General features: G+C 40.9%; 4 protein-coding genes across 6 annotated transcripts; 2 read left to right on the top strand and 2 right to left on the bottom strand.

Annotated features, from left to right (window-relative positions):
- Nucleotides 1–21,212: 21,212 nt before the first annotated feature.
- On the top strand, nt 21,213–28,181 carry LOC141600244 (N-terminal acetyltransferase B complex catalytic subunit NAA20). Of its 3 annotated transcripts, none has more exons than XM_074420448.1 (7): nt 21,213–21,636; nt 22,653–22,792; nt 22,934–23,024; nt 24,529–24,661; nt 25,700–25,769; nt 27,755–27,815; nt 27,916–28,181. In XM_074420448.1, exons 2-7 carry the CDS (start codon nt 22,715–22,717, stop codon nt 28,005–28,007), a joined length of 525 nt encoding a protein of 174 aa, XP_074276549.1. In that variant the 5' UTR covers nt 21,213–21,636; nt 22,653–22,714; the 3' UTR covers nt 28,008–28,181. The 3 variants fall into 3 exon arrangements, with proteins under 3 accessions (XP_074276549.1, XP_074276536.1, XP_074276543.1); XM_074420435.1 differs by having other exon boundaries at nt 21,441–21,636; nt 22,644–22,792; XM_074420442.1 differs by having other exon boundaries at nt 21,512–21,636; nt 22,647–22,792.
- A 4,876-nt stretch (nt 28,182–33,057) lies between these two features.
- Nucleotides 33,058–34,011, top strand: LOC141600263 (uncharacterized). Its single transcript, XM_074420460.1, has one exon. It carries the CDS (start codon nt 33,185–33,187, stop codon nt 33,614–33,616), a length of 432 nt encoding a protein of 143 aa, XP_074276561.1. The 5' UTR covers nt 33,058–33,184; the 3' UTR covers nt 33,617–34,011.
- A 1,281-nt stretch (nt 34,012–35,292) lies between these two features.
- Nucleotides 35,293–36,498, bottom strand: LOC141600272 (proline-rich protein 1). Its single transcript, XM_074420471.1, has 2 exons — nt 36,212–36,498; nt 35,293–35,884 (listed from the first exon to the last, which is right to left on the bottom strand). Exons 1-2 carry the CDS (start codon nt 36,393–36,395, stop codon nt 35,559–35,561), a joined length of 510 nt encoding a protein of 169 aa, XP_074276572.1. The 5' UTR covers nt 36,396–36,498; the 3' UTR covers nt 35,293–35,558.
- Nucleotides 36,499–41,698: 5,200 nt separating this feature from the next.
- Nucleotides 41,699–47,973, bottom strand: LOC141600281 (peptidyl-prolyl cis-trans isomerase FKBP16-4, chloroplastic). The gene is made up of 10 exons (XM_074420480.1): nt 47,774–47,973; nt 47,446–47,565; nt 45,292–45,347; nt 45,157–45,212; nt 44,840–44,897; nt 44,454–44,528; nt 43,074–43,163; nt 42,861–42,938; nt 41,978–42,018; nt 41,699–41,894 (listed from the first exon to the last, which is right to left on the bottom strand). Exons 1-10 carry the CDS (start codon nt 47,844–47,846, stop codon nt 41,867–41,869), a joined length of 675 nt encoding a protein of 224 aa, XP_074276581.1. The 5' UTR covers nt 47,847–47,973; the 3' UTR covers nt 41,699–41,866.
- Between the last annotated feature and the right edge of the window lie 24,116 nt (nt 47,974–72,089).

Genomic DNA, 72,089 nt, shown 5'->3' on the forward strand with positions numbered 1-72,089 from the left:
CCGGCCCAATTAGGTTTGAATTTTCCCCTTGGGTCGACAGGTAAAAGAGCTCTAACCGATTTGAGTACTAAGTCTCCTTCTTTGATGTTTCTTGGCCTAACTCTTTTGTTGAAAGCTCGTTTGATACGTGCTTGATATGTTTCGACATTATGTAAGGCGCGTAGCCTACGTTCATCCAGGAGGATGAGTTCTTCGTATCTATCCTTCTTCCAATCGGCTTCAGGGATTTGGCTTTCGAGTAGAATACGCAAGGATGGTATTTCTAGCTCGACTGGTTGTACGGCCTCCATGCCGTAGGTCAAATAGAAAGGAGTAGCCCCAGTGGGCGTTCTAACAGATGTACGGTACCCCCACAAAGCAAAGGGTATCTTGCTTGGCCAATCTCTGTAGTTGTCAGTCATTTTCTTGAGAATTGTGACAACGTTCTTGTTTGCCGCCTCTACCGCGCCGTTAGTCTGTGGTCTGTAGGGCGAAGAGTGGTGATGCTTAATCTTATATTTGGCCAGCAATTGCTCGGTTTCGGCTTGGAAGTGTGACCCATTATCACTAATGATCTCATGTGGGCAACCATATCGACAGATGATGTTGTTTTGTATGAATTTTGCCACATTTTTAGCCGTAAGACCAGTGTAGGAAGCCGCTTCTACCCACTTGGTGAAATAGTCGATTGCTACTAGAATGAAACAAAGTGACCTCTGTTCCTACCGCGTTATTTTCCCGATTATGTCAATTCCCCATGCTGAGAATGGCGAAGGAGATGTCATCGTGTATAGCAACGAAGGAGGGACATGTTGTACATTCCCGAAGATTTGGCAATTGTGGCAATGTCTCACGTATTTGATGCAATCGGATTCCATTGTGGTCCAATAATACCCTAAGCGTGTGATTTTCTTTGCCATCATGGGTCCACTCATGTGAGGACCGCATTCTCCATCGTGGACTTCTTCCATCACCTTTCGTGCCTGTGAATGATCAAGGCAACGTAGGACTACACCAAGAGGTGTTCTTTTGTATAACTCTCCTTGCATCAGAATGTATTGGGAAGCTAATAGGCGTATAGCACGTTGTCCCCTTTTGTCCATATCTGGTGGATAGGTACCATTAAGCTTGAAATTCAGGATCGCTTGGAACCAGGGTTCCTGTGCGATTTCTTCTTCATCGGTGATTTGGTGGACATAAGCGCTCGACCGTCGTTCGATACACAAAGGCATTTCCACCATGTGATCTGGCATATTTATCAAAGATGCGAGTTTCGCAAGAGCGTCTGCAAATTGATTTTCCTCTCGAGGTAGGTGTAAGTAGGTTACGTGGTCAAAGAATTGAGCCACTTGGTCTATCCTAGCCTGATAGGGTGCGAGGCTTTCGCTTCGGATTTTCCAGGATCCTGTAACTTGGTTGATGATCAGTGATGAATCCCCATGTACTCGGAGGTTTTTGATACCTAAGCTTACTGCCGCTTGTAGTCCAATGAGACAGGCTTCATACTCTGCAGCGTTGTTTGTCACCTCGAAGTCGAGTTTGACAAAGAATTGGTGTATGCTCACCTTCGGGAGAAATGAGCAACAGATCTATTCGAATCCTCTTAAATTTGATGCTCCATCAAAGTATAGATCCCAAGAGTCTACGTCTGTTTGAAGTATATCCTCGTCGGGAAATGACCAAGTATCTATGGTTTGTGCGTCGTTGATAGGATTTTCTGCGAAGAATTCGGCGACGGCGCGACCTTTTATGACTTTTAGTGGCACATATTTGAGGTCGAATTCGAGAGCATCGAGTCCACCTTGCAAGACGTCCGTTGAGGACGGGTTTCTCGAAGAGGTATTTGACTGGATCCATTTTGGAATATATTTTGACGGAGTAGCTAAGCATGTAGTGACGTAGCTTCTTCGTTGCCCACACAAGAGCGAGGCATGTCTTTTCGAGTTGCGAGTATTTGCACTCATATTCCAAGAACTTCTTACTTAGATAGTAAATAGCTCTTTCTTCACTTCCTACGTTTGAGCCAAAGATAGCACCCATGGCGCTTTCGATTCACCGTGAGATATAAACCAAGAGGTTGATCTTGTTGTGGCGGCATGAGCACTGGTGGTTTAGCCAATATCTCCTTGATTCGGTCAAACGCCTTTTGACAATCATCATCCCACATGGTGTGGTCTGTTTTCTTGAGTTTCTTGAAGATAGGCTCGCAAATCATGGTAAGTTTCGATATGAATCGACTTATATATTGTACCTTTCCCAGAATCCTCGACTTCTTTTTTTCTGTTTGAGGTTGTGGCATTTCGATCAGAGCTTTGATTTTTGAGGGATCTATTTCTATACCGCGTTGGCTAACGACATATCCCAGGAGTTTGCCAGATGTTACCCCGAATGTGCATTTCTGAGGATTGAGTCTCATGTTGTACTTTCGTAGCCTCGCGAAGAACTTGCGAAGGTTTGCAATATGTCCCTCTCTTTCCTTGGATTTGACGATCATGTCATCTACATATACCTCAACTTCTTTGTGCATCATGTCATGTAGGAGTGTAGTTGCGGTGCGTTGGTATGTAGCTCCTGCGGCGTTAATCAATCCGAATGGCATTCTTTGTATAGCAATATGTTCCCCATTGGGTGACGAATGCGGTCTTGTGCATATCTTCCATGTCCATCTTGATTTGGTTATAACCCGCATATCCATCGATGAAGGATAGTAATGCGTGGTCTGCAGTATTGTCCACCAATATGTCAATGTGAGGTAGAGGGAAGTCATCTTTCGGACTTGCTTTGTTCAAGTCCCTGAAGTCAACACAAACACGGATTCTCCCATCCTTTTTGGGCACAGTACTATGTTGGCTACCCAAATCGAGTTCTCGGAAACTTTGATGAACCCGGCTTTGAATTGTTTATCCACTTCTTCCTTAATCTTTAGAGCCCATTCTGTTCTCATTCGTCGAAGCTTCTGTTTCACAGGTTTGAAACCCGGCTTAATCGGAATCCTATGTTCGGCGATATCCCTGTCGATCCCTGGCATGTCTTTGTAGGACCAAGCGAAAACGTCTTTGAATTCATTTAGGAGGTTTATGAAATCGGCCCTTTCGGTAGAGCTCAAGGTAGTCCCTATCCTAAGTTCTTTGGGTTCTAGTTCGGTTCCAACGTTGATGGGTTCGGTATCTTCTATTACTGGTCCCCCTTTCCCTTCTTGTAATATTTCTTTGGCTACGTAGGGAGGTATTTCGGTCAAGTCCGGGTCTTGGTCATCCTCGCATCATCGTAAATGAATTGCACTCGAAAGAACACAGAGAGTAAGCGAAACCCGATTTATTCATATTAAAATTTGAGTAAAGTTGAAACAAAGAAGCCAACGGATCCATGGTCGGTGGTGGCAAAGGAACAAAGAGGTTGGGGCATTCCCGAACTACCGTGACTACTCGAGGCTAAGCTAGGAGAAACGAAGGGAGTGGGGATGACAACAGAGTAGACTCTCTAATGACTCCTCTGACTCCGACTCGACTCCGACTCCGACTCCGACTCGAACGAACTCGTCGTCTTCTGGTTCTCCTTTGAACATCTCTCCTTCTCCAGTGGTGAGCTTGAAGAGCCTTCCTTGGTTGTTGGTCCATTTGATAGATTTTCTCCATCCTTTCTGCTGCTTTGTGTCGATTTTTGTGATCAACGCGGTGGGGTTGAAGCGATCGTCCTGAAGTATCATAGTAATGATCTCATCCTGCGCGGCCCTAATGAATCGATCCTCTCCAAACAATAGGCTAACAGCTTGTTCGTCGAAGCAAGGTGCTTGACGGGTTTTGACGGTAGGAACCGTTTCGGGAGGAATGAAGTAGCAATCGTGAAAGATCTCGATTCCGGCTAACTTCCTCTCAAGATAATGCCAAGGTTCGGGAAATCCATGAAAGGGTTCTGAACTTCCTTCTTGAACGAAGTATCCATTTAGAGTGGGGAGATATGGTCTCATTTGGACTCCCACGTGCTTGCGATTTTGGACTTGAGCGAGCATTTCGAGAACTTCTTCTGTTGTGGGTTTGTACCCTAGTCCAAGTGGTATCCTCGTCGAGTTGCCTTTCTTGTATGGTGGGAAGGTGTTCTTCCGAATTGGGTTCAAAGGCATTCCAGGGAAGTATCCCTGGGATTTGAGTATGTGGTTGACCACCAAGTTAGAGTAGGGATTATAGTATAAGGGTGCCAACTCACTTTCTATGACATTCACACTTTGGAAGCCCCCAAGTTCGTATATGGGATCCGCAAGGACTTGATTGTTTGATTGCTTCTCGATTATTGCCTTGATGGGTGACGAAGTGATCATCACAACTTTGCCATTTAGTGGGATCTTGATCTTTTGATGAAGGGTGGATGTTACCGCTTTGGAAACGTGTATCCAAGGCCTTCTCAGAAGTATGTTGAATGAAGCTTCGATGTCCACTATTTGGAAGTTAACTTTTCGTTCGATTGGTCCCGTGGCTATGGTTAGGCTAGCAAGTCCAACCACTTTTCGTCGTGTACCGTCATATGCACGTACACCTTGATTGGTGGGAGTCCAATCCGACTCTTTCATGCCTAGCTTGTACGCCGTTTTGAGGGGTATGACGTTGACCGCGGAGCCATCATCTACCAAAGTCATTGGCACATTCTTCTTTAGACAAATGACAGTGATGTATAGAGCAAGGTTATGACTAGCGCCAAAAGGTGGCAAGTCTTCATCTGAGAAAGTAATAGGATTACTTAGCTTCGGTGATTCTTGGAAGACCAAGTTGACTACGTCTTCGGGAGTGGAGTTATGCGCTACATTCAATTTGGCCAAAGCTTGCAGTAAAGCTTGGCGATGCGGAAATGAGCTTGCCACTAGTTGCCAGACTGAAAGATCAGCCTTGGTTTTCTGTAATTGCTTGAGCAAATGATCAGTGGGGTCATCTTCGTTGTCATTTGGTGTGATGACGTTGGTTGGACCGTTTTGAGTAGTGCTTTGATATGGACGACCCGAACGAGTTAGGTGATCCACATCTTGGTCTTCACCATTTTGGACTATTTCCTTGACTAAGGAGTTTTCAATGAGGTATTCGTCTTCATCATCATCGGCCCAAACCCCATTGATTGCAGCTAGTTCCTTCATTCTCATGATATCACTTTCTAGTTGTATGATTTGATCGACTAGTTTATCAACCACGGCGACTACTTCTTGCATAGTGGCATTTTGAGAGAAGATCAATGGTACGCGTTCTTTAGGCATTGCATTGGGATGGCTCAAGGCCGTTACCATGTTTTCTAGTTCCCACACTTGTCTATCTACACTCCTTGCCCATGCGATGAAGTCGGAAATGGTAGGGGAGATGGTAGAGTAGAGCCTTTCTTTCTCAATTGCATGAATTTCATTTTCGGTGGGAGAAATGAGGTGTGAGCAATCTAAGGTAGATTCGTCACTTGTAATCACTAGAACTCCAAGAGGATTCTGAGTGTTGTTGGGCTTACCTCCTGGTGGAATTGGAAGTCGACCATCTTCAATCATATCTTGAAGCACGTGTTTCAATTTGTAGCATTTTTCTGTGTCGTGCCCCTTGCCCCTATGGTATTCACAGTGGGAATTTTCATCCTAGAATTTGGACTTCTTTTCGGGTTCGGGAGTAGGTCCAATGGGTTGGAGTTTACCTTGTTTCATTAGCCTTTTTAGAGCGTTGGAGTACGTATCCCCAAGGCTTGTGAACTTCCTTGGTGGGCTAGTTTTTTTGGATGGCTCGAGAAGGTTAACTTCGTCGGTCTTGCTAGTAGAGCCGTATGAACGACTTGTGGACCCTTGATATCCTCGACCTACCGTTTTGGACAAGAGTCCTTTACGGATGTCATCTTCAATTCGTGTCCCTAGTACGGTTAAGTCCTTGAAAGTCTTGATGTTTTGATATCTCAAGTGACTGGCATATATGGGTTTGAGATTATCCACGAACTTTTCCACGAGAGTAGCCTCATCCGGGCGTTCAACTAGTTGAGTACTAGTCTTCCTCCACCTACTTAGGAAGTCGGTGAATCCTTCTTTGTCATTTTGGGTAAGAACCTCTAGAGTACGCATGTTGACTTGGATCTCGGCATTATCCGCGTATTGTTTCGAGAACTCGATTGCGGCGTCTTCCCAAGTAGCGACCTTTTTGTGATCTAAAGTGTAGAACCATTGCTTCGGAATGGTGTCAAGAGATGAAGGAAAGATCCTTAAGAACATCTTGGGTTTGATGCCTTTGATAGACATGTAGTCCTTGAAGGCACCGATGTGGTTCAAAGGGTTCTCATGTCCTTTGAACTTAGGGATATCCGTCATGCTAAAGTTAGTTGGTAATTTGGAATTGACGGCTTCATACTTGCGATTGTTTTCCCTATAGATGTCATCCCCCTTAAGGTACATCAATTGCTCCTCTAGGTATTGGAGTCTCTTCTCAGCTGCAGTTGTTCCTAGGACAGTATTCTCATCTTTAGACTCGTCATCGGAGAAACGTAGTATTTCACTTTTAGGGGGAGGCAACTTTCCCTCTACATCAAAGATGCGGCCTTCGATAAGTTCAAGGCGGTCATAGGTTTGTTCTTGAGTGATTTGCATTTGGGTTATCGCGGCTAGGATTCGATCATTACTTTCTTGAATTTGCTGGAGGTTTGTTTCATCACTTGATCCGGGCATCTTGGAAACTGGATAAGAGATCGGCCACGAATCAAAACACGATCGACCATTCTATCACACTTGCTAAAAGAGGAAAAGTTTTGACTTGTGAAGTGGGTGTGTGCCACTTGTGTTGAGTGAGTTTTGAAGAAAGACAAGGTCTTTGAAAATGTGTGTCCTAGTCAACTGTAGTGTAGTTGTAGGAGTGGACTCGAAGTGAGGTTTTGAAATGGGCTTGTGGCCCAAATTTTGACGCGACAAACGGACGGAGTTTTGACCGGATTTTGCGCTAATTAAAGGCTTATTTCGAAATTGTTGTTTGAAAATAAGGATTTTGATTTTTGAAAATTCGTCATGGTTTTGTTTAGAAACGGTGATCACGTAGGGTTTACACATTTATACAAGCATTATAACGGGATGCTGAGTGCATTTAGAAGGGTTTTGGTTTAAAGGGTAGGTTGCCATACCGAACCATCAAACCCGAAGTCTGTGGAGAGGCTGGTGCCAAACAAGAATAAGGCCGATTCCTAGTCCATTTCCTCAAGTAGTGAAGGCCCTTGATACAAACAAGAGTAAGCATCATGGTATGGATGACGTCAATCGCTATCCATCCTTAGGCCCAAATAAGAATTAGGACCGTTTAGACGGGAAGATTGGTCGAATGGGTTGGGTTGGGCCTAGGAAGGCCGAATAAACGATCTAGGAAGACCGAGTTATGAAAACCGACAATTGTCTTGTACAAACTTATTCCCTAACCTTGTTCAAGTTTCACCCTTGCTACACGTAAGTGTATTTTCCCCAGCGGAGTCGCCAAACTGTGGACAGCGGGCCGCCCACGGGGGCGCTTGGTGAGAAACGGGGACAAGCGTTTGCATTTTGTAAGGAGTCGCCACCAATTTTTATGGGAAATTGGAACCGTTCGAATACCTCGTGTCATGTAAAGACACAAAGTAGTGACATGAACACTAAGCAATCGTTACCCTTAGCATTCTATGTCTAGAATGACTCTCGTGGATGCCAATGAACACGGGTGCTCACGGAGATCTGGAGTAAGGGGTGAGGGTACGTATTAGGAAGCTCTTTTGATCGAACACCTAATCCCTCCCGCCTCGATAGCGGCCTCTACTAATGATTAGGGAAGTTATTCGTACTCGATATATCGTCGGTTATATGCATGCAATGCAACATCCAAGTTTTAATCCTAGCATGTGAGAATTAGACTAAGTCGGTTGACACGTAATTAGCATACAATTGGGTCGAAGTTGGATTTAATGCTCATTTACATGTGAGAACAAACAAATGATAAAAGAAATACAATAACTATAAATTACAATAATGAAAATTACATTAGGATAAGCGATTTATGTCGAAAATACCTTTAAAACGGATAATTTGAGAAAACGAATAAAAGAATAAAAGAAGGAAATACGAACAGGAATTAGCGTGATATTACGGACAATAGTTAATTAATATGTAAACTAAATAAACTAGGTCAAGGCAGAAACGGAGTTCAGGGACAGAACTCATCCTGGAACAGGCGCAGCAGAGATCGCGCCCTGAAGAAGAGGCGCAGCGATTCTTTGCGTCTGTTCCAAGGGTGAGTTCTGGCTGTGAAGCCGGAACTGCAAATCGTTAATGTTAATCGGTAATTTTAAGGATTGATTAGATAATAATTACTCGGATGAAAGTGATTTAATGTATTATTTACATATGAAGGGGTCATGAAAGCGATAAACACGGATGAGACGGAATTAAACGGATTAATTACATGAAATAATGATTAATTAGTGAATTTAAACAAACTAACTAAACAAATTAATTAGGGTGAACATGATGAGTTAATGACGAATATGTGAACAAACAGATGGAAATATATCAACGGTGAATTCCAGAAACTCAATATGAACAAATTGAATCTCCAAAACCCGGATTGAATATTAATGACGAAAACCCGCAAATATGAATTACTTGGGATTTAAGTCGAATTTATGACGATTGAAACATATTAATGCATGATGATTAAAATATACATGTGATTATTAATGATGAATAATTATACGAACGAATTAACAGACGAAGCAAGCAAAAGAAAGATTACGAATTACAGAGGACAAACGAAGAAGAAAGGAAGCAGGAACTGCGGCAGCCTCACGAAGAGGCGCAACAGTTGCTGCGTCCTTTCTCGACGGTTACTTACTGGAAATCCGCAAAAACAGGTTTTAAAGCACGGTTTTAGAAATCGGTTTTAATGGTGTATTCGACATAAATCTTACAATGGTGATACGATAAAATAAATACAATAAATAAAAGGAATTATACACCCTCAGACTTACATGTTGACGAAACGAGACGAACTAAGATATCGACTAGTGAATGCTCGACGCGAATGCAAAGAGAGTGCCCTCGTAAGAGGAAAACGATTGATTAATTAAGGTTGATTGAGTGTAGTTGGTCAAATTGGTCTGTCATGCAACGGAGAGGCTGGTACCCGGAAAGATCCGAGCTTACGTGGTCGGAAGTCCAAGCACGTAGGCGCCAATTAGTAAGAACGAAGTCTAGAATGCAAAGGGAGAAGAGAAGGGCGGACACTCGCGTGAGAAATATGAGGAACGAAGGCTCCTATTTATACTAATCACGTGATGGAATAGGGTTTCGGAGACTCTTTGGAAGTGAATCTCGGAAAGATATGAAAAAGATACGTAAATCATGCAAAGAAGGGCCTGGGAAGAGGCGCAGCAGTCACTGCGTCCCTTGGAAGAGGCGCAGCGCCTGCTGCGTCTATTCCCAGGAGGTTTCCTCCTGCTGAAGAAAGATTTCCGCGTTTGAGTTATGGTAGGACGGAAATAATTCGATTATCTTATGAATATTACGGGATATTATTTGCCAAAAGATAAAATTTATGAAATATGGAATAGAAATATCCGGAACATTCCAGAACATTCCGACTCGGGATTTAACAGTTATCAGAAAATGGAGACGGTTTTTGACCCGGACTCCGAATGTACTCTAATTACTGCCAAAACGACCGTATCAGGACGTAGATGACAACTAAGAGGTTGACATTAATATTTGAGCACACACTTGACGATAATCTTACGAACTGTCACAAATCGTTCCGCGAATCAAACATGCGGCCCAATCATCACCGGGTGGTTTGCGGGAGGTGCCGAAATGAGGTGTCTACAGAGCCCCCACTTTGATTGAGGCGTGGACAAGGTGAAAGTCAAAGTATAGCCATCAGGTCAATCGAAGATTACAACCTGACGACTATGGCGACGCGAGGCGGCTCAAGGGGTCTGAACCAAGGACCTGTCGTCGGGAACATTTTAGAGTCTGTCGACTATCGGGGAGGGTCGTTTAAAGTCCATTAGACTACGTAAGGAAGCTCGCCAGCCATAAGAAGAGATCATACCTGAGACTTAATCGAACTTCGCGGGGAAACAAGAAATAATGAAAGCAGCAGGACGTCGGTAGAAACTGCTGGGGAATCCGCTTGCGTTAGTCTCATGCGAACTCTGGCAAAACTTGAGGTTGAATCTGCTTGCGTCGGTCTCAAACAAACTCTTGTTGGTGAATATTGACGACTAGGAACATCTTGATCGTCATGGAAGGAGTCTTGGGTGAGCAGTACTGCAAAATACTACTGCGCTGGGGACAGACGACTAGGAACATCTTGATCGTCATGGAAGAAAACTCGAATGAGCAGTACTGCAAAATACTACTGCGCTGGATATAATAATTTGAGCAATACTGCAAAATACTGCTGCGTCGGATATAATAATTTGAGCAATACTGCAAAATACTGCTGCGCTGGATAAAACGCGGGCCGGAACGAAAGAAAATCATCGAAACGGACCAAAAGAATATAATAGCGTTGAAGAAGAGGCGCACCAAAGATGGGCCCACAAATAACGAACCCATCACGAATTTTTGAAAATTCGTATGGAGGGAACACAAGGAAGAGGCGCAGCAAGAGCTGCGTCTCTTGGAAGAGGCGCAGCGCCTGCTGCGTCCTTTCCCCAATTTGGCTATTTCCGCGTGAAAAAGCGAAATCAGAAGGATTATATTCATTATTTCGAAACATAATTCTTTCAATTTCTCTCTCGAACCTTCACCATTTCCGTCGAGGTTTGATCCAAAAGCTTGCATTAAACATGACTAATCGAGGTATGTGTCTTAATCTTGCATTAATCATCTACATTTGTTGAATTTTGAGCCGCGAAAACTAGGGTTTTCGACCCTTTTGATCGAAAATTTGGGGCTTTTCCCCCAAATGGATTTGCATTGCCAAATTTATGTTAGAAATGGATAGTAGGCAATGTTAGGAACATAACCATGTATTTGCTTTGAATTTTCATCGAGTTTTGAGCCCTTGAGCGAATTTTGAGACGGTTTTACAGCTGAACCGTAAATTGCTTCGAAAATAGCCTTAGGATTGTCCATTGGCGATGAAATTTGATATTTGGGATCCTTGGATGATGGGTAAACTTTCTGCCATCTCAAAATTTTGGTTTGTGACAACTTTTTCAGGACACCTTTCTAGGGCATAATCGCCGTTATAACGAAATGCTGCCGAATTTTCGATTTGAACCTGGAACTAGGCTTTGACTTGGACTTGACTTGACCCAATTTATCACATGAGTGATTGGGTTGGCGGGAATATGGCCAAAGATGGCATGGAAAGGACAGTTTTTGGGGCCCTGAGGGCTCGAAAGCTCCTTAACAAATGCTTGTCGTCATGTGACGCGGCCTAAATTTACTTTAATGTTGCAGGTGATGAGGCTTCTACTTCTGGGAGGACTCGCATGGAGATAGACGCCAGTACTGTTGAGGAGGCTTTAGAGCAGGCCTTCACCGTTGCGGTGATGGCCACTGGAGACGAGGCTCACGAGGAGGAGGCCGTCGAGGAGGAGGAGGAGGCCCCGAGGCGGGCCAACGTCAGGCGAGGAGGTCGTCAGCTGAGGGGAGCTCCTGCGTGGGCTGAGACCTGGGAGAGTAGGCACCTCGTGTGGGCTGCAGAGGGTCACCTGTCCTACAGGACGGTGAAGAGCTTGGTAAATAAGAATTCACTACTCATTACCTATTCTCTTTCATTCTTTTTGTCCAAACTTCTTGCAAATTTCATTCAAAACTAAAGATAGCTCTGTTTCAAATCATAATAGGAGGTCGGGAACATCAGGTCGTTCTCGGGTTACACGACAGCGATGGAGCACTATGAGCGGCTGTCGGCGGAGGAGAGGGCCATGATCGAGCGTGGAGCGTTTGGTCCTCTGGTTCAGGTCTGGAGGGATATCGTGAAGAGGAAGTTGCGGGCTAACCTTAGCCTGGTCCGCGCTTTCTTGGATCGATTCTGGGATACGACTTCCACGTTTCACCGCGCTTTCGGTGAGGTGGGAGTTACTCGGAGGATTACGGCATGATTTCTCGTCCGCCGTGCGAGACCGTGGAGATGGTGTGGCCGTGAGATCGCTATGAGAGCGGACTCGGCCGAGGCGAGGAGGTTGATCGGCCGGAACCCGTCGCCGAAGGTCTGTTGCGATCTTGGGTTTGGTACCCAGTACCTACGTTCGAGACTACTTTGCGGGGAAGACCCGGCGCCGGTGACGATCGATGGGAGGGAGACAGCTCCTCCTCCTCCTCGTATAGCCGAGCGAGAGGGCTCGTCTCGTGGCTTTGGTGGTTCCTGTCTTCGATTTACCTCGGAGACAAGGGCGAGAGGCTATCGACGAAGCTTCTTCCCTTTCTTTCGACTGAGTTCCCTAGGACGCCGGGACCGGGTCACTTCGGTTTGCGGTCCTCATCCGCTTCATGAGGGCCATGGTTCGTCCGGAGTTGATGGAGAAGGGGACTTCTCCTGGCGCCGTCGGACTGGACTACTTGTTGGAGGTATGAACCTTCCTTTAGACCAAAGTAAATTCCTTTCTTTATTGAATCACGAAAGATCGTCATTGATTATTCCGTTTTACGAGCATAGGTGTACTCTTACTTCCCGAGTCTCGCGCCCAAGAGGACAGAGTCAGCTGGAGAAGGCCTATCCCGTGGTGAGGGATTGGGTGATGTCTTGGACGAAGAGCAAGCGCTCTTCTCACAATGTCTACCGGCGGGATGTGAACGCCCTTCACCGAGCAAATGTGAGTATTCCACTCGTATTCATTTATATTTCTTATCCTTTGCTTCCACTTGATCATAGGAATGATCTTTGCCTTATCTTGTCGCAGTGGGTGCCCAGACCTTGGGCGGAGTACGCTGGAGCGCCTCCTTTTGTCGCTGAGGTCCTTCGACCTAGGAGCCCGAGTCGGCTGCTGTTGTGGACGTCGATGGGTCCTGTGTGGTATTTGGGCGAGCGTTTGGCTCGTCAGTGCTCTCGGGGCGCGTTGACGGTTCTCATTGACCCTCCGAGGACGATGTTCGGGAGCCTACCGAGGCCGAGAGGGAGGCGGACTGGCCGGGTGCCGATGGCGACGACCTTCTTCTCGCTGGCGAGGACTACTCAGCGTTCCTTTACGGGAGGTTGGCGTACTGGCCAGTAGTGGTGAGTATCCTTTACTTTTCTTTGATTTGATTTTGGGAACTACGACGAAAGATCATCGATTAATGTGAGCTATTTGTCTTTGCAGGAGGTTGAGGCGGCGGGCATCGAGCCCCCAGTGTACCCCGAGACCCTTGAGTACACTAACGCGACTGGGAGGACGACGATCTCCGAGTTGCGTGACTTTGACGTAGCGTGACGGATCTTTGGCCTAGACGAGTGGCGGATCGATTCGAGGGTGAGCCTCCGGCTTATATACCTTTCGTGTAAGAACACATTTGATTGAACTTGTTCACTTTATCGAGAATTTCTTTTGAAATGCGAGTCGCGCCATCTCGGTTCGTGGCACTATGGAGGGTGGCCAACCGGCTACGAGCTACCGCCATCGAGGCACTCGTCGGTGGTCGAGGTCGTCAGGTATGAACCTCATTTGATTTCTTTTGATTTTTGATTTTCAGTTTTGTTTGAACTGATTGACATAAGCCAATTTCTTGTTGTCTACAGGCTGGTCGTGAGCTGGAGCGAGAGTTGACCCAGTCTCGGGAGGAGACAGCTCGCTTGTCGAGGGAGCTCGAGTGTCGGGACGCCGAGATTGTTGCTCTTACGGCGAGGGTTGCTGAGTTGGAGGGTGCCCAGCAGTAGTTCTGCGTAGTTTTGTAGACTTGTACATTTTGGACATTTGACTTTGAATGTTTTTGGACTTGTTTGGGGCGCGAGCCCCCAGTTTGCTTGGACTTTGGACTTGGTTCGGGGCGCAAGCCCCCAGTTTGCTTGTACATTTGTGTATATGATGGCCTGAGTGCCTTTGCTGCTGGGTTGTGTTGCTTGTACCTGCACGTTAGTTTTTGAACAGGTTTGGTAGACAACGGTTTACGCCGTCATGCTGCCGAAATTTACATGGAAATCACACCAAAACATACATTTTATACACATATGGTCTTAATTAGCGCAAAAAAAATTAGACTCAAAAGGACACAAAAATGCAAAAAATTTGCCGGAAATGACCGGACGGTAGGGAGGGTTACCCCCTAAAAAAAAAGAAAAAAGAGAAATCTACAAGTGTAGAAATGAAAATGTTGAAATTTGTTAAAAAATGAAAACAAAAGAAAATTATTTCCTAAAAATGAAATTTACTTCCTAAAAAAAATGAAATTTATTTCCTAAGAATAAATAAATGAATTAAAATAATAATAAAAAGAAGAAATAAGTGCGATAAAAATGGCGAAGGTGTCGACGTCGCCTCGAAATGCGTGCCCGCGAATTTAGGAAACTTGAAACATGGTAAACTGCTCGTATTTACCAAAATAAAATCCCGTAGGAATAGGAAATTATTCGTTATAGAATTAGGAAAGATCCAAACGCGGAAATCGCAGAAAGTGAGCCTGGGGAGGAGGCGCAGCATGAGCTGCGTCCCTTTGAATAGGCGCAGCAGGCACTGCGCCTGTTCCTAAGCCGGTCTTTTCTGGCGGATTTTTGGAAACAGCAATTAGTATAAATAGAAGCGTCGACGAAGCCTTACATCATATAATTCTTCCGTCTCTTCTCCGTTAATCTACACAAAAACTCCCAAATTAAATTTTCAAGAGAAAATTGTCATCATGAATACTTTGGAGATCCGCTTGAAGGAATGGACTAATGAATTCTCGAATATTGAGAAGCACGACATGGGTGCTTATAACCTTGGGTCTCTATTGAGTTTGAAACTCATTAAGGTTGTAAAACCGTTCTTGGATGCTTGCCTTGACTATTGGGACCCGAATTATCATGTTTTCGCGTTCCCAGGTGGTGATATTTGTCCTTTTCCGGAAGAAATTGCTGCTATTGGTGGGTGGGACCTCGAGCATTTACCTGCCATTCCTTCCGCTTCACAAGGGTACAAGAGCAAATTCCGAGACCTGCTCGGATTGACTAGACTCGAGGTGGATCGCTTAGTTACCCCGAAAGGCGTGAGAATGCTGGACTTTGTAGACCGATTCATCAACAGGGCTGACCCCACTGTCTCTTATGTTGCTAGGAAGAGAGCATTTGGCTTTTGTTTGCTGCATGTGTATGTCTTCCATGGACACGTTGATGAAGGTTTGCGAGGTGATCCCCGTCTTTTGGGTCTTATTGAGCAAATGGAGCTGCGCAGGAGCCCAGCTTGCTTATGCTTAGGAGAGATTATCTTGGGTTTGGATAATAGGAAATCCAACCGCGATTTGCCACTTTTGGGGAGTCCCGTCATTTTGCAGGTAAAAGACACCTCTTTTCTTTTTTTTCTTTCCTTTTCCTTTTCGTTTTTTTTTTTTTTTTTTTTTTTTTTTTTTTTTTCGGTGTCTAATACTTGCTTTTGGTAGGTTTGGCTTATGGAACGGCTCCGACTGCTCGAGCCCCCAGTTCATGCACTTTCCTATCATTCCCGTATGATTGCGATGAGGACGCGGTTGTACATGGTGGACTTCACCCGGGTCTGCGACTATTGGAAGAACAAGCTGAAGAATGATGATGGCCCGTTGATTAGGTGGGTTGTACCGTGGTGGCACCTCAAGTCTGTCACTGAAGTGTCTTCTTTGGATCCCACTAGGTCCGTGCGCATTCCGGGATTGGAGTTCATGGTATGCATCTTTCCTAAAGATTGATGAGGCAAGTTGGGGTGGGCGACTATCCCGAGGCTTGATACCGTTCCGCAGACTGCTGTAGTGCTTACCACCGAGAGCCGAAGAGAGTGGGCCATCAAATGGGCCCAAAGGAACATGTGGTTTTTGAGTTTCTCCGCCAATGCTTTGTGGGTGTCGGATTCCTATCTGAGGTGGAGAAAGGCTGCAACTTCGGAAGAACGCGAAAGACTGAGGAAACGCGAGCCTGTTGACTACAAGGTGCGCGAGGGAGAGAAAGAGAAGGAGAAGCATCTGACAGAGGGAGAAGAAGAAGCCGGGCTTCAGGTCATTCGTCCTTCAAAGAAATCAAAGACTACTCTTGTCGCAGAGATGGTGGTTGGCAAGAATGGAAGAGTCAGGCCTCGAGAAAGACCGTTGGTGATTAGGTCTGAAGTGGTGCAAGAGCGTCCGGCTCGAGGTCGTGACAAGAAATATGACAAGAATGACAAGGGCAAGGGGAAGATGGAGGAATAGCCCGAGTCCTTATTTATTATTTGATTATTATTATTATTGTTGTAATAAAAAGGAGGGATTTTTAGAATCCTAGCCTATTCTATTTTTATTATGTAACGTACTATTATTATTAGAAAGCGAATGGAATATAAAAAAGGTTGAATGGTTAAGAAACCGCTGTGATTTTCTTTTATTATTCTTGTCGAATTTCAAATGTAATGCAAATGTCCTTCTATTTACATTTTAGGTATAACGGGTTGAATCCTGTGAAGGATTGCCTACGTATTCACTTAAAAAAGCGAAATCAAACCCTTGCGCGTAGTTCGAGTAAATGTAAAAGAATAATTGTTCGAAGCAAGAGCTTGTAATGAACATAGAAAATAAGCATGAGCTTTTGCTTGTTCTCAAGGTGCGAATTTAGTTTATTTGATGATACGAGGATGACAATCTTGTCAAAATGCAAGAGCATAGTGACACTTAGCTTATTTCAGCTTGGCCAGGGGCCGTTTATTTAGTGCCACAAGAGCGACACATGGGTTTATGCGAGGCGCGTTTTTGTCCTATTCTAGGCATAGTATCGTTTCAGTTGGTCAAGGTTTGTGGGGTTTGAAAACTCATTCCCATCTAGGTCTGTGATTCTAACCGCACCCCCTGGGAGTATGGATTTGACTAGATATGGTCCGGCCCAATTAGGTTTGAATTTTCCCCTTGGGTCGACAGGTAAAAGAGCTCTAACCGATTTGAGTACTAAGTCTCCTTCTTTGATGTTTCTTGGCCTAACTCGAGCTCCCTCGACAAGCGAGCTGTCTCCTCCCGAGACTGGGCCAACTCTCGCTCCAGCTCACGACCAGCCTGTAGACAACAAGAAATTGGCTCATGTCAATCAGTTCAAACAAAACTGAAAATCAAAAATCAAAAGAAATCAAATGAGGTTCATACCTGACGACCTCGACCACCGACGAGTGCCTCGATGGCGGTAGCTCGTAGCCGGTTGGCCACCCTCCATAGTGCCACGAACCGAGATGGCGCGACCTGCATTTCAAAAGAAAGTCTCAGTAAAGTGAACAAGTTCAATCAAATGTGTTCTTACACGAAAAGTAAATAAGCTGGAGGCTCACCCTCCGAATCAGATGCTGCCAGTCGTCTAGGCCAGCATCCGTCACAGCTACGTCAAAGTCACGCAACTCGGAGATCGTCGTCCTCCCAGTCGCGTCAGTGTACTCAAGGGTCTCGGGGTACACTGGGGGCTCGATGCCCGCCGCCTCAACCTCCTGAAAGGACAAATAGCTCTCATTAATCGATGATCTTTCATCGTAATTCCCGAAATCAAAACAAGAAAAATAAAGGATACTCACCACTACTGGCCAGTACGCCAACCTCCCGTAAAGGAATGCTGAGTAGTCCTCGCCAGGTAGAAGAAGGTCGTCGCCACTGGCACCAGCCAGGTCCGCCTCCCTCTCAGCCTCGGTAGGCTCCCTGAACATCGTCCTCGGAGGGTCAATGGGAACCGTCAACGCGCCCGAGAGCACCGACGAGCCAAACGCTCGCCCAAATACCACACAGACCCATCGACGTCCACAACAAAGAAATGACTCGGGCTCCTAGGTCGAAGGACCTCAGCGACAAAAGGAGGCGCTCCAGCGTACTCCGCCCAAGGTCTGGGCACCCACTGCGACAAGATAAGGCAAAGATCATTCCTATGATCAAGTGGAAGTAAAGGATAAGAAATATAAATGAATACGAGTGGGATACTCACGCTGCTCTGCTGAAGGGCGTTCACATCCCGCCGCTAGACATTGTGAGAAGAGCGCTTGCTCTTCGTCCGGCACATCACCCAATCCCTCACCACGGGATAGGCCTTCTCCAGCGGCTCTGTCCTCTTGGGCGCGAGACTCGGGAAATAAGAATACACCTATGCCTGTAAAACAGAATAATCAATGACGATCTTTCGTGATTCAATAAAGAAAGGAATTTACTTTGGTCTAAAGGAAGGTTCATACCTCCAACAGTAGTCCAGGTCCGACAGCGCCAGGAGAAGTCCCCTTCTCCATCAACTCCGGACGAACCATGGCCCTCATGAAGCGGATGAGGACCGCAAAACCAGCAGTGACCCAGTCCCAGCGCCCTAGAGAACTCAGGTCAGAAAGAAAGGGAAGAAACTTCGTCGATAGCCTCTCGCCCTTGTCTCCGAGGTAAATCGAAGACAGGAACCACCCGGATGAACTGAAATTAACAAGCAAAATACCAAATTCATTACCGAATTCTAACATATAGTACCAAAACTTAAAACCAAAGTATTCATGATAAACGCCCCCATCTAATGACAATAAACCATAAATCCATGATAAACACCCAAAAAACAAAAATGGAGAAAGTCAGTTAAACCATACATGTGAAAGAAGAAAGATAAATAAGGGTCAACAGCTCACTCACAAGTACAATATGTGGCAAATAGGACTTTGCTTTTCTCAAGATATCAGCAAGATCACTCATGGCCTCCAGAAAATCACGAATTAACAACTGTTAGCGATAAAGTGACAAATACCTACTCTAAATATATCAATCCCAAGTTAGAGCAATCATGTGAACCTCATTTTAGACAATGGAATGTTCATGTTGTTCAGCCCTGAATTCCTTCTCGAATTAACCGTCTGGAGTATAATATAGTGCACCAAACGGTCACTGAGCACACATTCAAATGGAATTTAGATCGAAACAAGAACTTTAAAAAAAAGAAGAGAAAATGGATTGGGGTTTAAGATAACATGGAGAAGTGAGAAGGAAGGAGACATACTGATTATATGATCAGCATTGTCTATTAGAGCTTAATAACAACAACAACAACAACAACAACAACAACAACAACAACAACAACAACAACAACAACAACAACAACAACAACAACAACAACAACAATAACAACAACAATCAGAAACAAAATAATAACTTGTAATTAAATAAGGCAACTCAGACAGTAAATATCATACGTTCTTTTTACACCTTTTAAAAAAAGCAAGAACACATAAAATCTCAATTAGGTTGAACTCATTTGTATTTTTCCAAAGTTGACCATCTCCTCCACCATTTTCTGCTGAAAGACATAGCAAATACTGTAGTTGAAAATATCCCATCAGAATTAAACAACTTTATTTACGATTTCCAACTGGAACCCGCCATAGACATTACCTCGTTTTTAATTTCCTTTTGAAGATTGAAGATTTCATACCCAAATTAATAAAATAAAAATCAAACAAGATAGAAGAAGATTTGAGGCATATTTGATGTAGTTACGCTTACGATCATCACTCAAAGCAAACATAAACAAAACAAAACTCCACAAAATGATCACCCCGTTTTTTGTCAATTTGTCGAAACCCATAAAAGTTAGGGTTACAAAATTTTTAAAAAATGAGAGAAATAAAGACGACTTACCTCCAAGTAAAACGAAAAGGTATGTTGTTGTTGGTCGTTTGAGAAACAAAGATGAAGAACGAAGGTGATGGTGAAAGAAAATGCAGATGATGGATGATGGGAGATGATGAATCAGTAGGAGGAAGGGTATAGAGAGTAAGGAAGAGATATGAGGGGTTGAGAATGGAAGAGTGGACAAAGGAAAAACCAAGCAAACATGATCAGTATGGTACTGATGAATGAAATGAAATGAAATGGTGGCTGTAAATAAGGCCCAAATGCAGTCGAAACCCCACAAGCCCAAATGCAATCCCCAAGCAATCACACCCCAATTTATACTGAAATATCCAAACCCGCATGACAACCAATTGCCCAACCCACTTAGTAGCTACTATTCATTCTCCAAGTTACTATTCATTAGTGAATAGTAACTACTCCCTCACACTTTTATAAAAGGGGTAAGATTTCTCTTTGTTTATTACAATTTAAACTTTGGAGCAAATTAAATAGCACTATTAAAACCAATTTTATAATATAGAAGTCTCATGAATTATTGGTCGTTATAAATTGGAATTCATAAATTTTGACATAATTGCATACAAAATTATTAATGTATTCAACTTTTAATTAATTATTCATGCATCTCAACAAATACCATGATCTAAACTGGGGATGGCGGGGAAGAGCATAAAACGGTTGACCAAAGGATCTGAATGACGACAATTTAACCTTGGCGAGATCTACAGCTCAGGCAAAAAACGGGACTAACAATAGAGAGAGCAAAAATGAAGAACGACCGTTATTTTGTGTTGGTTTCATCGATAAAGATACAAGCAAATTTTAAAATGAAAGCGGAAATTCAAAACCGGTTAGTTCTCATAAGTCATAACCAACCCAAAAGCAGAAAAGGAGAAAATAACGACAACAAAATAAAACCAATTGGGCCTCCAAAATGTACAAAAACGGGAAAAATGAAAAATCGAAACAAAGGCTTACGGAAGGAAACCCAACAAAGAAACTTTTTGCATTATTCAGGGTGTAATTTTTAAACTTTTTTTTAAAAGGGAGTAAATTTTAAAAAGTGTATTTTAAAAGGGAGTTATTGATAATTTACTCTTAATTAATTAATGTAAAACTTAATGTTAATTATTAACAATTCTTATAATAATAAAATCTAAACCAACATATTCGTGCAGTTTACACGGCTTTAACACTGCTAACTTGTAGAGTCGACAAAAAATGACACGACCCGATAAACACGACACGAACCTGACACGAAATTAACGGGTTTAGGTCGAGGCTTATTGACCCATTTATGTATGTGGGTCGACACGAACACGACACGATATTTAATTGGGTCGGGTTTGAGTTGAGCTCTCTAGACACGAACTCGGCACAAATGACCAATTTACTAAATTAATCCTAATTTTTCTTGATCCTCCATCACATAAATATTTACACTTTCCAAATATAGACATAACACGAAAACACGACACGAACCCGACACGAAATTAATAGGTTATGGTTGAGGCCCGATGACCCATTTATGTAAGTGGGTCGACACAAACACGACACGAGATTTAAATGGGCCGGGTTTGAGTTGAAAGGTTCGTGACCCATTTATATGTGACTCGAACACGAACCCGACACGACCCAATCCGTTTACCAGGTCTACTAACTTGACAATAACATACTCAAATTATCACAAATTTGAAAATAATCCAATTCGAATTGAACAGTCTTAGACTTAACTCGATTGAGCGGTTTGCCAGGTCTAGGCGGCATCGATCAAATGGTTCACCCTTCCGGGCTTCAACGTATCGCCTAGAAAGTACTGATAAAACAATTTTGCATCTCTCAAGACTCTCACCCAGTTTTCCTCTTCGCACTTTCTCTCATTCTTGAGGGTCGTCCGCCATTGAAGCTCGATTTGCTACAGCTAAACACCTCCACATCCCCTCATCTCGATTCAACACTATTTTCATGTATTTCTTCTCTCTTTCCTCTCTCCTTATTTTACCTTGTTTTTTGTTTCTTTGCTCAATTGTTATCTTGTTTTTCTTTCTTGCAATAAAGGTATGCTTGGAAACACAATTATTTGAGTTGAATATCAGGTTTTTAATTTCTAATTTTCAATTTTAGTTAGTATATTAGCAATAATAATTTTCGGGATTGGTAGTATAAAATAATTGAAATTAATTGAGCTGTGCACCGGCTTTAAACCTAGTTTCTAGTAATTATCGGGTGAAGCGGGGGTTTGGATCATGGTTGAGGTAGATGAAAGGGTATTATAGAAGAGGCTGCGCTGTTTCGATACAAGAAATATTTGTAGTGATTCTCAAGGCATTAGTTATTTGCCGGATGAAGTGGATTAACTGCTTTCCGTATCGTGGTCGAGGAGGGGAGGGAGGGGGTGGGGGTGGGGAGATGAGAGGGTATTAGAATAGAGGCCCGCAGGTGTTTAGATAGGAGAAAGGAAAGTGATAGCGTGGAACCGAGGAAGGACTTTGGCTGCAGGTGTTGTACTGAAACGTCATGGAACTCGAGTAAGATGGACCTTGATGAGGCCGAAAAGTAAACTCTTGAACTGCCTCTGGCATTATTCAATTTGATTTCTGCAAGCTTTTGTGATTTTCGCAATTTTTGAAACCCTATTATCTCTAGCTTAGGGACTGGGAGAGTAGAAGGGACATAATTCAAATCAAGTGAGTGAAACACGGGAAATGATTCTTGCAAAGGATATTTTCATATTTTCATTGGATCTATCAGCTTATATCGTTAATTTCGGAGAAGAGACCTTTTCGTTTTCTTTTCTTTCATGTCCTTTTCGTCCCTTTCTCAACACGTTGTTGCCTGAACTAGGGAATTCGTTCCAATTCCCATCCTCTGTCACAGCTCTCTACTGTATCCAAACTAGGCAGGCATAAGTGCCTTATTTTTATGTTGAAACATTATGGTTTTCTTCTGATGAGAAGCGTGTTTCATGTGCTAGAAGAAATAGAGGATTCAAGCTGTTAAGTTGCCAGTGTACGTGCAAGAAATTGGTCTGTTTTAAGTGGAGTTATGACAACGATACGTAAATTTTGCTGCAATGATCTTCTCCGCTTTGCTAATGTTAATCTGGATCATCTCACTGAAACTGTAAGCACTTGTTCGTTGCTTGTCTCTTTTTTATTTTGCGTAGCTGCTTTAAGATTTAACACAGTTTAACCATTGTGCGTTTTTCGTGTGTTTGCTTGTCCTTGTCCTTGTTTCTTTTTCTGATGTATTCAACTAGAGCAGTTCAACATGTCGTTCTACATGACATATTTGGCTCGATGGCCAGATTATTTCCATGTTGCAGAGGGTCCTGGCAATCAAGTTATGGGCTACAGTATGTACTTTCTTTTCATTCGTTACTTTCATTTTTGTCTGTACTTACTATTTGACGTATTTAATTTGGTCCAGAAACTCGTTTGCTCTTTCAGCACAATTGGCTGCATATGACCCTCTGTTCGCATTAGTAATTTTGTATTGGTTTGTTTTTGTTATTAACCTTTGCCTCCGCCATTTCGTGGGGTTCTCAAGTGAAAATAGACATTATTAAATTGCAACAGACAACTTTGGTAACATTACCAAATCACATAGTGAAACACAAGATTTGTAATGCAAGAACCTAGAATTTTGCAACTTGATGGAACAACACTCCAGTTAATAAGACTATAAGAGTATAAGACAAAGCGCGTAAAACAGTGTTTTATGAGCACTAATATTTGTTTTCAGTGCCTCTTAAGGCTTGCTTGTTAAGTGGGTAATACAGGAAAAATACAAAGGAAAGTAGGAGGATGTGTTGGTGGTGGATGGAAAAGGGGTGAAGATAGACTAATAATAACTCCATTAAGAGGGTTATAGACTAATAGTAACCCACCTCCTTTGTAAGGCAATGTATCACCTTCATATGACGGACGGTAACAATTCCTCCACCATCCTTCATCCTCCTTTCCTCACTTCTTATTCTTCCTTTTACCTCCATCTTTGTCCTCATTTTCTGTATTGTTTTGAGCTTCATTACCTTTGTAACACTATCCACAATCCAAGTGACTCCTTAATGGGATACTTGCACATTTGTGCTCAATAGGAAATACAATATAATTGCTTTCTAAGCACCGTCTTGTACTAACCAAACCATGAATTCATATAGTCATGAATTCATCTAGTATATAAGTTGTTACATTTTAGTGTGGTGGAAACTAATGCCTAGGTGACTTAAGGTTATGGATTATTACATCTAGGTGATTGGTGATTGCTGACCCAAAGTTTTGATAATGTCAAAGGATGACCTATAATTGAAAGTTGAGTGATAGTTACAAGTTTTATGCATTGCTTATCGTAACTGACATAAATCTCTTATAATCACACTTAATTCTTACAAAGCCTGAAAATGAGGAGGCATCACTATAATGGTTATTTTTTTTTAGTCCATTTCTGACTTTCGTGTACTGATAAGATGAGTATTCTTATATGACAACTCGTGAATTTGTGATAGAGTTCTAAGGTCGTTTAGGGTTATGTTATATGTGTTGTATTCTTGCATTGCTTGTCATGCTCTATCAGGCTAATGTTGGGAAGGAGTGTTCAATCGTCAGCATTGAATATTTTCTATTGCTCAAGTATTTCCAAAACTGATTCATAACAAAAAAACTTACCAATTGGCCAGTAGGTACTTCCAAAACTGATTTATAGCACAAAATTTACCAATTAGCCAGTAGGTATTCGCTAAAGTTCCCTACATTCAAATAGCTCATTGGTCTATGGAACTTCCAGTTCTTTCATCTTTATTTGTATTTTTCATTGATATCGTGAAAAACTATATGTAATTCTCTACCATCCTGTTATAGTTATGGGAAAAGTGGAAGGTCAGGGCGAGTCTTGGCATGGCCATGTCACAGCAGTGACTGTTGCACCAGAGTACCGCCGGCAGCAGTTAGCAAAAAAGCTGATGAATATACTGGAAGAATTCAGTGATAAGATGTAAGTATCTTACAGCTAGACTATATCTTAACTTTTTGGAGACTTGGAGTCGGACTAATTAGTCCACATCTTCTTTTGATGACATCATCATATTGATTTGTTTGATGACTGATTTTGGCCTATGGATGCCTTTTTTTAAATTGCAAAATATGTAGTGAACATTATCTAATCCTCTTGTTTTTTCTTTGTGCTAAACAAACAATTGCAAGGCTTGTCACCATTCTCTTCACCTCAGTTTTTTAGATTAAATTATTGCGTAGCAAGCAATGTTCGTTATGCTTGTGCTTCATTTCTTTTGCACAAACTCAAATATGATAAGCTATACGTAATCAGTAATAACCCCTACTGTACAAAGCATTTGTAAAGCTCTTGAATAGTATTCTGCGGTGTCTATACTCTATTTATTTTGTATGTACGACATAGTATTCACTGTTTTCTCTCTCGGACTCTCATTAGGCTATTAGGCTATTCCCGTCACACACTTACTAGATGGAAAACAGGCTTTGGGTTCATTTTCCTTTGGCCATGAGGTTCTATAACGTTGAACTAAATTCTTCAGTGAAATTTGATCTTATCCCAAAATTCAATGAAGTTTGATCTTATCCAAAAATTTAAAAGGTTTCTATTTGGATAGTGATTTCTTGCATGGATATGTGAACATGTTTTTTTTGGTAAGGCATTAAAAATGGCAACATGGAGTTTAGAGGTTAGACCATTCGAAAGGTGTGCACGCGGGACGCGGCCATGCGTCAAAAACATGTCTGTGTCTGAGTATTGTCTATCACGTAATCACGCGTCCTGTAATGAGTAACTAATGCAAAATAGTAATTGGTCATGATCTAACTGCAGGAGGTGCTAGTATGAAACTATGAATGGGGAGCTCAGTGGCCCGAGTTGCCACTGCGTAGGCTTAAATTTGCACATTGTCATTCATTGCTTTTGCAATGCCATTGTTATCGCTTTGTTAAAATCAATGGAAATATGATGTGCTATTCAGTTCATTTTATCCATGTTGACACAATCGACTTTACTTTGCAGTGATAAAGCCTACTTTGTTGACCTTTTTGTCCGTGCTTCCAATATACCTGCGATAAAAATGTATGAGAAGGTACAGGTTCTTCCACTTAATTATATCTTGGTTTACTTTGATCTTCATGGTTTATATGTAGATTTTGCATTATATGGGGCGTGTTACACAATGCTCAAAGCATGTGTGTGCATTATTAACGGCCTTAATTATTCTCGTATTTGAATTGTGAAAAAAAAAATCAATCATGACACCTGTTACTCTATGCACACTCTTTTGCGTCCAAGGCTTTTGTTGTTTGTAGCTTCTTATTCTACGCAATTATGTCTTTTTGTTTTGGATCGATGTTATGTTGTGTTGAATCCCGTTTGCTCATTGTGTTCAATGCATCATCCGTCATGGCTCCTTTGTAACTCATCACGATGACAGAGATGTGTTGCCTAGTTAAGTCCGGACATATTTTAGGAATTGAAGTAGCTGTTATTGACTAATTCTGGGATTGGACCAAGTCATCCTCAACTTTGATTTACTAGAAAGCTTTGATTAGAATAAGATTTGCTGAGTCTTAATGTATAAGAGCGATGCCAAGTCTAAATTTATTGGGATATGAATAATATTGACATAAATAGCAGTTATTTAGGAGTTAGTTGGCGTGATGTAATTGATGATGTCAGCAGTAAGTTAGTTAGACATCATATAACAGACTATAAGTAAGTCGGTTAAAGCTATTAGTATAAATAGCTTATCATTGTCAATTTAATAACACAAGTTCATTGGATACATTATCAAATCAAAGTTTCAGTTCTCAATCAGACAAAGTGTTTTCATTGTAATCATAAAATTAGGATTTCATAAATAGTTTGATACTTTGGTCCACATGGGATAAAAGACGGTAAGTGTCCTATTGTAGTGAGGGTCCCCTTGGTTCTGTGGTTTATGTGGCTGAACTGTGCTTAGTTCAAACTAGTGTAGTTCCCGTGCTATAGCACGGTATTTTTAAGATGAAATTTATAAAGAGGAACTTTTAATAAAATTATTTGCATAAATTAAAGCTACTTTTAATTTAATGTTATAATATACTAAATATAATAATAGTAAGTAGATAGAAAAGAAAGTTTACTATTAATAATAACACTATAATGTTAAATCGATAAGGGGAACTAATTTATGAAATTAAGTTAGATGTAAAATCTAGTTAAAAAAACCTATTAGCCTTATTAAGAAAACTGGTAAAAATAATATACTACGCGTCTAAAAAGACAATTTACAAATTATTAAAACTAACATTTTCACTTTCTATTTCTTATAAGAAAATGCATAAAAATTGTTATACATTATTTAAAAAATACTCCATATTACTAAAATAAAGATTTCATAATTCGAGAGTGCAATTGATATGTTGTAAAATTGCATAATATATTAGGGGGTAATTGATTGTGATTGCATATTTTCGGGATAATATTGTAAAGATTGCATAATTTGAGAGGTTGTTTCCATGTATAGGATTGCATTTATTCGAAAAGTCAAAGCATACATTTGTTTCCATGTATAAGTTTTCACTTGATTTAAATCATACGTTAGACTTGACACAAAGCAAATTTGATTTATTAAAAGTCGACGGCCCAACTTAGATTGGCCCAACAAAGAGTAGTGTAAGTTAGGCGGGAAAACTACTTGAGAATTTTATTCTCTTAGTAGTAGGGGGGATGGGGAACAAGGTAGAGTCGCATTTCACTTAGAGAAGTAATGATTCATCTTCAGAGCCTATTCAGTTTGGTGGGGGATGAACAATCACCAGCATTGATGCATACACGATGTCTCCTTATTGAGACTATCTTTAAATTAATATGTTTCCTCAGTTTTTCAATCGTCTATGATGAATCGTAAAAATAAGTACAATAGCTAGACCCTCGATGTTCCTACTTTGATGCAAGGTTGGCCGGAAAAGTCACCGAGTATTGATCTCGTGCTTTGTGTTTGGAACCCGTTAGCATCATAATTACCTTGTGCATGAAGTCTATGTATGTGCAACTATCGTATTATTTTTGACACACTTGTTTTCTCAGCTTGGCTATGTGGTTTACCGGAGAGTACTTCGCTACTATTCTGGAGAAGAAGATGGATTAGGTAATTTCTCAAGTTTAGCTGTAGTTGAATACCCCTCAGAATATCCAAATTTATACGAACTTAAACATTCATTATTCCTCTGGTGTTAATCTGGTTTCAGATATGAGAAAAGCGTTATCACAAGATGTTGAGAAGAAGTCCGTTATCCCCCTCAAGCGCCCAGTGACACCTGATGAACTCGAGTACGATTAGTGTTTCTCTATATATGCTCCTGCTTTGTTGGAAGCAGTTTCCTGCTTAAGAATACACAGTTACGGTTTTTAGTAAGGCTTGTAACTCGCCCATTTGACAACTATAGATTTGAACCGAGTTTCAATACCTCCTTTGTTCGAATTAAATGCGAGAATTTCATCGTCTTTTCATTTCCCTCCATGTCCACAATTGCACCTCTTGTTCTACTTTCAATTTTGGCTATTGATGAAGATTTATTTGCACCTAGTATTTGTCAAGCATGAAGATTAAAGTTTAATTATCTTGGTAAAATAAATACGACAAATATTATGTCGTATGGGGATCTCCACTTGCATTTGAAGAACTCAAAGGTTATAGAATCTTGTTTAAGACGGCCATACACTCATACCCGTCTTAAACTTATAACGGCTCAAATAAACTAAAGTCAATGAAACATCAATGGTACAGAGAAATAAACTAACATAACTGTCATGGAGTGGTGGTCCATCCATGATGAAGAAGATCAAGTAGTTGATGATTATAATTCGAAAATATCTTAGACAATCAAAGGCACAATTAATGGACAAGTTGTGAAGGAAAAAAGTTAAGTTTGGTTAATATTGTCCACCAACCTGCGAACCAGTAATCATGGTCTCCCAATACTCTGAAAATAGTGCTGTGTGCTGTGTTTAAACCAAGTGAAGTGTTTGCTGAGTTCGGCCATGTGTGGCTCAGGTGACATGGTCCCGGTCACTACTTGGCCTCTAGACTCCTAAAATATCTATGGATTTCAAAATTGTGGGGCTTAATTGTAACTTCGAGTTGTGTTTGTTCACGGGAATGGATTCTTTGTCAAGCAAGTTTGGAGGGTGTGGATACACTTGCGCGAATTCAGGTAATGGCTACAAGGAAGAAATCGGAAGGAAACTGTACCCAACTAGGGATGGATGTAAACTTGTAAGCTATTGAGGGTAGAGCCATACAGATAATCGTCTAGGTCTTATTGTGAAACAAACTTGAAGTGAATAATAAGAAAAGTAATCGTATTTCTAACTCGATAATTACGGAAACTAGACATGACTTGACCCGGAAAACTTTGATAATCAGCCATACAAGATCAAACCAAACCCAATTCATCTAAGTGAAAAATCTAGTTTCTATTCCTTTCCAAAAAAAAGGAGTAGAAATCGAAAGGAAACTACAATTCAGGTAATGGCTACACGGTTAAACTCTAGTTTATTGTAACTTTGAGTTGTGTTTGTTCGTGAGAATTGATTTCTTGTCAGGTAAGTTTGGAGGGTATGGACACACTTGCGCGAATGCAGGTAACGGTTATAGGGAAGAAATCGAAAGGAAACCCTACACAACTAGGGATGGATGTTAACTTGTAAGCTATTGAGGGTAGGGATAATCGTCTAGGTGTTATTGTGAAACAAAAAAGGCGCCCTGCTACAACAGGCGGGTTCCAATTCTTCCAAATATGATATGATTGATCTCAAACTTGATGTGAGTGATAAGAAACGTAATCATATTCCTAGCTCGATCATCAGCCATTCAGGCCTCATCTAGTGAAAACTATAGTTTCACTCCCTTGCTAAAAAAGGAAGGCTGTACAAGGAAAATGGCTCCTACTAAAAGAGATGATGCATGCCTATAAAGTTTTGTTGGATATTCTTTAATTTCCTCAAGATTAGATGCTCATCAGTATATCCTCCACTCCATTTATTTATTACTGTGCTCTGTTGCCACAAAAACAAGAATATCCTCAACTTGATATGAAATTGACATTTTGGAACAAATCTTAATATTCCCCCAACCCAGAAAGGTAACATGGTGAAAAATGGATTATTTAAAAAAAAAAGGTAAAAAGGAGGGGCAAAGGAAAGATTGGTGAGTGGGCCACATGGGTAATGGTTATAATTAAAGAGGGGTGCTACCAACCTTCTCTTTCCGGCATTCTTTCCAACCTTCTCCCATCGCCCTCTCACAACTAATTTTATTAATATATATCGAGTGGGGTCACAAGACAAGTAGAAGAAGCAAAATAAACGATATTTTAATCGGTTGTGAGAGGAGAAGGTAGAAGAGAAGGTTGGAAGGAGAAGGTAGATAACCTACTTAAATGGGTTTAGGTGAGTTAATTAAGGGGTTGGTGAGTGGGCCACGTGATGACATTTGTGTAAATATGAGGAGGGTATAAGGATTATATTGTCCAAAAACATGCAATTTATAGTATGTTAGCTTTGGTTTGGTTCGTCCATTTCAGATAACTGTTACCTTTGGTTTGGGTCAAACGGAGTATAATATAATAAAATGATAATGAATTTTGCCTATCCCAACTTGAGTAAAAACCGATAAGAGATAATATTGACAATCCACAATGATTTGCTTATATACTCGTATTAATATCAACTTGAAACATTATATGAAACTCAAGATAGATTGTACAAACTAACATCACTCTAATTATAGAAAAAATATTCATTAATGATAATAACCTGAACCAAACACGACTCGACCTATTAAACTGTAATAACAAATCAAAATCGGAAATATCATGATCCATCGATCTTAACCCGGACCGAGCTGGTCTAATACACCTAAGAGTGTAGTTTGATTATTAATCTAGTTTTTTTTGGGGTGGCCTAACCGGATAACGAAGACCAAATGAGAGTGCGACACTTTAATTGTGGTCGGCACATATAATATGTGGATCATCGAGTAGTTATGTGCTCTAGTCCTCATCCTAACCGTAAAGTAGCCGCACTAATGTTGTTACTGATTACCATACATATTTTACATATGGGTGCATTCTGTGCATGTCATGGACTGCCCATAGTATAGAAAAAAAATCATTGTCCTCTTTTCACTGTTCTTAGTAAGTTTATGCAAAGTAGATATTATGCAGTCGACGTTATTTTTAAGTTCAACTCAAGTTTCAAATCCATATGATCATTAAATTGACCGCAAAAGTTCTTGAGGCAATGGTCATTTTGGGTCATTCAGTGTAATACTCTATTGAACCGAAGACATTATTCAGATGCGTTACCTCCTTGAAAAGATCTATTAATAGACTTCAAATCTGACTAGTACTTAAAGAGATTAAAAGTACTACTCGTATTAACAAAGTGCACTTTCTTTTCTGATTATCCATGCAAAAGAACTCCACAGTTAAGCGTGTTTGGCTTAGAGTAATTTTAGGATGGGTGACCTTTTGGGAAGGTTCTCGGGATGCGCATGAGTGAGGACAAAATGCACTGGAAAGGACCCGTGTTGATGTGTGCACCATGTACACAGCCGGACGAGCTAGCGTGAGGGACCGCTCCCGACCAAGGGTTGGGCCGGGGTGTTACATTCGGAAACAACCTTTTTGTTGTTGTTAACACAAGGGTAAGGTTGCATACATCCGACTCCCTTAGTATTCCGCAATTTGCGGGAGCTATTGAGGCACTAAGGTAATGTTGTTGTTGTGTTATTAGAAGGTGACCAACATATTCTAATCTCCTAATTTCATATATTTGGTAAACAACATATTCTGATAGCATATTAGTGGAATCTACTATTTTTGAATATGCCACGTATTGTAACAATTTATTCAATTTATACATGAAAGTAATCTAATTGTCATGTAATTTGATAATTACTAAACACATTTCTTAATTCAGGTAATTTAATATAATATTCAAAGTTGCTACATGCTAAAATCTGTTAACTGTATTCAACTAACGTTATCGGCTATATAAATATGCTTTTGTTGTTTGTCAAAGAGAGCCAAAAAGGGTGCTTGGTAAACAACATATTGGAAGATTTTTTTAGTATATTCAAGCTTTTAGCATGTTTGGCCTATCAATATGTCAATTTTAGTATTTGGTAAACAACAATTGAACCGCCATATTTAGGATCAATATGCTGTTTTACAACATGTTGTTAACCCCAACATAATAGTTGACATATTTTAAAAATACGAAAGTTTACTTTATTTTACAAAGAAAAATAATAATCCATATATTTATCTTAGTTTGCTAATTATCAAATACTTTAACTAATTTTGTTAATTAAAATATGTTGTTCTAATGTCTATTAATTCTCTGTTTAACAAATTAAAGTGTTTTGGTGATTAGCAAATTAGTATGAGTAATAGATTAATATATATCTTCATAAAATGAAGAAGTAAATTATCTTTTGTTTAAAAATAAAATAAAATATGCCAAACAATATGTAAGGGTAAGTAGTATGTTGTAAAACAACATATATTAACCCAAAATATATTGTCCAAATACCAAAATTGGACGGCACGTTGATTGGTTAAACATGTCAAAAGCAACAAAAATTCCAATATGCAATTTACCAAATACCCATAAAATAAAAATTCAAACAATTTAATTAGTAAAACATAGTTAGATGCTTTATACGAAGTCAAAAATAAATTTTAATCCGTAACTCCATTTTATTTAATTATATACTCCTTATTTAATTTGTATAGGTAAGCAATGTCGACTTTAATCCATATTTTTTCTACCGTGAAAATAATAAAACTATTAGATTAAGTCTCCTATAAAAAGGTTTTACAATACGGTTTTATAATAAAGTATTGTAAAATTATGTATCAAAAGATCTTGATACCCTTATTATAGAAAAGTAGTGACAGGTAGAAGTTATTATAATAGAGATATTTAAGTAAATGTGACTTGGTTTTACAATAAGAAGTAAAATAATTTTATTTAAAAATTATTAATTAAAAAATTACATAAAAATAGTTACGTTAATGATAAAAAAATAATCTCGGAAACAATAATAAAAATGCAATTGATATGGTGAATTTCGTCACTTGACTCACTAGTCACTACTCACTACTCACTAGTCATGTTGTCCCTTTTTTGGTCACTATTCATGTTAACCCTAATAATACTAATTATTATTGTTATTATTTATTTTGATTTTTTTTAACAATAAACGCGTTCATGCATTATTAACCTTAGACCTTGGTGGTGTAGTGCATGTCAAAGTAAATCATGATGAACTCACATACAACTGGTCCACAAGCTTGAGAAACCGAAAAAAAAAATATCCATTTCCTACAACAATCTCATGATATAAATCTCCACTATATATATAACTATCATGACATCTTTACATTTATCATTATAAATTTCTTAACACAATCTATAACACACAAATACTTAAAAAAAGTCTTCAAAATGCATAACTGTAAGGTGAGTGTGACTTTCACTCTAGTAATCTCCATGCTCATATTATTTTCCACCTTATCTATGGGTGCAAAGTTGAAGGCAACTCCAATAGCTAACAATAACAATAATCAAGGGAATAATGATGGGGCGACGGGCTCGGCTCATGGCCCGAACTGGGACTATGGTTGGGGGTGGGGGTCTGGGTCTAGGAGTGGTTGGGGGTGGGGTTATGGTTCAAGCCGTACCCCTACAGGGTTTGCTAGGGGTTTTGGGTACGGGTTTGGGTCTGGATCAGGATCAGGATCTGGTTCTGGATCAGGATATGGGTACGGGTCTGGAGGCGGCAGTAGTGGATATGGGTATGGATCTGGTGGAGGTGGTTTTAATGGAAGTCCATCTAAGCCTGGATTGAAGGGTTCCGATAAGGTTTCAAAGCCGTAAATGGACACTGAATATACAGTTTCCAATATAAATGATTAAGATATGATTTTTCTAACCGTGTTTTCTAGTGGCGATTTTTTGTCGTCATACTCCTTCTATTTCACTCGATTTTTTAAACTTTTCAAATTTTAATTTCCGATTTTAATTTGAGGAGTATTACAAAATTTAGTGGAATGAAGTCAATATCATCGTAACGATGTTACAATTATTAGGTTTTTTAAGCTCTACTATGTAAGTCAAGTGTGAATGTGTGGGTGTGAGTTTAATTTAATAATGTCATCCAAATATAGTTTATGTAGCATATAGTTAATTAGTGTCTCATTCTACGTAGAAGTGAAATATCGTTAGCCCTACTATGTATCAACTTCTCAAGGTTAATGATTTTCTACCTAGAAGTTTGGCTTTTCCCTTTTCCCTTTTCATGCATCTTTTCAATTGATATTACTCTTCCTGTCTCGGTCATTTATTGTCCTATTTTATTTTGAGGTGTCTCAGTCAATTGTTGTCCTTTCTATTTTAAGAGTGAATTTGATGAGCAATTTGATCATTCACACTTAATTTGGTTCACTTGTCATTTAGTAATTAACCTTATTTTCTTTCCTTGATTTTTGTGCCAAAACCAAAGGACAATAAATGACTGGGACGGAGGCAGTAATTTTTTACTTTTACGTGGCTTATTTGGTATACGTGGTTTTTTATTTTATTTTATTTTTTTTATAAGGAAAGGAAATTAGGTCAATCGAAATCGATCTATAACATCCTCACGGATGTGAACAGTAATCGAAAGTCAAAAACTTTCAAATTACCCAAATCATAAAAATAAGGGAAACAAATTTTAGTAAGTGGATTATACATCTGATGTAGTACATCAGATGGTATAGTTTTTGAGCATTAAAATAAAGTTTTTGAGTTTTAATTTTAAGATTTTGTGTTTTATCATAAAGTTTTTGAGTTCATTTACTTCAACATTAATCTCAAAAAGTTACATTATAACTCAAAAGAATTACATATAAGCTCAGAAAATTTTGATTTTTGAAGTTATAAAACTAAAATATAGTTTATAAACTTTATAAAACTAAAAAAAAATACACAAAAACTCAAAAATTCATTAAGTGTGATGTAGAACATCCGATGTACAATCTTTTTTCTCAACAAATTTGGTATACGTGGTTTGATGGCTATCAGGAGGAGTGATAACAATAACAAGAAGTCAGATTTGAATAGCGTCATTTTAGTTGTTACATTAGGAAATAAATGAATCAGTAACCTCGAATTTACAGTGTAAAATATTGTAGATGCACTTGTTGATTTGGGTTCGATTTCAATAATCCAAACCATAATGCCGTCAAAAAATTGTGTTTTAACTATTTGATCGTTATGTACCAAAAAAAAAAAAAAACTATTTGATCGTTCAAGGTTGCCGGGAAAGCGGAGTCTATCGAGTTACTGGATTATATGAGTCGCTCTAGAAGAGAGTCTTCTCGAGTCTCGACTACCCTTGTAAGTTGTAACCCTATCCAGCTTGTATCTGAATCTAGACTAAACCGTATAGTTCAAAACAAAAAGAAAAAATGATTACATAGGCGAGACCTATCATTTACATGAACTCGATCCGTCTCAACCACTGTCCACTAGGCTAAACCCTTTCCGAATCGATGTGCATAGAGTATAAGTAGACATAAATAAAGATATGATAATTACAAATTGTTTTTCAGACTTTCATAATATCAATTAGGCACAAACATATTTCACAAAAACACAAAATACATCATCACTAGTAGTATCCAGTAAGTCTTGCTTAAAACGAAGTATCCGTTTTCATCTTTAAAACGGATCCAAATATTACCACATGGTGCTAATAAAGACAAAACTTTCGGCAGTTCCCAGACAACTTGTCATGTGATTTGGTATCTATTTGCTCCGTTTTAAGGTTTAAGACACCCTATTGGGAAATATCATCATCAGAGCAAGCACAAGCAGGGGTGGTGTAATAAAAAGGACCAAGTCTATACTTGGTTATGTCTCTATACACAACTGAAGGTTGCCTTAACTTTACCCCTGTCTTTCCTTGAGCGAAATTCGTCGCAACGTTGCATGAAGGATCAGGAGATGACACTAATCTCACAATGCAGTTCTTGGGGTTGAGCTTCTTCCCATGCACCATCTTCTCCATCACCATGCTGAATTCTCCATCCTCGTCGGTTTTGTCGCTTTTATAGCATACTACTCTTTTCCTCTCGTCTAAGCATGTTACTGATACTGTACTACCTGTCGGAAGAAATCAAGATTTGAAATTTAATAATTTAGCAAGCCAGTAATATAATAGGGTAACCTTAAAAATATCGAAAATTTTAACTAAATTTTCATTTCTCACAACTTTTATTGCTTAGCTGGTAAAGTCATGAAATATGGTACTTATTGGTTCAGTCCCGTCAGCATCAAGGGGATGCACGTTCCCTATTGTCGTGACTGGACCCATGTCACCCTTCTCGTGGCGAAACAAGGGGTTATTATCCCACCAAATAATTGTTGGTGTTAAATGAGGCGCAAGACCAGTACAATATATAGACTATTACAATATATTAGTGGACGTACCTTTGATAGGGTTGGAACCTTGAACCCAATCATTCCAGCCTTGAGAGCAATCCTGACACATAACCTTACCACCAATATGTATAACTTCATTTTCATTCATTGCTCCTAATGTTCCTTTGATTAGGAGGAGGCTGCATCCTAAAATCACCATTATCATCGTCATCGTCACTGTTACCGTTGCCATGTTTTGTAGCTACCTTTAAATTGATCCAAGACTTAAATTTGTGTTCCTATAGATGAATAAAAGAATTATGGTATGTAGGTCTAAGTAGTTGGGAAATAAGTATCTCTATGATCTCTAGTTGTATTGTGAGTGGAAGGGCACGCTTCATAACGTGCAGTCCATTAACTCTCACAGACAACTTCCTCCGTTCCATTTAATATTAAACTCGTATTATTATGATTGAATGTCAACGACCAAGTGTAGATGCATGCCTTTTTGACAAAGTAATACGGAGTAATAATACCTATAGTACAAACTACAAAGTATCGGGTTCATAATCTCTCACTCGCAATATTGTATTGGCCTCCCTTCACCTCCCCTCACTCCCCCTCCCCTCCTAAAATTGTATCCAAACGGACCCTAAAATGAAAAAAATTACTCCTGCCTGTCTTTATTTTCTTCCCCTTGTTTGTGGGCACAAGATTTAAGGAAATTAATAAAACAAGAGTAAAAAGGTTGAGTGGGGTTTGGTGATAGGAGAGAAGGGTGAATAATTATGAATTAAATAAGGAATTGTGAGACCAAACATTAAGGAAAAAAATCAAATAGGAGCAAAAGAGTTGGGTGGAGTTTTGGTGATCGGAGGGAGTGATGAATAAAATAAGATTAAAAGTTTCTAAAATAAGAAAAGGGAAGAAAACCTGAATAATCCGTTTAAGAAAATAGGAAAGAAAATAGAGTATGTTTTTGTTCAACTTTTGTTTTAGTGGAGGGATTTGTAGAAGAAGAAAGAACATAAAACTTGAAAGAAGACATAATTAAAAATAGAGTAAATTAATAATTTAATCATTTATAATCTTCAGTTTTCTAAAATAACTCCTTTAGCAAAATCTTGTCAATAACATTAAGGCACCCACGTTCTTCATCGAGATGGGGACTCGACAATGCTAAGACCCGCATTGTTTTTTTTTGGTGTCGATTATGAATATGCCCTAAAAGACATACGGAGTAGTTTTCTGGTCTTTTGTTCATGTTTGGTTACAAAATTAATTGGATTGTTCTTCAAATATGTTCTTAATTCGTTTCTAGGCCTTCTGGATTGTGAGTGAAGGGTGGGTATTTGCCCATACTAAAGGCTTACAAGTGTTCGAGCGAGGGATACTGTCTATTTCAACTTTAAGTGACACCATATCGGATGTAAGAATTACTGTATGTGTTTTCTCCGTTAGGGCTTACAACCTCAGAATCACACTCCTTTTACCGGAACCTGTTATACATTGCTGCCCGTAACTCGATGATTACCGAAAACACTTCTTTAAACCATCATCTCATGAATTAACTACAAGTCAAGTGTAGATAATCCATTATAAGGGCCAAAACGCTCTCTCCTCTCTCCTCTCTTTACCTTTCCCCCCAATTAAGTAACCCTTGATCTGCTACCGCCGCCTTCCTCCTTCACCTCCCTTAAGCCCCTTCGGCGCCGCCGGAGATGTAGTCTTCCTTCGATTACTCTCCGGAGGCCTTAAACGCTCGCTCATGGCTTGTTTCATCCTATTTCCGTTGCTTCAACAGTTAAACAATTTCTCCAAATCAAAGAAACCCCCATTTAAATCTGTCTTTCAAATTCTATGTCGTGTCCGATCATATTTCATCCTCTTTTAATCAGTTTTTCCCCAGATTTCTGCAAACGGCTTTTTATCAAATTCCATATAAAAGTTCGGATCTTTGCTCTTCTTCATCGTTTTCTGGGGTTGGTTTGAAGGTTTGTATTTCAAATCTCGTTTTTAATTGTTTTTCGCAGCTGCGTTATGAAACAGATGTTGGATAATCTTCGGAACAAGGTTCGATTAAGCAGACGGAACGGTTCTCACTCCATCTGTTCTTTGGAGTGATGCGTTATTTTTCTATCTTTTTCATGGGCTGCTTTGCTGTCCATATTTCGGTTCGCCTCCTTTTCCTTATCTGTTTATTTAAAGTTTCCATAAAGCTTTATAGTTGGCCAAAGTTGGCTTGACGGGACATGGGTTTTAAGTCTTCGTCTTTGGGGGTGGTGTCGTTTTCTCCTTTGAAAGCTTCTTTTCTTTTTCTGTTGGGGCTGTTGTTTGGTGGTGTCTGTTTTGTTCCGCTGTGATCGAGCGTTTGGCGGAGGTGGTGTGGTTGGGTTGGTGTGGTTTGGTTGGTTGGTTGTAGTAGTTGTTTCCATCTTCTTGTTGCTCAAAGTTTCTGTGCTTTCTGTTTTCTTTAAGTTTCTCTGATTTAGTTTTAGAGTTTACCTTAGTTGTTAAGTTATGGCGCCCTTTCCATCTTTTTCGTCCAGTTCTAGTGCCGAGTTTCTTGAGTTCTTTGTTCTTTTTTACGGTAATGAGAAGTTGTCAAATGAGGAAATTGAATTTCTGAAGGTCCTTACACGTTTAGATTATCCGCCTTTTTCTCAAATTCAGGCCCTTAAAGATTTTGGTAATGATCTTTTTCGACAAAACCAGTTTGATCAGGCCGGAAATTGTTATGATAACGCATGCCGTTTACTGAGTTCGTCTCTCAAAGACAAGAGCATGGCTGATTTACCTTCATCTTTATCACTCGCTGTTTCTTTGTCTTTAAATTTAGCAGCGTGTGCGAATAAGCTTCATGCTTCTGAGGTGGCTTTGACCTACTGCTCTATGGTTTTACAATTCTTTCCTCGCAATGCTAAAGCTCTTTTTCGTAAGGCGATAGCCCTTAAAAATTTGGTCAGGTTATCCGAAGCTCGTACCATTTTGGAGGAGGCCAATTTGATTGAGCCTCATAATAAAGATATTATTCATGAGCTGGCTGCCGTAAAGCAGTCTCTGGTAATTAACAAAAATGGTAAGCGTGTTGTCGTTGAGTCCTTGGGTATGGAAGATGTTCGAGCAGAGAAGCTTTTGGTTTCTTCTCCACAAGATCAGGTTGTTGGAATGGTGGAGAAGATGGCTAAAACTGTATCTTGTCCTTTGTCGTTATGTTCCGAAATTGAAGGAAGTGAAAATAATCTCTTGTCGCCTCCGATTTTGCCGGGTTGTTGTGGTATTAATAGTTCCCCGGATGTGCCTATGGAGTCTGATAATGGCAGTGCGCCTGATGAGGCATCGAATGGTACACAGGTGTGTGATTCTTCCTCCTCCACTACCTCAAAATCTCATCAGTTCCGCTTCACCAACAAAAAGCGACCTCATAATACGCTACATTTATCATCTCAAGATTATGATAGTTTGTTACATGGCACACATTTGGGATTCTACAACCCAAGGTCCATGTCTTTTATGAGGGTTCGTACCCTCACCTCTAAAATCATCCAGACGGGAACTCCCCATGACAAAGCTCATGGGACAGCAGAAGTTCCCACCTCTTCTCCTACACCGGAGAACTCTTTACACTTTGGTAATTTTGAACCTGGAAGTGTTGTGTTAGTTAAGGAGGAGGCCGACGTACAGGTTGATAAGAAGACACGACTTAATTCAGACTCTCCATATCCTACTAAGATTTCATCGATCCAGTTTGAGTTCGCTGCGGTCAGGAAGCTTTCACTTATCAGAGAGGGACCTAATGTGCATCGATACCACGCTAAAGACCCCATGGGTTGTGTTTCAGCCATGTCAAAGAAAAGATCTATGTTTTCTGCTTCTTTTTGCAGGTACGCACGGACTTCTGTTGCTGTTATGAGGAGGAAGCGGAATTATGTTCAACTTATCGAGTTTGACGCTCATTACCATCCACCGTTCAAGAAAATTCGCCTTGTTTCTTCACTTGGAATTACTTCTACGGTTTCTTCTGTTACTAGTTTTGGGGCTCCTTATGCCCCTTTGTTTGTATTTTGAAGCAACCTATGTACTCTCTTCTAGTTTTATTTATGAAGTTCATTGTTGTCAAAAAAAAAAAAAAAAAAAAAAAAAAAAAACCATCATCTCGCCTCTTTGGAGAAAAATCCTGCCACAGCGTACCACTAGAATAAAAAGGGCCGACCTCCTTACACTTAAAACGCAATCCACCAAATAGAATTATTATAAAGGCTTAGGTGTTAGGTGTAAGGAGTACGGTCCTCAGGACACAAGAATTTTTGTTAGTTTTGTTTTAGCTCTACTCTTGGTTTGTAAGGCGTACATCTCAATGTCGAACAGGTACCCTCTGTTAGAACTAGCAATCTTCAGAAACAAATTTGTCAAGTCTAGGGGTCCGTTTGGATACAATTTTAGGAGGGAAGGGGAGGGGAGGGGGAGTGAGGGGAGGTGAAGGGAGGGGAGAGAAGGGGAGGGCAAATGGGATGTGGGTGTTTGGATAACAAAAATTATGAAGGGAAATGGAAGGGGAGGAAGGAGGGAGATGAAGAATGGATGGAGGATTGAAGAATGTTGGTGGTATAATTAGAGTCCAAATAATGTTTTCTTTCCAAATCTTGTCACCCTTGGAAAGATTATTGTTTGTTCTATAGGAGGGAAAATAAGTCCTCTCATTTCTCTCCCCTTCCATTTCCTTTCTCCCATATTTTTTATCCAAACAAAGGAAATTAAATCCCTCCCTTTCCCTCCCCTCCCCTTCTCTTCAATTCTTTCAATCCAAACGGACCCTAGGTGTTCTACTGTTCTTAGTAAAGGTCTCCAAAGATTGCCTTCAATAACTCGAAACTTGGCGTGAATCAAGCTGACAGGACTTGACACACAACCATAACTTATACGCCGTTGCTTCATCTGATATGATTTTGGATCACATCATCACCATTCACTACCTACAAGGCTACAACCCATCAACTTATACCCTGCAATACACCATGAACAACCAATAGCCACTCCATCGCCCACCAACTCCCTTCTGTCGCCCTTCCCTATCTTTCTTTTAACCTAAAACAATGGTATAATTACAAATCAAAGATAAAGAAACTCGAACAAAACCATATTTAATCCCCTTAAAATCAAAGGAATAAGTCCATCCCAATCACTTGTTTCCTTTGATTAAAATACCACTGAGAAAAGAATCAAAAAAGTTAAACGAATGCTCGAGGATGGAGTATTATCCGAGTGCCCTCAGCCGCTCACCAGATGCAAAAGTATCTACTTCAGTGAACGCTCAAGTGACACTCATTTAACCGGCTGTGCGTTTTCAGGTTTGTTCAGTCCATATTAACTCACCGGAGCTTCCTTGATACCAAGGCCACATCCCCTCCACGCGTTTGTGTCATCAAGACTAGCCAACTGCCTACTAGATGCGGAAAAAGTCAACTGAATGGTATCCAAACAGAGTAAACCGAATATGAGCAGACCCGACGACTCAAATGTAATGCAATGTAAGGTGAAAGAGAATCAAGACAGTGTGACGTAATCACATGAGATAATTGGGGTGGGTATATGATGGAAGAAACCAATACTGATTTGTTAATGTGTTTTCCGTCAATCCATGTACAATCTCACCAAAGACGGATACTGTCTATCCTCAAATGTTTCCGTCACAACCAGGCATATGTACAGGGGATACTGTCTACTTTACCCTTCCACAACCTTTACTGGAGTTCTGCAGTGACCCAAAAAAAAATCGGAAATCAGTATGAAGTTATACAGTGAGCTACGGTTTTATGTGAAAGAAGAGCGGCATACCCAAAGGGAGTCTGCTTGATAGACAGTAGTTCCACATCCAACTGCACAATAACAACAGAGTATGAGTTCTAAGGTCGGTTTTCAATCAAGAACACTCCTTAAGTTAATGTTACAACAATATTAGAAGAGAATTCTTACGTCATCGTACACCAAACCGATGAGAATACTGAACTGAGAACATTTTTCGTATATACTTGAGCAGAATCCAAGTAGAATAAATGAAAAAGACTTCTAATTGGCGAGGGTGCACCATAATTTAGTACATCCGGTGTACCTAATAATTTTTCATAGCAGAGAGCAAGTTCACTACGGTTTTTTTTTTTTGAAGAAAAAACCCTAAGGGGTTAATCCATTTCATTCATATCAGCAAACGCAGCTTAAGCTATCAGACCAAGACCTATAACCATCACACCAAGGAATCGCGTGCGCTAGTTCGTGAGCTACTCTATTACCAGTTCTACTAACAAAAGAAAATTTAACAGAATCAAAACTATTACATAAAGATAAAATATCGTCAAGAATAAGATGAAAATCGTTGCGTCCTTGTGACCGAGAGACAGTCACTTTCAATAGTCACTACGTTTTTTTTGTTAAGCTTAATCCCGCATACTCCAAAGCCAAAAAACATTGAGCCTTTGGCTTCATTTCTATTGGAGGTTTTTATGCAAGAGGAAAATTGTATGCGATATGTGAACGTGATATTCTCCTCAAGTCCATAAATCTTGATGAAAACGCGAAACACACAAATCAAACATTGCAACTCTCAAAGATTAATTGAAGAGTATCACGATTTGCGAAATTAAGCTTGTATATATGAGCAACATGTCTTCTTCAATCTTCACTTCCATATACAAACTTAGCAACTAAAGTTTCTGTTATTTACCTCGATCGTTGCATTCGGAGGGATTTCTTGGACCCCTTTGCTTCCATATGCTAGTTCAGGAGGAACAATTAATAACCGCTGCATAAAAAAAAAAGCTCCATAGTAAGGCGAACAAACGGATGCTTCTTTTATGTAATATTAATCGAGAAAAGCTGATTACCAGAGAATTTAAGAACACAAATATTAAACACTGCACAAACTAAAATGATTTACCTGGCCGCCTACTCTCATTCCTTCAACACCAAGATCTAATCCCTTGAGAACTGCGCCTCGCTCTGACTGTCCAACATCAAATCCGTATGGCTGCAAAAATGAAAAGAACTTAATTCAGAAAAGAAAACAAATTTTGTAACAGAAATTGACACAGCATAAACTCAGAATATTGCAAGAATGCCAGTGAATAAAATTTCAGAAACCTTAATGATTGTTAAAGATCGTTGTGTACAGGCATAAGTTGTGAAACTGAGGTTTAGTCTATTTATTATGTTCATGTCCAGCCTCGAAGTGTCAGAAGTTGTTAGGTAACAAGTAGTTCCTCACTTACTTGGAAGGGAATGAAGATTTGGATAAATATATGGCATTAATGACACATGAATAAAAGCAAGTTTCTGTTGCTGGTACAACAAATACATGACAGCCATGTAAAATTGTTGAAATGACAAACAAACATAGTGCATCCGGTTTGAAGGTGCAGAAAGTCAGAAACTGAGGATGTTAATCTCTTAGCCTCAGGGCTATGCAATAAGATGTTAGGATGAAGAGGAGACAATCAAGGTCATCATCACCGGCATAAGTTAATGGGCATAATTTTTTAATAATGACACATTTTTTGAGGAAATCCGAAAAGAACGATTAATTCATCAACATTGTCCATACAGTAAGGCAACTGTCAACTGGAACACCAGCGACGCTCAAGTCTCCTGATACCAACTACTAAGTTGGCACACACTTCCCTTTAATAAGTCTGCCCCTCAAATATTCAAACTGATGAAGCACTTTGCTTCTCTTGACTATTGACATGTTCGAATCCATTCATGCACTTTTTATGGATGTCTACTTAAAAACCCACAGGCAACTAATGTAATGCAGCATCAACTACTCTAATTTGGTTGCTTTTGCCACGACTTCATTGTCAAAGAAATTCGAGTATGCCATCAGAATCGTTGGAGCATATATGCAAGTACATCTTTGATAATCTCACTTACAAATTATTTCATTGAAATTGTTTCAACAGTTAAAACATCTGAATTGCATAAAGCTAATCTAATTGTCTTCCTGATTATTCCGATTCCATGGATTTACTTCAAATAACAACTTGCGCACTGGACGGTCCACCGACGCTATACATGTATACTTGAAAGCATTACCTCTCTAATAATCTGTTTTAGGATGACTCATTGACTCACAATGAAAACAGTGTTGACAAACATATCAATTGATTTCTAGTTCACGACATAATAAGTGCGGACAATTTATAGAGTAATTTAGCTTTATTCCACCATCCTCCAAGCCATAAATAATAGCGAGCCTTCCAATAATTCTTGAAGTAGTAAGTAACACATATGTATATAAGTCAAAAGGCTTAAAGCTTACAGTTCCACCACTAACACCCATTCCTTGACGACTTGTCATGAAAGTGATACCCTTCCATTTAGCTACATAATGTACCTGCCACAATTTCGATGCGATGAGAACCTATGAGAGAGAGCCCATGGTTTTGCTTGTGAACATATGAGAAATACTCACATAACCAAGAGCATTGCCCTAGTAAATGCCCTAATCTTTCATGACATCGATAGGGATACGATGCATTATTTTAACTGATTTTAAACTTTCAGCTCATCATAACTAAAATCTTTTTGAGATACATGACGATAGAGATGGGCCAATATTGTAGCGGATGCAAATGCCCATAACATGCCATCTAGCATGAATCACAAAATAAACATAATAAACAAACAAAATTGTCACAACCGTACTGCAACACGAGATCCCTTTACAGCTTCAGGACCACCTCCGACCTTCAAGTCATAATACCTACAAAGTACAGCGTAGGACCATGAACATCTTGAGGTCAATGGGGTTCAAGCATACAGAAACTTGAACAACTGAATATTCCCTAGAGTAAATGTCAAAAAATTATCATGCAATCCTAGAGTTCAAATGAGCACATAGTTTGCTGCTATTCATGATGTACAATAAAAAAGGTAATTTTCTTTTATTCTGCATATCAAGAAAGCTCAAGAAGCTAAAAAAATGAATTAAGCCAACAGGATGTACAGGTAAAATGACATACTTTAGACCGTTAGGGAGGGTTTTAAAGTCGCTCTCGGGAATTTTTGCCCCCCTGAGCTGCAAGCACGACACAAATTTCAATAAAATTGACAAAATTTTCACACAATAAACATGGGTAAGGATATTACAAGCTTACAGCTCTTCTGCTTGTGCTGACAGCGTCAGCCACATCAGAGATACATAGCCCAGCAGCTGCATTATTAAAATGTTGGTGTTCAGTACACCCTTAGTCACAATGGGTATAATATAAAGAAGGAATGTAGGATGCAGCTCCCTAGAAATAAGCACTTAAGAAAATAAGATGATGAATGCCAATTAGGATAACTGGCTCACATAATTAGATATGAATGAAACAAGCTGCGAGGATAAAAAATTCCCTCTCCGTTTCCCCTCCCTTTCCGTTCTTTCCCTCCTTCCCCCTCCCCTTCCTTTCCCTCCATTTTTTGTATCCAAACAAGGCCTAAATGCTTTCAGAACTCTCCTGCTTGTTTCCTTAGCTTTTCTTTTTATTAAGCGCATTCAAGTCACCCATCACCCCTCTATCTCTATTAAATGCAGCCATGATCAGATCGTTAAGGCACTTCGCTATCAGAATTCTACTTCGTATTATACCAGTTGTATGCCTTTTCTTTATACAGAAATTCTTACCCCTCAGATAAATCTCCGATCAGCCCATTCACACTCAAATGTCGAAAACTACGCATCAGCTTACAGCCGCCATGTTTCTAAACACCAAGCCTTATTTCCGCTTTGAAAACCAACTTAACCAAGAGCCCATTTAACAGTTTAGCTTCCAAGAATTACATACTAACCTTGATTTCAAATTTAAGTCTAATATTGCCATCAATTCTCAAATACTTCCCTTTGTAATTTAAGTATTTAACTCATGTACTCAAAAATGCCCCATAATCGGATAAAAGACAATACTCCTTAAATGGAGGAACTTGTAACAAAAGTCTATCTCCACCCAAATATGCCACATGAATAACTGGTCTTTACTTAGATAAGGACTCTACATTAGCCTACTCTATGATAGCCTACACGGCTACACCCGAGTACATAGATCAACGAGTAAAGGGTTAATCTAACTTAACCAAAGGTATTGAGTTAGATTCCCTATGAATGTAGAACAATGTTAAAGCTCAGTACAAAGAGCTTTGCTGCCATTGAAATCCTACCTGACTTGAACTCAGACTAAACCGGATGGTGTAAACCAAAACCATTACAGCCTATCACATGTCATTCATCTGGACTAAAACTGAGAGAAACTATTCTATAAAGATCTCATCACTATGCAGCACTACACCCAGCTGATTGTTTATCCAAAATTACAATTCCATATATTCAGCTGCTGGTATGTATAAACGGGTTACCCTCAACTCCTCAAGTCACCATAACTCTTAATTAACACACTTCTCCCTGTCCTACACACAATTACTCCCTTCGTCCTGGTCAATAGTTATCTATTTCCGTCAATTGTTATCTATTTCTATCATTGGTAAGTTGCTGCTTGCTAGTTAGCAAAAATACCCATACTTTCTAGTTTCTACAAAATTGTGGACCATCTCCATGTGCAAGTTGGAGATTTTGTGTTTTGTATGGTTCAAAATCACTCTTTCTCTTCTTTTCTTAGGGGTCGTTTGGTTACCCACTAAACAACAGAAGAATTTAAATTCATGTGCATTACAAAATTGGCCTATTGTTTGGTTACCCTAATTCATGTGAATTGAAAGTTCCCATGAATTTCAATTCCTCCATAATGGAGGAAGTGGCTTACCTAGGTCCCCCTAGGTAAGTGAGAATGACTACAGGAATTGCACTTCACAACCAAACAATATTTTCTAATTCACAAGAATTCTAAAATCATGTGTTTTATGACTTCCTAGGCAATACGAATTCCTACCTTCAACCAAAGACTCCTTAGTCTTTGTGTCAAAAGTAATATGCAGTGACTGCATAGATAACTATTTACCGGGACGAAGGCGTATCATAATTCCATTATCAATTATCCCAAATAAATATAAGTGATCAATCTTTTTCCAGGGATGCGCAGACTGACATAATCAAGACACTATAGTTTCATAATGAACCCAAATACAACACCACCAAAGCCAGAGCCTTAATCCCAAAATGATATGGGGTCGGCCGACATGAATCGTTCTTTAAAATCGTCCCTAGATGATCGCACACCTCAAAATGCATAATCATACAAGTAAATAAAATTTCACCCAATACCCAAAAAAAAAAACACCAAATTTGAGCATATAAATGAATGAAATGTAATGAGAACCTGCAATAAGAAAAGAATTAATGAGTGCCCTTCTGCCATCATTAGCCAAAGACAATGTAGTTGTGTTTGCAGCATCATTTGAAGATGAACAACTGCAATTTATACTTCTGGGTAGTTTTCCTGTCAACATTATTATTCATGTAAGACAATTAAGAAGATAATTGGTACACAATTTCTTATTTAACACCGTCTTAAGGTAACCGCTCTCAAAGTCACACCCGATTAAATCAAGGTGAAAAATTGGAAATAAAAGGAGATTTCTTAAATTAAGACGGTTTTAAGTAAGGCCAATTAACAACGAAAAAAAGGAAAAAGAGAGATTAATTACTACAAATAGAGGGAAAGTAGGTGTATTTGTGAGTAAGTGAAGGGTGTTTGTAAGAAAGGAGTGTGAGTTCCATGGAGTAAGTTCAGTGTGTGCGGCACTTAGGATTTGTATGTAACAATGTTGTTTCTGTTCTGAATTTAGTCCTCCTTTCATCTATATATTGGCAGTTCACGACCTCCACATACTCATATTGTGGAAATGATCAATATCTTTGGGTTACTAGAGTTTAGGGGTGGTGAAAGATAGGGGCCGGCCTGACCCAACTATAACCGGCCCGTCAGATTGGCCATTATTCACCCGGCCCAATTGGCCCCTAGTCTAGCTCGACTCACTCCCCCACCCAGGATCGTACTCGGGTCCAACATTCACCTATCCAGCCCAACCTAACCTAACCTTGACCTGTCCTAGATCTGCCCCGGCCTCAGCACACCCCTTGACCTACCCCAGGCCGGTTCTGGGTCCACCATCACCAGGCTCGGCCAGAGGCGGTCCCCCATCGATGATCACCTTCGCCGACCTGGCCCGCCCTTCACCGCCTGATCCATGCCCTCTTGTATGGTCGAGGAGCCCGACCTAGAGCTTTAATTATAGGAGTTTGGAGAGCTGCTTGAGCTCCGGTTAGAGCTAGTTAACAAACTAATTGTATCGGAATGGTTAAAGGTTGGTTTTGTTTCGGGATTAGTTTAGGCTAATTAGGAGTTTTTTTTTTTTTTTTTTTTTTTTTTTTTTTTTTTTTTTTTTTTTTTGAGGAAAAAAGCACAAGGCTTCAATTTAATAACGATAAATCAAAGTTTACAGCATTGTCCGCGCCCGGAGGTAAGACATCCGACCACACAAACTTACCCGAACCATAACTACGAACGTGAGCTAACTCGTGAGCGACCGAGTTGTTGGCTCTACAAGTGTACGACCAAACAACAGAAATGAAAGATGAACATAAAAGAAAAATGTCGTCTAAAACTAAATTTAAAATGCTACGTCCTTGCTTCTTTGTCTTGAGCGCATTTATAACCTGCAAACAATCATTCTCTACCACCACCTTGTCATGTCTTCTTTGTCTCGCTTCCTTTAGCCCTTCCAGCACCGCCACCGCTTCCGCAATGTGAGGCTCCCATACCTGCTCATATACAATCGTCAGCCCCCACAAAACCCCACCTCCTCCATCCCTGCACACCGCTCCTAACCCGACCCCAACTCCTTCCTTCGACCCCGCAGGCCGCATCCACGTTGATCTTCACAAAGCCATCCGGTGCACTTGTCCACCCCGTAGAAACCCTCTCCCCCGCCTGATTTTCCACCCTTCTACCTTCCCGACCACCGTGACTGATAAACCCACCTCCCTCAATCTCATCCAAAACATCCTGACATCTCTGAATAACTCGCTCCGGTTGCACCTCCCTTGCCTCGAAGATAACCTTATTGCGATGTTCCCAGAGAGTCCAACAAACCACCATAAATTTCCTATAGTCACGCCCCCTAACACGCGCCACTTCCCCTCCACCCAGTCCCGCAACCTACCACCCTCATCGTCTTCATCCCTCTCCATATCCAAGCCCTCCCAAACCCTTTGAGCAATCCCACAATCCCTAAACAAGTGAAGACTCGATTCAGCATAGAAATTACAAAAAGGACATAAAGAAGACTCACCTCTCACACGAGACGCAATGTTTGCTCCTGTAGGTAGTACTTCGCTGCACAGTTGCCAGAAGAACAGCTTAACACGAGGCCATACCGGAACTTTCCAGAGACGATTCCAAAGCCATTTCTCCCTTTCCCATTCGGACATGTCACCAAACTCCATAGCTGCATTGGCCCCAGCAAGAAGACGATTGTAGATACCTCATTTCTGCACCTCTCGCAAACCACCCGGTGATGATTGGGCCGCATGTTTGGTACGCGGAACGATTTGTGACAGTTCGTAAGTTTATCGTCAAGTGATTGCTCAAACATTAATGTCTACCTCTTAGTTGTCATCTACGTGCCGATACGGTCGTTTTGACAGTAATTAGAGTACATTTGGAGTCCGGGCCTAAAACCATCTTCATTTTCTGATAACCGTTAAATCCCGAGTCGGAATGTTCTGGAATGTTCCGGATATTTCTATTCCATATTTTATAAATATTTCACAATCTTTAATCTTTGGTAAACAATTTCCGTAATATTCATACAAAATATTAAGGAAAACCAAAATATTCCGTTCTACCATAACTTAAACACGGAAATCTTTCTTCCGCAGGAGGAAACCACTTGGGAACAGACGCAGCAGGTGCTGCGCCTCTTCCAAGAGACGCAGTGACTGCTGCGCCTCTTCCCAGGTCCTTTTCTGCGTGTTTTTTCGTATCTTTTTTATATCTTTCCGAGATTCACTTCCAAAGTCTCTCCGAAACCCTAATTCCTTCACGTGATTAGTATAAATAGGAGCCTTCGCTCCTCATATTTCCCACGCGAGTGTCCGCCCTTCTCTTCTCCCTTTGCATTCTAGACCTTTGTTCTTACTTTTTGGCGTCTACGTGCTTGAACATTCGACCACGTAAGCTCGGATCCTTCTGAGTACCAGCCTCGTTTGCATGACCGACCAATTTGACCAACTCCACAATCAATCAACTTAATTAATCTAATCGTTTTCCTCTTACGAGGGCACTTTCATATTTGCATTATAGTTCGAGTCGAGCATCGCTAATCGATAACTTAGTCCTTCTCGTTTCGTCAAACATGTAAGTCTGAGGGTGTAAATCCTTCTTTTATTTATTGTTCTTTACTTTTGTATCATCATTATTGTAAGGTTTATGTCGAAAATTCCAATTAAAACCGATTTCTAAAATCGTGCTTTAAAACCTCTTTTTACGGATTTCCAGAAGACAACCCGTCGAGAAAGGACGCAGCAACTGCCGCGCCTCTTCGAAGGAGCGCAGTTCCTGCTGCGCCTCTTCGTGAGGCTGCCGCAGTTCCTGCTTCCTTTCTTCTTCCTTCGTCCTCTGTAATTCGTTCGTGTTTATTTGTTTCGTTTGTTTCCTGTTAATTCTTTGACATAATAGCATATTAATCTCACATGTATGTTATTCATCATCATTAACATGTTTAATTCGTCATTAAATTCGACTTAAATCCCTTATAATCTCATATTTGCGGGTTTTCGTCATTAAACTCAATCCGGGTTGTAGGAATTCGATTTGTTCATATTGAGTTTCTGGAATTCGATCCTTGATATATTCTTCCATCTGTTATTCATGATATTCGTCATTAATTCGTCATTAATTCATCATGTTTAGTCTATTTTGTTCACCCATGTCATTAATCAATCATTCCTCCATGTAAATAATTCGTTTGCATCCGTCTCATCCATGTTTATTGCTTTTATGACCATTAATCACATGTAAATAACCTGATAATCACTTTCATCCGAGTAAATATCGTAATCAATCCTTAAATTAACCGATTAATATTAACGATTTGCAGTTCCGGCTTCACAGCCAGAACTCACCCTTGGAACAGACGCAGCGCCTGCTGCGCCTCTTCCAGAGGGCGCAGTCCTGCTGCGCCTGTTCCAGGATGATTTCTGCCTCTGAACTCCGTCGTTGCCTGACCTAGTTTAATTAGCTTACGTATAATTAACTATTATCCGTATTATCACCTTAGCTTTTGTTCGTTATTTCTCCCTTTTATTCGTTTTCTCAAATTATCCGTTTTAAAGGTATTTTCGACATAAATCGCTTAATCCATTGTAATTATTGTAATTTTCATTATTGTAATTTTATTTTATTGTATCTATCATATTTCTTGTATCATTTGCGTGCTTTCATATGTAATTGAGCATTAAATCCTACTTCGACATTAATTGTATGCTAAATTAATTGTTTACCGACTTAGTCTAATTCTCACATGTTAGGATTAAAACTTGGATGTTGCATTGCATGCATATAATCGACGATATATCGAGTATAGATGATGTCCCTAATCATTAGTAGAGGCCGCTATCGAGGCGGGCGGGATTAGGTGTTCGATCAAAAGAGCTTCCTAATACGTACCCTCACCCCTTACTCCAGATCTCTGTGAACATCCGTGTTCGTTGGCATCCACGAGAGTCATTCTAGACATAGAATGCTAAGGGTAACGATTGCTTGGTGTTCATGTCTCTACTTTGTGTCTTGACATGGCACGAGGTATTCGAACGGTTCCAATTTCCCATAAAAATTGGTGGCGACTCCAACAAAATGCAAACGCTTGTTCTTTTCCTCCCGAGGGCCCCCGTGGGCCCCTGCTGTCCACAGTTTGGCGACTCCGCTGGGGATAATACACTTACGTGTAGCCAAGGGTGAAACTTGAACAAGGTTAGGGAATAGTTTGTACAAGACAATTGTCGGTTTTCATAACTCGGTCTTCCTAGACCGTTTCATTCGGCCTTCCTAGGCCCAACCCGACCCATTCGACCAATCGTCCCATCTAAACGGTCCTAATTCTTATTTGGGCCTAAGGATGGATAGCGATTGACGTCATCCATACCATGATTCTTACTCTTGTTTGTATCAAGGGCCTTCACTACTTGAGGAAATGGACTAGGAATCGGCCTTACTCTTGTTTGGTACGAGCCTCTCCACAGACTTCGGGTTTGATGGTTCGGTATGGCAACCCACCCTTTAAACCAAAAACCTTTTAAAAGCACTCAGCATCCCGTTATAATGCTTGTATGAATGTTTGTACCTTACATGATCACCATTTCTAAAACGAAACCATGATGATTTTGGCAAAAATCAAAACCCTTTTTTTATCAAAATTTCGAAAAAGGCCATTTGATTAGCGCAAAACCCAGTCGAAACTCTGTCCGTTTGTCGAGTCAAAATTCGGGCCACAAGCCCATTTCAAAACCTCACTTTGAGTCCCTTCCTACGACTACACTATAGTTGACTAGGATACACATTTTTCAAAACTTTGTCCTTTCTTCAAAGCTCACTCAACACAAGTGGCACACACCCACTTCACGAGTCAAAACATTTCTTCTTTTAGCAAGTGTGTTAGAATGGTCGGTCGTGTTTTGATTCGTCATCGATCTCTTATCCAGTTTTCAAGATGCCTGGAACCAGCGACACGGACCTCAACCAACTTCAAGATGGTAATGATCAAATCCTAGCCGCGCTAGCCCAAATCCAAGTTACTCAAGACCAAGTGTATGATCGCCTTGACACCATCGAGAGTCGGATCTACGCCGTAGAGGGGAGATTGCCTCCTCACGAAAGTGAGGTAGTAGGTGACTTCGCAAGTGAATCCAAGGACGAAATTCCTCCCATGGGACTAACTGTAGCTGAGAAAATACTTCAATACTTAGAGGAGCAATTGATGTACCTTAAAGGGGATGACATTTATAGGGAGAATAATCGCAAGTATGAGGCCGTCAACTCCAAATTGCCAACCAACTTCAATATGACGGATATCCCTAAATTCAAGGGGCACGAAAACCCTTTGAACCACATCCGTGCCTTCAAGGATTACATGTCTATCAAAGGCATCAAACCCGAGATGTTCTTAAGGATCTTTCCTTCATCTCTTGACACCATCCCAAAATAATGGTTCTACTCTTTAGAACACAAGAAGATCGCTACTTGGGAAGATGCCGCGATCGAATTTGCTTAGCAATACGCGGATAATGTTGAGATCCAAGTTAACATGCGCACTCTAGAGGTTCTTACCCAAAATGACAAAGAAGGATTCACCGACTTCCTATGTAGGTGGAGGAAGACTAGTACCCAACTAGTTGAACGCCCGGATGAGGCTACCCTTGTGGAGAAGTTCGTGGATAATCTCAAACCCATCTATGCCAATCATTTGAGATACCAAAACATCAAGACTTTCAAGGACTTAACCGTACTAGGGACAAGGATTGAAGATGACATCCGTAAATGGCTCTTGTCCAAAACGGTAGGTCGAGGATACCATGGCTCAACTAGTCATTCATATGGCTCCACTAGCAAGACTGATGAAGTTAACCTTCTCGAGCCATCCAAGAAAAGTACCCCACCAAGGAAATTCACAAATCTTGGGGACACTTACTCCAACGCTCTAAAAAGGTTAATGAAACAAGGCAAACTCCAACCCATTGGACCTACTCCCGAACCCGAAAAGAAATCCAAATTCTCGGATGAGAACTCGTACTGTGAGTACCATAGGGGCAAGGGGCATGACACAGAAAAATGCTACAAATTGAAAAATGTGCTTCAAGATATGATTGAAGATGGTCGACTACCAATACCGCCGGAAGGTAAACCCAACAACACTCATAATCCTCTTGGAGTTCTATTGATTACAAGTGACGAATCTACCTTAGATTGTTCACACCTCATTTCTCCAATTGAAGATGAGATCCATGCAATCGAGAGTGAGGGGTTCTACTCTACTATCTCCCCTACCATTTCCGACTTTATCACATGGGCAAGGAGTGTGGATAGACAAGTTTGGGAATTATAAAATGTGGTGACAACTTTTCATGATCCCAACGCAACATCCAAGGTGCATGTGCCACTAATCTTCTCTCAAAACGCTACTATGCAAGAAATAGTCGTCGTGCTTGATAAATTAGTCGACCAAATCATACGACTAGAAGATGAAATCATGAAAATGAGGGAACTAGCTACGATCAATGGAGTATGGGCCGATGATGATGAGGACGAGTACCTAATTGAAAACTCCCTAGTCAAGGAAATAGTCCAAAATGGTGAAGACAAAGATGTGGACCACCTAACTCGTTCGGGGCGTCCATATCAAAACACTACTCAAAATGGTCCAACCAACGTTGTCACACCAAATAATAACGAAGATGACTCCACTGACCATTTGCTCAAGCAATTACAGAAGACAAATGTTGATCTTTCAGTCTGGCAATTAGTAGCAAGCTCATTCCCACATCGCCAAGCTTTACTGCAAGCTTTGGCCAAGCTAAATGTAGAACATAACTCGACACCCGAAGATGTAGTCAACTTGGTCTTCCAAGAATCACCGAAGCTAAGTAATCCCATTACTTTCTCAGACGAGGATTTGCCACCTTTTGGCGCTAGTCACAACTTAGCTCTTTACATCACTGTCATTTGTCTAAAGAAAAATGTGCCAATGACCTTGGTAGATGATGGCTCTGCGGTCAACGTCATACCCCTAAAAACGGCATACAAATTAGGTATGAAAGAGTCGGATTGGACCCCTACCAATCAAGGTGTTCACGCATATGATGGTACACGACGAAAGGTAGTAGGACTTGCTAACCTAACCATAGCCACAGGGCCAATTGAGCGAAAGGTTAACTTTCAAATAGTGGATATTGAAGCTTCCTTCAACATACTTCTAGGAAGACCTTGGATTCACGTTTCCAAAGCGGTGACATCCACCCTTTATCAGAAGATCAAGATCCCACTAAATGGCAAAGTAGTGACGATCACTTCGTCACCCATCAAGGCAATAATCGAAAAGAAATCAAACAATCAAGTCCTTGCAGACCCAGTATATGAACTTGGGGGCTTCCAAAGCATAAGTGTCATAGAAAGCGAATTGGCACCCTTATACTATGATCCCTACTCCAACTTGGTGGTCAACCACATACTCAAATCCCAGGCATACTTCCCTGGGATGCCTTTGAACCCTATTCGAAGAAACACCTTCGCACCATACAAGGAAGGCAACTCAAAGAGGATACCACTCGGACTAGGGTACAAACCCACTAAAGAGGAGGTTCTCGAGATGCTTGCTCAAGTTCAAAACCGTAAGTATGTAGGAGTCCAAATGCGACCCTATCTCCCTACCCTAAATGGGTACTTTGTTAAGGAAGGAAGTCTAGAACTCTTTCACGGATTTCCCGAGCCTTGGCATTATCTCAAGAGGAAGCTAGCCGGAATCGAGATCTTTCACGATTGCTACTTCATCCCTCCAGAAATGATTCCTACCGTCAAAACCCGTCAAGCACCTTGCTTAGACGAACAAGCTGTTAGTCTATTGTTCGGAGAAGATCGATTTGTTAGAGCCGCGCAAGATGAGATCATTACCATGATACTTCAGGACGATCACTTCAACCCTACCGCGTTAATCACAGAAACTAACGCGAGTCAGCAGGAAGGATGGAGAAAATCAATCAAGTGGACCAACAATCAAGGAAGACTCTTCAAGCTCACCACTGGAGAAGGAGAGATGCTCAAAGGAGAACCAGAAGACGATGAGTTCGAGTCGGAGTCGGAGTCAGAGTCGGAGTCTAGAGAAGTCACTAAGGAGTCACCTCCTGTCGTCATCCCCACTCCCTTTGTTTCTCCTAGTTTAGCCTCGAATAGTAACAGTAGTTCGGGAAATGTCCCAACCACTGTCCCTTTGCCGCCACTGACCGCAGATCAGATGGCTTCTTTGTTTCAACTTTTCTCAAACTTTAATATGAATAAGTCAGGTTCTGCTTACTCTTTGTGTTGTCTTGAGTGCAATTCTGTTTACGATGATACTGAGGATGACCAAGACCCAGACTCAATTGAAATACCTCCCTACGTAGCCAAAGAAATACTACAGGAAGGGGAAGGGGGACCAGTAATAGAGGACACCGAACCCATCATTGTAGGAACTGAACTAGAACCCCAAGAACTTAGGATAGGGACTACCTTGAGCTCTACCGAAAGGGCCGATTTCATAGACCTCCTAAACGAGTTCAAAGACGTTTTCGCTTGGTCCTACAAAGACATGCCAGGGATCGACATGGATATCGCCGAACATAGAATCCCGATTAAGCCAGGTTTCAAACCTGTAAAACAGAAGCTTCGACGAATGAGAATGGAATAGGCTCTCAAGATTAAGGAAGAAGTTGATAAGCAATTCAAAGCCGGGTTCATCAAAGTTTCCGAGTATTCTGACTGGGTAGCCAACATAGTACCTGTACCCAAAAAGGATGGGAGAATCCGTGTTTGTGTTGATTTTAGGGACTTAAACAAAGCAAGTCCTAAAGATGACTTCCCTCTACCACAAATCGACATATTGGTGGACAATACTGCAGACCACGCATTACTATTCTTCATGGATGGATATGCGGGCTATAACCAAATCAAAATGGCCATAGAAGACATGCATAAGACCGCCTTTGTCGCTCAATGGGGAACCTATTGCTATACGGTCATGCCGTTTGGGTTGATCAACGCCGGAGCTACATATCAACGCACCGCAACTACACTCTTACATGACATGATGCACAAAGAAGTTGAGGTATACGTAGACGACATGATTGTCAAATCCAAGGATAGAGAGGGGCATATTGCGAACCTTCGCAAATTTTTCGCAAGACTACGAAAGTACAACATGAGACTCAATCCTCAGAAGTGCGCATTCGGAGTAACGTCTGGCAAACTCCTGGGATACGTCGTTAGCCAATGAGGTATAGAGATAGACCCTTCCAAGATCAAGGCTCTGATCGAAATGCCACAACCTCAAACAAAAAAAAGAAGTCAGAGGATTCCTAGGGAAGTGCAATATATAAGTCGATTCATATCGAAACTCACCATGATTTGCGAGCCTATCTTCAAGAAGCTCCAGAAAACAGACCACACCATGTGGGATGATGATTGTCAAAAGGCATTTGACCGAATCAAAGAGATATTGGCTAAACCACCAGTGCTCATGCCACCTCAACGAGATCAACCTCTTGGTTTATATCTCACAAGAATCAAAAGACCATGGGTGCCATGCTAGCTCAAACTGTAGGAAGTGAAGAAAGGGCTATCTACTACCTTAGTAAGAAGTTCTTGGAGTACGAGTGTAAATACTCACAACTTGAAAAAACATGTCTCGCTCTTGTGTGGGCAACGAAGAAGCTACGCCATTACATGCTTAGCTACTCCGTCAAAATATACTTCAAAATGGATCCAGTCAAATACCTCTTCGAGAAACCCGTCCTCAACGGACGCCTAGCAAGATGGACTTTGATGCTCTCATAATTCGACCTCAAATACGTGCCTCTGAAAGTTATAAAAGGTCGCGCCGCCGCCGAATTCTTCGCAGAAAATCCCATCAATGACGCACAAGAGATAGATACTTGGTCATTTCCGGACGAGGATATACTCCAAACTGACGTAGACTCCTGGGACCTTTACTTTGATGGAGCATCAAACTTAAGAGGATTTGGAATAGGAGTGTTGCTCATTTCTCCTGAAGGCGAGCATACACCAATCGCTGTTAAACTCGACTTCGAGGTGACAAATAACGCCACAGAATACGAAGCTTGTCTTATTGGACTACAAGCGGCAGTGAGCTTAGGCATTAAAAACCTCCGAGTACATGGGGATTCATCCCTGATCATAAACCAAGTTACGGGATCCTGGAAAATTTGAAGCGAAAGCTTAGCACCATATCAAGCTAGAATAGACCAAGTTGCCCAATTCTTTGATCACGTGACATATCTACACCTACCTCGGGAAGAAAATCAATTTGCAGATGCTCTTGTAAAACTCGCATCTTTGATTAATATACCAGATGACATGGTGGAAATGCCTTTGTGCATTGAACGACGGTCAGAGCCAGCTTATGTCCACCAAATCACCGATGAAGAGGAAATCGCGCAGGAACCCTGGTTCCAAGCAATCCTGAATTTCAAGCTCAATGGTACCTATCCACCTGATATGGACAAAAGGGGACAACGTGCTATACGCCTACTAGCTTCCCAATACGTTCTCATGCAAGGAGAGTTATACAAAAGAACACCTCTTGGTGTAATCCTACGTTGCCTTGATCATTCACAGGCACGAAAAGTGATGGAAGAAGTCCACGATGGAGAATGCGGTCCTCACATGAGTGGGCCCATGATGGCAAAGAAAATCACACGTTTGGGGTATTATTGGACCACAATGGAATCCGATTGCATCAAATACGTAAGACATTGCCACAATTGCCAAATCTTCGGGAATGTACAACACGTCTCTCCTTCATTGCTCTATACGATGACATCTCCTTGGCCATTTTCTCACTGGGAATTGACATAATCGGAAGATAACCCCACCGGAGCAGAGGTCACAACTTCATCCTAGTGGCAATCGACTATTTCACCAAATGGGTGGAAGCGGCTTCCTACACTAGTCTCACGGCTAAAAATGTGGCAAAGTTCATACAAAACAACATCATCTGTCGATATGGTTGCCCACATGAGATCATTAGTGATAATGGATCACATTTCCAAGCTGAGACTGAGCAGTTGCTAGCCAAGTACAAAATTAGGCATCACCACTCTTTGCCCTATAGACCACAGACTAATGGCACGGTAGAGGCGGCAAACAAAAACGTTGTCATAATTCTCAAGAAAATGATTGACAACTATCGAGACTGGCCAAGCAAGATACCTTTTGCTTTGTGGGGATATCGTACATCTTTTAGGACGCCCACTGGGGCTACTCCTTTCTATTTGACCTACGGCATGGAAGCTGTACAACCAGTCGAGCTAGAGATACCATCCTTGCGTATTTTACTCGAAAGTCAAATCCCAGAAGCCGATTGGAAGAGGGATAGATATGAAAAACTCATCCTCCTGGATGAACATAGGCTACGCGTCTTGCATAATGTCCAAACATATCAAGCACGTATCAAACGAGCTTTCAACAAAAGGGTTAAGCCAAGAAACATCAAGGAACGAGACCTAGTACTCAAATCGGTTAGAGCTCTTTTACCTGTCGACCCACGAGGAAAATTCAAACCTAATTGGGCCGGACCATTTCTAGTCAAGTCCATACTTCCAGGGGGTGCGGTTAGAATCACAGACCTAGATGGGATGAGTTTTCCAACCCGACGAACCTTGACCAACTAAAACGGTACTATGCCTAGAATAGGAACAAAAACGCGCCTCGCGTATGTTAGTTATTTAGACCATATTAATACTCATCTTATGATATTAAAATTAAAAATTAATTTAAAATGGTCTAAATCTACATGCATGCAAATAAAAGTATAAAGATGGTATTAAACCATCTTAAGACAAAAGTTCCTTACATTGTATAAGGCAAGTTTTGGGCACAACTCAAGGACTCCTTCCTTGATGTTGTTCTTGAGCTATGAAAATGGATGATCCTCCAAGACAACAAACCACCAAAAAGATGATCTCCTAAGGATACACCCAAGAATCAACCCAAAATACTACTACAATACTAACTAGATATATGTAGTAGTAAACCTTGTTTAATTGTATATATGATGTACTAATAAATATTATTACTTTGATAATATTATTAGTTAATATTTATATATGTTTTTGATATAAAAGATGAACAAAATAAGAAGAAAAATTTGGTCTTTAGATAGTGTATATGAACCTAGACCAATTTTTCTTCAAATTTTTCCAACTAGAGAAATGGTGGAGTTTCAATGGTATTTATAGGCAATTTGAGGGGACAATTATAAGTGGAAAAATCCACCTAAAAGACACTTGTGATGTCCTCAAAAAACAGTATATGTGGACTACTTTTGGTCCATTTCGGTTTTCGATATTTGCCCCACAAATGCTTATAAGTCGTATATTTAATTATATTACATAATTAAATATTAATTTAATTTATTTAACACTTAAATAATATAAATTAACTACCAATGACTACTTAACTATTAAGTAATCATAAGACCATTTTATCAACATACAATGTGTCAATATTAACCCATTTAGCTAATTTTACAACTTCTTGTAAAATTTAATAGCTAATTAATTCCACCTCAAAACTATACACATATCGTATAAAATTAATTAATTAACAATTAATTAATAAATTCTAATAATTTATTATTTAAATATCTCATAATTAAATAATAAATCTCTTTGTCCCGAGTTCGTAACCCGTCATCAAATAATACATTTATGTGACTAACTAAGAGTCAAATAATACAAGGAATTAATTATCTCGTATCTCATACAAACAATTAATTTATTCTATTTGGGCATCATCCTATAGGTGTGACCTAAAGGGATCAGCTGATCACCGCCGTCACACGACAGTAATGTCAAACTCTAGTCAGCCAATCATTACCGATTAACGACGATCAGCTGACAAATAAATAAATAAATCCCTGATATTCCTTTTACGAGATTTAATATGTAAACGCACTTATTGTGGAGGACACTACTCCAACAATCTCCCACTTGTCTGACACAAGTGTGCGTTACCAATTCTCTTGTCCAATAATATCTCCCACTCAATGCAAGATGTCTTTCAGGTCGTTCTTGCACGTGATCATATCATAAAGTGGTTTCCTCGATCAGGAGAATGACTGTCTGACCGGATAATCTACTATAGATCTCATCCGAGCGTGGCCACGCATTCACAGTCATCTCTCCTCGAGTGGCCTTGAGATAAAATATGACTTAAAAGGACAATCCTGTTGACCTATTTTCTTCATTCGATACAGATCACAATGACCCAGTAAATGCTCATCGGCCTCCTTTTACGGTGCGACCTAGAACAAAAACCAAAGTCACCGGAAAACCGTACCAACTCAGACAAATAGTCACCATCAAGAATTGACTCGAAGGAATAAATAGAAATCCTCGCCACGACCTAGCAACAAAAGGACTCTATAAACGGTCACTTTCCGACAAATTGTCTCACAATATGCCTATGTAATCGACCGATCATCACTATGATCATATGACAATCGAACTCGTCATCTATCGCCTTACAATCTAGTCACTCCGAGACGTCACCTCATTAAGTAACTAGGGACAAAATACAATGTTAATCCAGTTCACTTAATAGGGTTCGACATTGTCTTTACAACCTATTTGGAGAAAACAAAGTATATAAATTCAGACATAAAACTGAATATAACGATAAATGCAACTTATCATATATAAAATAATAAATACAATATTTTGATTATTACATATCATATAATTTACAACAGTTCTGACATTCGTCTCAACCCCATCGAAACTATATGACTATCATGTTTAGCTTGAGACAATGGCTTGGTTAAAGGATCAGCGATGTTGTCAGCTGTCCCAACCTTACAAACTGTAATTTCTTTCCTTTCGATTAAATCTCTAATTACATGAAATTTCCTAAGTACATGTCTAGACTTATTACTAGACTTGGGCTCTTTTGCTTGAAAAATAGCCCCACTGTTATCACAATACAAAGTGATAGGATCCTCGGCGGTCGGAACTAATTTCAGTCCTTCTAAAAACTGCCTAATCCAAACAGCTTCTTTTGCGGCTTCGAGGTCGCAATGTACTCGACTTCCGTTGTAGAATCAGCAGATCACGACTCTTTGAAACTTCTCCAAAAAACCGTCCCTCCGTTCAGCAAAAAAGACAAAACCAGCCTGGGATTTCAAATCATCCCTATCGGTTTGGAAACTGGCATCCGTATAACCTCTTATACGTAATTCAGATTCTCCTCCAAACACTAAGAATGAATCTTTAGTCCTTCTCAAGTACTTCAGAATATTCTTGACGGCTATCCAGTGACTCTCACCGAGTTTTCGAAAACGACTCGTCATACTCAAAGCATACGAGACGTCAGGACGAGAACACATCATAGCATACATGATCGATCCAACAGCGAAAGCATAGGGAATCGATTTCATGCGTTCAATATCCTTAGGCTCAGTAGGACATTGTGACTTACTCAAAGTGATCCCACTACCCATAGGTAGAAAACCTCTCTTGGAGTTTTTTATATTGAATCGGTCAAGAATCTTATCGATATATGCTTCTTGACTCAATGCTAATATCCTTTTGGGTCTATCTCTATAGATCCGGATACCCAAGATGCGCTTAGCTTCTCCCAAATCTTTCATTTGGAAGTGATTTCCCAACCACTTCTTAACAGAAGCAAGCATATCAACATCATTCACAATGAGTAATATGTCGTCCACATAAAGAAGTAAAAAAACAACTTTACTCCCACTAAACTTCATGTATAAACATGGTTCCTCAACACTTCGAGAAAAACCATTCTATTTAATAACATGATCAAAACGATGATTCCAACTCCTTGACGCTTGCTTAAGACCATAAATGGATCTCTTAAGTTTGCATACTTTGTTAGGATTTTTAGGATCCACAAAACCCTCAGGTTGTGTCATGAACACTTCCTCTTCCAGAAACCCGTTCAGGAAAGCGGTTTTGACATCCATTTGCCATATCTCATAATCATGAAATGCAGCAATCGCTAACATTATCAGAACAGATCTAAGCATAGCAACTGGTGCAAAAGTTTTATCATAATGTAAACCATGAACCTGAGAGAAACCTTTTGCAACCAATCTAGCTTTGTAGACATCTTTATGTCCATCCATGCCGATTTTAATCTTGAATATCCACTTACACTGAAGAGGTCGAACATCTTTAGGTAAGTCAACCAGGTCCCATACCTGATTATCGTACATGGAATCCATTTCGGATTGCATGGCCTCGAGCCATAGGTTAGAGTCAGAACTCATAATAGCTGCTTTATAGGTCTTGGGTTCATCACTTTCTAAAAGTAAAACCTCATAGTCACCATCTTCCTCGATAATACCAAGGTATCTATCAGGCTGGCGACTAACCCTTTCTGACCTCCTAGGTTCAGAAGGAACAATAACCGATTCAGACGTAGAAGGAACATCTTCCTGTATTATCATATCAGTTTGTGGCTCTTGAACTTCGTCAAGTTCGAATTTTCTCCCACTCTGTCTTCTAGAAATAAATTCTTTTTCTAGAAAGACAGCTTCACGAGCCACAAACACTTTGTTCTCGTTACTATTGTAGAAGTAATATCCACAAGTTTCCTTAGGGTAGCCTACAAAAATACACTTTTCAGAACGAGGTGCAAGCTTATCGCCAGACTTACTCTTGACATAAGCATCACAGCCCCATACTTTCATGTATCGCAGATTCGGGACTTTCCCTTTCCATATCTCATATGGAGCTTTATCAGTTGCTTTAGTGGGACTTTTATTAAGTGATTGTGCAGCAGATAAAATGGCAAAACCCCAGAATGACTTAGGTAACTCTGTTTGACTCATCATCGATCGAAACATATCTAATAAAGTTCGATTCCTCCTTTCAGCCACACCATTTAATTGTGGTGTGCCAGGAGGAGTTAACTGAGATACAATACCGCAGTTTATAAGATGATCTTTAAAGTCATTGCTTAAATATTCCTCACCACGATCTGATCGTAATGCTTTAATCTTCTTATTTAATTGGTTTTCTACTTCATTCTGAAACTCTTTGAACTTATCAAAAGCTTAACTTTTATACCTCATTAAGTAGATATACCCATATCTACTCATGTCATTGGTAAAAGTAATGAAATAGTCATAATTACCTCTAGCAGTGACTGTCATTGGGCCACAAACATCGGTATATATTAAACCTAATAACTCACTAGCTCGAGATCCTTTTCCTAGAAAAGGTGAACGAGTCATCTTGCCAAGAAGACAAGATTCGCATGTACCAAATGATTCGAAATCAAAAGGTTTAATTACACCAGTCGACACTAGTCTTTTAATGCGCTTCTCGTTAATGTGTCCTAAGCGACAATGCCATAAATAAGATTGATCGGGATCACCTGTTTTGAGTCTTTTATTATCTAAATGATAAACATCATTGCAAGTTGTGGACAGCGGGCCGCCCACGGGGGCGCTTGGTGAAGGTCGAAACAAGCGTTTGCATTTTGTATGGAGTCGCCACCAATTTTTATGGGAAATTGGAACCGTTCGAGTACCTCGCGTCATGTCAAGACACAAAGTAGAGACATGAACACTAAGCAATCGCTACCCTTAGCATTCTATGTCTAGAATGACTCTCGTGGATGCCAATGAACACGGGTGCTCACGGAGATCTGGAGTAAGGGGTGAGGGTACGTATTAGGAAGCTCTTTTGATCGAACACCTAATCCCGCCCGCCTCGATAGCGGCCTCTACTAATGATTAGGGAAGTTATTCGTACTCGATGTACCGTCGGCTACATGCATGCAATGCAACATCCAAGTTTTAATCCTAGCATGTGAGAATTAGACTAAGTCGGTTGACACATAATTAGCATACAATTGGGTCGAAATAGGATTTAAGGTTGATTTACATGTGAAAACATACAAACAATGAAAGAAATACAATAATGATGAATTACAATAATGAAAATTACATTAATTACAATGGAATAGGCGATTTATGTCGAAAATACCTTTAAAACGGATAATTTGAGAAAAAGAAATAAAGGAAAGAATTACGAACAGAACAGAAGTGATAATACGATTAATAGTTAATTATACGTATGCTAATTAAACTAGGTCAAGGCAGAAACGGAGTTCAGGGACAGAAATCATCCTGGAACAGGCGCAGCAGGACTGCGCCCTCTGGAAGAGGCGCATCAGTTGCTGCGTCTGTTCCAAGGGTGAGTTCTGGCTGTGAAGCTGGAACTGCAAACCATTAATTTGAATTGATGAATTTAATGATGGATTAAAAATATTTACTCGGATGGAGGTGATTAATAGGTTAATTACATGTGAATGATGGTCATAAAAGCGATATACATGGATGGGATGAACCGGAAACGGATTATTTACATGAAATTATGATGAAAATATTAATGAGTCCTCTATTGAAATAAGTCGATTAGGCTAAATACGACGGATATACAACGAATATGTGACGAACATGCGAATAAACAGATGAAAACTATATCAATGACGAATTCCAGAAACTCAATATGAACAAATTGAATCTCTAAAATCCGGGTTTGAATTTTATGACGAAAACCCGTAAATATTGGATTATTTAGGATTTAAGTCGGATTTATGACGAATTAAAACATGCTAATGATGGTTATAATACATGTGGAATTATTATGATGCTACAACGAAGAATTAACAAGCGAACAAACAAAAGAAAGAATTGAATACGAATTACAGAGGACAAACGAAGAAGAAAGGAAGCAGGAACTGCGGCAGCCTCACGAAGAGGCGCAGCAGGAACTGCGCTCCTTCGGAGAGGCGCAGCAGTTGCTGTGTCCTTTCTCGACAGTTATCTACTGGAAATCCGCAAAAACAGGTTTTAACAAAGGGTTTTATAAATCGGTTTTAATGGTATTTTCGACGTAAACCTTACAATTGATGATACGAAAAGTAAAATACAATAAATAAATAAGGATTATACACCCTCAGACTTACATGTTGACGAAACGAGAAGAACTAAGATATCGATTAGTGAATGCTCGACGCGAATGCAAAGAGAGTGCCCTCGTGAGAGGAAAACGATTGATTAATTAAGTTGATTGAGTGTAGTTGGTCAAATTGGTCGGTCATGCAACGGAGAGGCTGGTACCCGGAAAGATCCGAGCTTACGTGGTCGAAAGTTCAAGCACATAGGCGCCAATAAGTAAGAACAAAGTCTAGAATGCAAAGGGAGAAGAGAAGGGCGGACACTCGCGTGAGAAATATGAGGAGCGAAGGCTCCTATTTATACTAATCACGTGAAGGAATTAGGGTTTCGGAGACTCTTTGGAAGTGAATCTCGGAAAGATATGAAAAAGATACGTAAAACATGCAGAAAAGGGTCTGGGAAGAGGCGCAGCAGCCACTGCGTCTCTTGGAAGAGGCGCAGCTCTTGCTGCGTCAATTCCCAGGAGGTTTGCTCCTGCTGAAGAAAGATTTCCGTGTTTGAGTTATGGTAGGACGAAAATAATTCGATTTCCTTAATATCTTATATGAATATTACGGGATATTATTTGCCAAAAGATAAAATTTGTAAAATATGGAATAGAAATATCCGAAACATTCCAGAACATTCTGACTCGGGATTTAACAGTTATCAGGAAATGGAGACGGTTTTTGACCCGGACTCCGAATGTACTCTAATTACTGCCAAAACGACCGTATCGGTACGTAGATGACATCTAAGAGGTAGACATTTAATATTTGAGCAATCACTTGACGATAATCTTACGAACTGTCACAAATCGTTCCGCGTATCAAACATGCGGCCCAATCATCACCGGGTGGTTTGCGGGAGGTGCAGAAATGAGGTATCTACAGAGCCCCCACTTTGACTGAGGCTTGGACAAGGCGAAAGTCAAAGTATAGCCATCAGATCAATCGAAGATTACAACCTGACGACTATGGCGACGCTAGGCGACTCAAGGGGTCTGATCCAAGGACCTGTCGTCGGGAATATTTTAGAGTCTGTCGACTATCGGGGAGGGTCGTTTAAAGTCCATTAGACTACGTAAGGTGGCTCGCCAGCCATAAGAAGAGACCATACCTGAGACTTCTTCTCGAGATGCTTTCGGAGTTGCGTAGGAGCTAAGGTTGAGCATGGGAGCTAAGGGTAAGACCTAAAGGATATATAAGGATTGTGCTAGGGTATGGGGCCCTAAAGGAAAGCATTGACGGGAAGGAGGCCTAACAATAAGGTCAACTTAAAGGTGGCTAAGGTTTGGGGTATAGGAACTTCTGGAGAACGACACCCTGTCGAACTCCGCGGGGGAAACACAAAATATAGTGAGGGTAGCAGGACGTCGGTAGAAACTGCTGGGGCATCCGCTTGCGTCGGTCTCAAGCGAACTCTGGCAAAACTTGAGGTTGAATCTGCTTGCGTCGGTCTCAAGCGGACTCTTGTTGGGGAATATATTGACGATTAGGAACATCTTGATCGCCATGGAAGAAATCTTGAGTGAGCAATACTGCAAAATACTGCTGCGCTGGGGACAAATATTGAGTGGCACGAAAGAAAATCGTCGAATGGGCCAAGAGATTAAAATAGCATCGAGGAAGAGGCGCACCAAAGATGGGCCCACAAATAACGAACTTATAACGAATTTTTGAAAATCCGTATGGAGGGAACAGAAGGAAGAGGCGCAGCAAGAACTGCGTCTCTTGGAAGAGGCGCGCCCTCGCGTCTTTTCCCCAATTTGGCTTTCCTGCGTAAAAACGCGAAAATCAGAGGCATTGTTTCATTATTTCGAAACACAATTCACACGATTTCTCTCTCAAATCTTCACCATTTCCGCCAAGGTTTGATTCAAAAGCTTGCTTTAAACATGACTAATCGAGGTATGTGTCTTGATCTAGCATTAATCTTCTACATTCGTCGAATTTTGAGCCGCGAAAATTAGGGTTTTCGACCCTTTTGATCGAAAATTTGGGGCTTTTCCCCCAAATGGATTTGCCTTGCCAAATTGATGTTAGAAATGGATAGGAGGTAATGTTAGGAACACAACCATGCATTCGCTTCGAATTTTCATCAAGTTTTGAGCCCTTGAGTGAATTTTGAGACGGTTTTACAGCTGAACCGTAAATTGCTTCGAAAATAGCCTTAGGATTGCCCATTTGCGATGAAATTTGATATTTGGGATCCTTGAATGATGGGTAAACTTTCTACCATCTCGGAATTTTGGTCTGTGACAACTTTTCAGGACACCTTTCTAGGGCATAATCACCGTTATAGCGAAATGTCATAGAATTTCCGACTCGAACCTTAACTAGGCTTCGAATTGGACTTGACTTGACCCAATTTATCACATGAGTGACCGGGTTGATGGGAACATGGCCAAGGATGGAACGGGAGGAGCAGTTTCAGGGCTTTGAAGGCTCGAAATCTCTTTAACAAAGGCTTGTCGTCATGTGACGCGGCCCGAATTTGCTTTAACGTTGCAGGTGATGAGGCTTCTACTTCTGGGAGAGCTCCCATGGAGATAGACGCCACTGTTGTTGAGGAGGCTTTAGAGCAGGCCTTCACCGCTGCGGTGATGGCTGCTGGAGACGAGGCTCACGAGGAGGAGGCCGTCGAGGAGGAGGAGGCCCCGAGACGGGCCAACGTCGGGCGAGGAGGTCGTCGGTGAGAGGAGCTCTGCGTGGGCCGAGACTCCGGGAGAGTAGGCACCTCGTGTGGGCTGCAGAGGGTCACCTGTCCTACAGGACGGTGAAGAGCTTGGTAAATAGGAATTCACTACTCACACCTGTCCTCTTTCATTCTTTTTGTCCAAATTTCTTTCAAATTTCATTCAAAACTAAAGATAGCTTTTGTTCCAAATCATAATAGGAGGCCGGGAACATCAGGTCGTTCTCGGGTTACACGACAGCGATGGAGCACTACGAGCAGCTGTCGGTGGAGGAGAGGGCCCTGGTCGAGCGTGGAGCATTCGGTCCTCTGGTTCAGGTCTGAAGGGATATCGTGAAGAGGAAGTTGCGGGCTAACCTTAGCCTGGTCCGCGCTTTCTTGGACCGATTCTGGGACACGACTTCCACGTTTTACCTACCTTTTGGTGAGGTGGGAGTCACTTTTGGAGGATTACGGCATGATTTCTGGTCTGCCGTGTGGGACCGAGGAGATGGTGTGGCCGGAGACTGCCATGAGGGCGGACTCGGCCGAGGCGAGGAGGTTGATCGGCTGGAACTTGTCGCCGAAGGCTGTTGTAGTGCCGGGTTTGGTACCCAGTTCTTACGTTCGAGACTACTTTACGGGGAAGATCCCGGCGCTGGTGATGATCGATGGGAGGGAGACGGCTCCTCCTCCTTGTACAGCCGAGCAGAGGGCTCGTCTGTGGCTTTGGTGGTTTCTGTCTTCGATTTACCTCGGAGACAAGGGCGAGAGGCTGTCGACGAAGCTTCTTCCTTTTCTTTCTGACCTGAGCTCCCTAGGGCGCCGGGGCCGGGTCATCACTGGTTTTGCGGTCCTCATCCGCTTCATGAGGGCCATGGTTCGTCCGGAGTTGATGGAGAAGGGGACTTCTCCTGGTGCTGTCGGACCTGGGCTACTGTTGGAGGTATGAACCTTTAGACCAAAGTAAATTCCTTTCTTTATCAAACTACGAAAGGTCGTCATTGATTATTCTGTTTTACAGGCGTGGGTGTACTCCTACTTTCCGGGCCTCGCGCCCAAGAGGACGGAGCCGTTGGAGAGGGCCAATCCGGTGGTGAGGGATTGGGTCATGTGCCGGACGAAGAGCAAGCGTTCTTCTCACAATGTCTACCGGCGGGACGTGAACGCTCTTCAGCTGAGCAGCGTGAGTATCCCATCTGTATTCATTTATTTATACTTTGCTTTTAATTGATCATAGGAATGATCGTTGCCTTATCTTGTCACAGTGGGTGCCCAGACCTTGGGTGGAGTACGCTGGAGCGCCTCCTTTTGTCGCTGAGGTCCTTCGACCTAGGAGCCCGAGTCGACTGCTGTTGAGGACGTCGATGGGTCCTGTGTGGTACTTGGGCGAGCGGTTGGCTCGTCAGTGCTCTCGGGACGTGTTGACGGTTCCCGTCGATCCTCCCAGGATGATGTTTAGGGAGCCTTCTGAGGCTGAGAGGGAGGCGGACTTGGCTGGTGCCAGTGGCGACGACCTTCTTCTGTCTGGCGAGGACTACTCGGTGTTCCTTTACGGGAGGTTGGCGTACTGGCCGGTAGTGGTGAGTATCTTTTACTTTTTTCTTGATTTGATTTCGAGAATTGCCACGAAAGATCATCGATTAACGAGAGCTATTTGTCTTTGCAGGAGGTTGAGGCGGCGGGCATCGAGCCCCCAGAGTACCCCGAGACCCTCGACTACACTGACGCGACTGGGAGGACGACGATCTCCGAGTTACGTGACTTTGACGTAGCTGTGACGGATGCTGGCTTAGATGACTAGCAGCATCTGATTCGGAGGGTAAGCCTCCAACTTGTATGACTTTTGTGTAAGAACACATTTGATTGAGTTTGCTCAATTTGCTGAGAATTTCTTTTGATAATGCAGGTCGCGCCGTCCCGGTTTGTGGCGCTATGAAGGGTGGCCAACCGGCTGCGAGCTACTGCCATCGAGGCACTCGTCGGTGGTCGAGGACGTCAGGTATGAACCTTATTTGACTTTTGATTTTGATTTTTTGATTTTGCTTGAACCGACTGACATGAGCCAATTTGTTGCTGTTTACAGGGTGACCGCGAGCTGGAGCGAGAGTTGACCCAGTCTCGGGAGGAGACCGCTCGCGTGTTGAGGGAGCGCGAGGTTCGGGATGCCGAGATCGCTGCTCTTGTGGCGAGAGTTGCCGAGTTGGAGGGCGCCCAACAGTAGTCTTGTGTAGTTTTGTAGACTTGTACATTTGGACATCTGATTTTGAACATTTTTTGGATTTTGCTTGGGGCGCAAGCCCCCAGTTTACTTGGACTTTTGGACTCCATTCGGGGCGCAAGCCCCCAGTTTGCTTGTACATTAATTTTGTTTGGTGTATATACGACGGCCTGAGTGCCTTTGTTGCTGGGTTGTGTTGCTTGTACCTGCAGGTTGGTTCTTGAACAGGTTTGGTAGACAACGGTTTGCGCCGTCATGCTGCCGAAATTTACATAGAAATCACGCAAAACCTACATTTTATATACATAAGGCCTTTAATCAGCGCAAAATGAGACGCAAAAGATCACAAAAGTGCAAAAATTTTGCCGGAAATGACCGGACGGTAGGGAGGGTTACCCCATAAAAAAAGAAAAAAAAGAAATCTATAAGTTTAGAAAATGAAATTAAATAATAGAAATCAATAAACACAAGCCAAAATTAAAGTGAAAATTATGTTTAAAATGAAATATGCGAATGTGATATAATGGCAGAAATGTCGATGTTGCCTTGAAATGCGTGCCCGCGAATCTAGGAAGCCTGAAACATGGTAAACTTCTCGTATTTACCAAAATAAAACCCTGCAGGAATAGGAAATCATGCGTTATAGAATTAGGAAAGATCCAACGCGGAAATCACAGAAGTGAGACCGGGAAGAGGCGCAACATGAGTCTGCGTCCCTTTGAAGAGGCGCGCAGCGCCGCGCTGTTCCCAAGCTGGTCCGTTCTGGCGGATTTTTGGAAACAACAATTAGTATAAATAGAAGCGTCGACGAAGCTTAAATTCACACAAATCTTTCGTCTCTTCTTCGTCTATTCACATAAAACTCCCAAAATAAATCTTCAAAAAGAGAATTGTCATCATGAATACTTTGGAGATCCGTTTGAAGGAATGGACCAATGAATTTTCAAATATGGAGAAGCATGACATGGGTGCTTATAACCTTGGGTCTTTATTGAGTTTGAAACTCATTAAGGTTGTGAAACCGTTCTTGGATGCTTGCCTTGACTATTGGGACCCGAATTATCATGTTTTCGCGTTCCCGGGAGGTGACATTTGCCCATTTCCTGAAGAAATTGCTGCTATTGGTGGGTGGGATCCCGAACATCTACCTGCCATTCCTTCCACTTCACAAGGGTATAAGAGCAAATTCAGAGACTTGCTTGGACTGACTAGACTTGAGGTGGACCGCTTAGTTACCCCGAAAGGCGTGAGAATGTTGGACTTTGTAGACCGATTCATCAACAGGGCCGACCCTACTGTTTCTCATGTTGCCAGGAGGAGGGC

The sequence above is a fragment of the Silene latifolia genome, chromosome 1 (assembly GCF_048544455.1).
Source record: "Silene latifolia isolate original U9 population chromosome 1, ASM4854445v1, whole genome shotgun sequence".
NCBI lineage: Eukaryota > Viridiplantae > Streptophyta > Magnoliopsida > Caryophyllales > Caryophyllaceae > Silene > Silene latifolia.

What these genes read in the sequence shown, in the direction of transcription:
- LOC141600244 (XM_074420448.1), top strand. Translation starts at nt 22,715, where the DNA reads ATGACAACGATACGTAAATTTTGCTGCAATGATCTTCTCCGCTTTGCT. An exon ending in CGATAAAAATGTATGAGAAG is followed by an intron (nt 25,770 to 27,754) that starts GTACAGGTTCTT and finishes TTGTTTTCTCAG; the next exon opens with CTTGGCTATGTGGTTTACCG. An exon ending in TGGAGAAGAAGATGGATTAG is followed by an intron (nt 27,816 to 27,915) that starts GTAATTTCTCAA and finishes ATCTGGTTTCAG; the next exon opens with ATATGAGAAAAGCGTTATCA.
- LOC141600263 (XM_074420460.1), top strand. Translation starts at nt 33,185, where the DNA reads ATGCATAACTGTAAGGTGAGTGTGACTTTCACTCTAGTAATCTCCATG.
- LOC141600272 (XM_074420471.1), bottom strand. Translation starts at nt 36,395, where the DNA reads ATGGCAACGGTAACAGTGACGATGACGATGATAATGGTGATTTTAGGA. An exon ending in AGGTTCCAACCCTATCAAAG is followed by an intron (nt 35,885 to 36,211) that starts GTACGTCCACTA and finishes TTCTTCCGACAG; the next exon opens with GTAGTACAGTATCAGTAACA.
- LOC141600281 (XM_074420480.1), bottom strand. Translation starts at nt 47,846, where the DNA reads ATGGAACTCACACTCCTTTCTTACAAACACCCTTCACTTACTCACAAA. An exon ending in TAATTCTTTTCTTATTGCAG is followed by an intron (nt 45,348 to 47,445) that starts GTTCTCATTACA and finishes TTAATAATGCAG; the next exon opens with CTGCTGGGCTATGTATCTCT. An exon ending in ATCAAGCAGACTCCCTTTGG is followed by an intron (nt 41,895 to 41,977) that starts GTATGCCGCTCT and finishes GGGTCACTGCAG; the next exon opens with AACTCCAGTAAAGGTTGTGG.